Source organism: Grampus griseus (assembly GCF_964374135.1).
Source record: "Grampus griseus genome assembly, chromosome: 8".
NCBI classification, from domain to species: Eukaryota; Metazoa; Chordata; class Mammalia; order Artiodactyla; family Delphinidae; genus Grampus; species Grampus griseus.
This window is the reverse complement of record NC_139002.1, coordinates 30,899,494-30,971,582: the sequence shown is the minus strand read 5'-3', so window position 1 is coordinate 30,971,582 and position 72,089 is coordinate 30,899,494. Positions and strand designations below refer to the sequence as shown.

General features: G+C 39.2%; 1 protein-coding gene and 2 pseudogenes across 3 annotated transcripts; all 3 read right to left on the bottom strand.

The window, feature by feature from the left end:
- Nucleotides 1–1,630: 1,630 nt before the first annotated feature.
- Nucleotides 1,631–2,717, bottom strand: LOC309825811 (palmitoyltransferase ZDHHC4-like; annotated as a pseudogene). The gene has a single exon. The product of its transcript is annotated as a palmitoyltransferase ZDHHC4-like (transcript).
- Nucleotides 2,718–13,534: 10,817 nt separating this feature from the next.
- MMP20 (matrix metallopeptidase 20) lies at nt 13,535–64,008 on the bottom strand (the record flags this gene model as incomplete). The annotated part of the gene is made up of 10 exons (XM_082660800.1): nt 13,535–13,635; nt 14,644–14,747; nt 27,625–27,781; nt 28,764–28,900; nt 47,875–48,016; nt 50,313–50,474; nt 51,271–51,396; nt 53,552–53,700; nt 57,337–57,584; nt 63,883–64,008. 10 exons carry the CDS (start codon nt 64,006–64,008, stop codon nt 13,535–13,537), a joined length of 1,452 nt encoding a protein of 483 aa, XP_082516926.1.
- On the bottom strand, nt 31,203–32,726 carry LOC309826804 (heterogeneous nuclear ribonucleoprotein K-like; annotated as a pseudogene). The gene has a single exon. The product of its transcript is annotated as a heterogeneous nuclear ribonucleoprotein K-like (transcript).
- Nucleotides 64,009–72,089: the final 8,081 nt, after the last annotated feature.

The following is a 72,089-nucleotide window of genomic DNA, read 5'->3' as shown; positions in this document are numbered from 1 at the left end:
TATTTATTTTAAATTTCAAGAACAGTTATGAGACTTGAAAAATCGAGAAAAAAAGAGAGCACTAACTGTTCTTTCAGTGGAGTGGTCCTTAGTGTTATCTAGCTGATCCTCCAGAGATTATTTGGTTGTATTTGATTATTTCACTGTCTGGTTGACTAATCTATTTCATAGCTGTTTAGGGATAGAAACTAAGTTGTAGAAAACCAATAGCAATCTAAGTTTTTCCAGTCCACAGTAATGCAAACAGTCTTGTCCATAGAAATGCAAAGACTCTAAAAAACAAAACAAATGAAGAGGGACTTCCCTGGTGGCACAGTGGTTGAGAGTCCGCCTGCCGATGCAGGGGACACGGGTTCGTGCCCCGGTCCGGGAAGATCCCACATGCCGCGGAGCGGCTAAGCCCGTGAGCCATGGCCGCTGAGCCTGCGCGTCCGGAGCCTGTGCTCTGCAACAGGAGAGGCCACAACAGTGAGAGGCCCGCGTACCGCAAAAAAAAAAAAAAAAAAAAAAAATGAAGAAAGAGTCTCATAGAAACAGTGAATAAACTGGTGGTTGCCAGAGAGGAGGGGGAGGGGCTTTGGACCAAATAGGTGCAGGGGATTAAGAGGTACAAAACTTCCAGATAGAAAATAAATGTCAAGGGGATACAATGTACAGCATATGAATTATAGCCAATAATATTTTAATAACTTTGTATGGTGACAGATGGTTACTAGACTTATCATGGTGATCAATTCATAGTGTATATAAATGTCAAATCATTATGTTATACACCTGAAACTAATATAATATTATATGTCAACCATACTTCAATTAAAAAAATGTAAAAAAGGAATGCAATGGCATATTGTCTCATAGAGATAAAACTTTTAAATGTAAAATTTATATTTAATTGACCTATAAAATTTTAACCAGTTTTGCGTTTATTAGCAAAATCACTTCAATGTTCCTATTTGCACATATATATTCTCCAAAATCTTTTACTAGTACACTCATTAATTAATTGAATAAACAAATTCTTTGACATATGTTTATTTTATGTTTGTTTGAGAGTCATAATTTTACCTTTTAGAAAATTATAGTTTGGCAGTTTGGGAGGTTACACTGAGAAGCCCAAGTGGGCTGTCTTGGCAAAGTATCAAGTAAACCGCATTTCTGGAGAAGTTCACTAATGTTTATATATCCTGGACACATCCTTTCTTGGCCTCCAGAGTGAATTCCAAGTAACGATAGAATTTTAGCTTTGCTTACTCTGTTTCTCTAGTTTTTCTTCTCTGTCTACTGATTTTTTTTTTCTGACTTTCCCATAGTCAACAATATATTCCCAAGTGGTTGCATCAGTGACTGGAAATTTGGTTTTATAGCATAACCATTTGATGATGTTTCTAGATGATGCAGATGAATTCTCTGTTGTGTGAGAAACAACAGAGAAACTGATTGGTTAGTCTTTTTTGTTTGTTTTTCTGTTCATCTATATTTTCATGAGCTCACATCAATTCAGAATTTTGTGCCCCCTGGGAAAGAGGATAACTCTTTAAGATCGAGACCAGTTTGTCTTTGTATTTCTGTGTTTATCCTCGACTGGGCTGAGGTGTGAGACTGAAGCCATAAGTTCACATTCTTCCCATCCTTATTTCTTCTTTCTTTCATAATGTGCAGCAGCAGGTAGAGAGATCTCTTGAAGGTTACTCCAAAGCCCATGGAAGTGAATGTTGTGGTAAACCTCGGGCTCTGCTGATGGGGGCCAGGCCATCTAGGAGCAATGTTGGCACCAGGCTCGGTCACCTCTCTACCACTTGTGGCGGCTAAGTACAGACAGACGGGTAGCTCCCCAGGAGGAAGCTCAGCACCACAACAAACCCCAACAAGAAGACAATCCTTGGGAAGGTCAGGAACAGGTGCTGAATAAGAAAGACAGTGTCAACAACCTGCAAGTGTCCAAGGTCATCGACGTAAGTCTCCAGGTACAAGTCAGACACCACCAACTGGTCCAGAAACAGTGCTCTCCACAGCCGTGGTGGCAGCTTAGGCTGTCACCATCAAGAGGAAGAAGAGGAAGTACCTGGTGTTCCAGGCCCCAATGCAGTTGTTCACCCACACACAGTGATGGTCAAACTGATGTACACACCAGTTATACATGCTGCAGTGCTTGGATCATGCTGGTTTCCTTAAATCACATGTGGAGCGCTTCACGTTCTTTGGGAACATCACTTCATCGAATTCATAAACTTGAAGAAACAGTAATTCGTTTGCTTTTGTTATGGTACCGGGGTTGGTTACACAACTTAGGGCAAAAACAAACAAAAAAAACAGGTTTACAACCAGCAGCAGATAAGGCAGAAAAAGGTAATACAAGGAGAACTCCAGCTCTTGACAAAGGCAAAATATTTCCCAGGTGTATTTGGCATAAACTATCCCTTGCAAGATGAGATGCAGGATAACGAAGGTGTGGTTCCATGTATGAAAGTGGTAATGAAGCAATCTTACTATGGCTGTCCAAAGGCATTCTGGAATCATACAGGAAAAAGAATCTGTGCTCCTCCTCTGACCAGGCCTTTCAAGCAATGGGTTTTTGAGCAGATGCAGATTGTAACAACACCAATCAGCACCAAAGCCAGGTAGAACAAGAAGAGAACCAGAAAGTCCATCCTGGGGGAGGTGATTCAGGGTCCCCAGCCTATATATAGCTTTTGTTTGGATAGTTTTCAGCTGGTAGCTCTGGCATTCCTCCTCCAAACATTCACAGAGAATTCAAATGGCGTCTCCTCTTGTGCAGTGGCATCCGCCTGGCACAACAGGTGGCACCCAAAGCTGCAGGACATGGTTCCTCTAAGACAGCGGTCCCTAAATTTTTGGCACCAGGGGTCAGTTTCGTGGAAGACAATTTTTCCACCGAAGGTGGGGGAGTGGTTCAGGAGGTAATGCGAGTGATGGTTCAGGTGGTGATGTGAGCAATGGGGAGCGGCAGATGAAGCTCCACTCACTCGCCCACTGCTCACCTCCTGCTGTCCGGCCTGGTTCCTAACAGGCAACAGCCTGGTACTGGTCTGCGGCCCAAGGGTTGGGGAACTCTGCTCTCGGATGCTGGATCTGGCACCGGGATCCTTACATAATCTTAATATGTCCCAAATTCACAGAAAATGAGAAAAGTAGTTTTAATATAGAAAATGTATTATTTTTTTAAATTCTTTTTTACAGATACTATTAACTCAGAAACATCTTAAGAATTTAAGTTCACATAATAACGGTAAGTCTCTGGCAAATCAGAATGGTTTAATAATCTTGGTTTTATGAAAAAAGCTAAGTCTTCTCTGATTTATTAGTGTTAAGTATAATACAAGAATACACTTTATTTTAAAATAAGAAGTGAGTTTGTTTTCTCATGAACATACTAGTTAATTTGTACTTTCTCAGTGAGTCCTTCCCTGACTTAGAACACTTCAAGTTAAGAACTACACCTTAACCCCTGATTCCCAATTGCCTGACACTGCCTTACAAGTATTTTTCCTATAGAACTTATCATCTTCTAACATACTATATAATTTAATCACTTATTATGTCTACTGTTTATTGCCTGTCTTTCTCAGGCACACGGGAAGCTCCATGAGGGCAAGGGCTTTTGTTTCATTTGCTGACATAATCCAAGAGCCAAGTAGATGCTCAATAAATTAATATGGAATTGAGGCTGAATGCCAGCAAAGATGGGAAGTCAGTAACAGGATATATAGTCAGCCTGACCAGTTCCTGAAAAATAACTTCTCTCACTCCTCCCCAGACTAGACACTAGAAAATTACAGAAATAGCAGCAGCCCTCAGAAATTCTCAGAACCTGATGTTGAATTTCTGAGGTGTCCCTGAGGGGAGGATCCACTGATCAGGTTGAGATATGAGAGTGGCTGAGTCCAGACTTCCAACACCAAGCTTCCTGTCCTGAGGTGCTTCAATTTCTTCCTGGCCCCTAAACTAGGCAAGAAGGCACAAACTAAGATGAAGGCCCTCATCCCTCCCCCAGCTAGGGACACTGATAATCCATGAAAATATGAACTCACAGAGCAAATAAGTGAGGCATCTGTGGAGAGAAAAGATGTCCAAAAGAAAGTTCACATGCTGAAAACCTATGTCTGTGAGATAGGCTGGGACCTGGGAACTGGGACCTTTACTGGAGTGCTTGCACCTGGGAAAATGTCTCCTCCAGCAACAGAATACAAAGAAACCTATAAGGGACTAAAAATAATTGCTTGCATGTGCAGTTGGGGCAAATTATGAACAATAAGATACAAAAAGGCCAAAACCCAACTGCCACTTCTGAGGTGTCGGGAGCAAAAGCAGGGTACTGTGCATGATCCCTGCACACAGCACCGCCAAGACCACATAGAGAAATATTGAAAGACCCCAGAATCAGATTGCTAGAGTTTTTCATGTGATATACTTTCCGGAACAGCCTTTACTTTCTGTAGTAGTTTGAAGCCTGCTTCAAATACAGTGAAATTTCCGTTCATATGCATGTAACCTATTTAGGTTTCAGGCTTTCAAACTAAATTTGATCTGGCTGAAACTTATTCACATATTTTTGTGACTAGCCTGTAATTAGCAAAGAGCGAGAGTAGAGGGAGAGAGGGAAGGAGAGAGAGATACAGAGAAGGAGATTGATTATGTAGTTGTGTTTATGGGACGTGAAAGTCCTGGCAGTTAAACCTAACCACTTTCGAGTATTAATATTATGAAAATAACAGAATTGAACTTCAGGTTCACTTGTAGGAAGGAAAATCTGAGACTCCTTTCCTCCTTTTTTTTTTTTTTTTCCGGTACGCGGGTCTCTCACCACTGTGGCCCCTCCCGTTGCGGAGCACAGGCTCCGGACGCGCAGGCTCAGCGGCCGTGGCCCACGGGCCCAGCCGCTCCGCGGCATGTGGGATCCTCTCGGACTGGGGCACGAACCCCGTGTCCCCTGCATCGGCAGGCGGACTCTCAACCGCTGTGCCACCTGGGAAGCCCCTCCTCTTTCCTTCTTTCTTGCCACCTTTTCCTTATTTGGGTTTCTGTAGCATGTGTGGTTCGTGCTACTTGCTTGGCAATTAGTTAGCATTGATCTTACTCTCTGTACACATTCATGTACATTTCTAGTCTTACCCTTGTGACCGTGGAAGTAATAATACCTCCCAGGGTTACTGTAAGTCTCAAAGCAGATTAGGTATGTAATGATGCTTGAAAAACTATGGTACTAAATATAATTCTAGGACACCAGCCAAGGGATCTGGGGGTTCAGCCAAAGTAGGGTTATGAATCTGTGTACTGGGAACAAACACTGAGGCAAGGGCCTGTTTGCACACACTGGGTTAGGCAGAAGAAGGTGTACATCTCTGGGATTCATCCTAACCCTTGGTATACTGGCCCACTGGAGAGCAAGACTGGCCCTTCTGATATGAGCGCCACTGATGGCTGGACTGAGGTTCCAGGCATAATGGTTGTTTTGAAGATTGACTTGGGTACTGGGGAAGGCCTTGACTGAGGTAAAGACAAATTGACTCTGGCTTTCAGGCAAAGACAGAAGAATGTTGTAGAGAACTTGCTAGTCACTTTCTCTGTAAGGCTTGGTAAGATTAAAAATAGAAGTGTTTTCACTATAAGAACAAAATGGAGTTTTTAAAAAAAATCTTGAAACTTCTTTTTTAACCTTTTAAAGAAAGTCCTAGGCTACCAACAACTTTCTTCCAGAAGAGCAATCCTTAAGATTTTGTATTTTCTTTTGTGATTTATTCTTTGATTTTTGTACCAAGAAATGTAAATATCAAGGGAGAAAACCGCTCAAAACCTCGAAAATTCTTGTTGAAAATTAAACCACGTTCTTGAAGAGGAGAAGAAGAATGGATTAGTAGACTGAGCACTGGATGGTGATTAAAAAACTTGAGATCTTTTTATCAGCTTCCATATTCTTTTATAATCCTTTTTCCCCGAGTTTCCTGGGGGAAGGGGGCTCAAAACATTGTAGATAACAATATAAGGGCTATCTATGACTCCCAAATTTGTAGCTCCAAATTCTTCCTTGAACTCCGGCTTTTATATCTACTACCTAATTGGACATCTTCTCTTGGATGTGTAATAGGCAACTCAAACCCAGCAAAGTCAAAATTTCCCTCTTGATTTCCAGCCCTCATAAACCCATTCTTCCTCTAATCTTCCTCATTTCACCACCTTTCTCCCACTTGCTTAGGCCGAAAACTTTGGAGTTATTCTTGACTCCCCCCACCACCTTTTTTCCCTAAAATCCCACAGGCACTTCAGGAACAAATCCTGTTGGCTTTACCTGGAAGAATTTCCTCGATCTGACCATTCTTAGCATCTTCATTGCTCCTTCCTTGGTCAGCACTGTCATCATCTCTCCCTTGGCAAATGCCACAGTCTGGTGTCCCTGCACCCGCTCATAAGCTTTTACAATCTCTTTGCCACCCGGCAGCCAGACTGACCCTTTGAAACCTAGCTGAGATCATGTTATGTACCTGCTCAAACCCTTCTCATGTCATCAGCATGAGGTCGATCTCCACAGGTGGCCTGCAGGCTCTGGGTAGTTTGGCTGGCTTTCTCTCGGACCTCACCTCCTTCTACTTTTCTTCTCCCTCGCTGCCTCCAGCCATACTGGCCTTTCCGCTGTGCCTCAAATGTGCCCGACCCCTTCCTAGCTCAAGGGCTTGCACTTACTGCTTCCTCTACCTGAAACCCAGAGACACCATGTCTCCTTCCTTCCCTCACTCACATCTTTGCATAAATTTCCCTGACTCAGCATATCCTTTCCCTACACATGCTTTTATAAAATGGCACTCCAATACCCTTTATCCCCTTCCCTGCTTTATTTATTTTTCACATCATTTTTAATGTCTTTCATTGCATCTAGATTTATTCATTCATTTGAATATTGAATGTCTCTCCCATTAGAATGTAAGCTCCTTGAGGGCAGTTTACACTTGAAAGCAGCTGAGCCTAGACTGGTGTCCACATAAAGTAAACACTTAATAAATATTTTTTCATGCATTAAGAATGAGTACTGAGGGTGATGGTGGGATAGCTAGGGCCTTCAAAAAAGGCTGAATTATTTGTGGAGATAAAACTGTTTCAGAGAAGGGGTGAAGTCTTTCAAAATAAATGGTCAAAAATTTATTAACTTCCAGAAATTGTCAGTTCATACATGCAAATATGCCTAAAGTTTAGTAAAGTGACACACTACAGTTGTTGGGCAGCCTGCGATTCATGTGGAATGTGCCCTAATAGGACTTTTGACATCCCATCCTCTACCGAGGCAGCTGTGAACAACCAACCTCAAAAGCTCACATTATTTACATTGCATTACAGGCCTGGGCTTTTCCAAGAATAAACAAGTTGCTAACTATTTACACAGACTTGCTTTTTTTCCCCCTACTGCAGATGAGCTAAAATGGATTTGAATGTTACATTTCTCAACTGGTCTTTTGCAACAGTTTTTTTTTCATTCTTCTATCCTTATCTTTTCTGATCTCTCCCTCTACTCTTGTAGGAACAACATGCTGCATTGTGCAATGAAGGTTTAATATTATCCCCAACCATTTAAAATGATATATTGAATGAAAGGAAAGTGTGTTGGATTAAGATTAATGGAGAAGAGATTAACATGAGGATATGTGCATTAGAAGCATCCTCTTTTGGACTCCAAAGTCACTCACTAATTTCCTACTCTAACTTATTTACCAGCAGGCTTCCCAATTCTGCTCTATTTCAATTCCAAGAGTCTAAGTGGTGGAACCAAGGCAGAGATTATGGCATTTTGAGTATAATAGATGCCTTTTAGTCTTGCCATGTTGACAAGCCACTTGGGGATGGGAATGAGACCAAAGACAGGGTCAGCAGATGGAAGATAATCAGAAGATGCTGTTTAGGCCTACTCAGGCCTGTAGGAGAGAGATGCAGTGAATCTTTTGACCTAGACTTTTCTATGATCTATTATGGGAGTCTAAAACTCCAACCTGTTGACAAACATTATGCATTTCCTCTCAAATGGTACTTTGCTGGGTAATTTGGCTATAAATATTCACAAAAAACCTTCAATATCATTGTACATATAAATGAAAGCACTTGAAGACCCTGTGATATGTTTTAAACATATCACACAGAATTCCAAATAAAAAACGGTAGTTCATTTGTGATCTACCATGTGAAATGGAAGTCCAAGGTGTTTCCAAAGAAACATTTGAAAAAGAACAGAGGACCTAGAAAGGTGGGTCTGCCATTTCACACCAGGCTAACTGGAAGAGAACTTGGTCCAGCCACAGAAAATTTAAGGCTGAGCTGTTAGGGAAGCTCCTCACCTAGGTGAATCCATTTGTCCTTCAGTAGCCTTTCTGGTACTTTCCAAATAGTTATCACTGAGGTTAATAGGACAATACACAGAGGTCATCAGAAAGCAAACTCTGTTCTGCTTCCTCTTGATCTCAAAAGAAGCAGTCAAACCACACTTTGTTCAAAACTGTTATTTAACTGAATATTTTTGCACTGTTATTCTGAAAACAAGTGAGGAGCATATGTTATAAATTATTTCTGCACAAAATTCCTCTTTCAGATGAGCATATAAATGCTCTGACTGAGTTCTGACACAAACAAAATCACTATTTCTTGTGCTTTAGAGAGACTATATCTTTCCAAAATACATACAACTATATCTGGAAGCCAGTTCTCTTACTCAACAAAGGAATAAGGATTTGTAAGAATTACTTTCAGGGAATGGAGGTTAACCACAGTCAGTATATTATTTGTTGATATAATTGTTGATATAATTTGGAATTTGGAAAAGAAAAATTTCAGGTCACTGGTTATCAATCCTTGTGGTACTATAGCTCAGCTATCTCAAGGGATATACACAAATTCTCCAAAGCATCTCAAAACAAAATTAATTCTAATTGTTTCAAAAACAACAATTATAGAGCCCTTATAAGGTACCAGGGACTATCTAGAGTTCTACATATTTTGACTCATATATTTAAGCCTCTAAATATCCCTAGGAGGTAAGAACCATTCTTACTGTAATTTTACAAAGGAGGAAACTAAGACAGAAATTAGGGAACTTGACCAACCTCACAAGGCTAAAAATAGCAGATCTGGGGTTTGAATTCAGTCAGGCCTCAGAGCACATGCTTTTTGCATCCAGTAACATTCGTTTATTTAGTGAAGTGTTTACAGTGGACATGCCCCTTGGCTAGCCCTGAACATAAGGAGGACATCTGGCTGGTTGTGCTCGGCACCAGATGCCTTCAGGCTGATGTTTCATTGCTATGGGGTCCCTGTCACAGCTGACCAGATTGCACGGCCTGCACAGATAATTGCACCACCTTGATCTCCTTGCTTATTATTTAAAACAAATAATAGGTTTATTGAAATATAATTCACATACCATACAATTCCTCCATTTAAGGTGTACAATTTAATGGCTTTCAGTTATTCACAGATCACCTTTAGCATGTCATCCATCACCTTTAGCCACCATCACCTTTAGCGTGTCATGCCTATTAGTAGTCACAGCTGCCCCCTCCCTCCAGCTGCTGACAAGCAGTAATCAGCTTTCTGCGTCTATGGCTTTTCCTATTCTGAACATCTCATATAAATACAATCATACAATATGTGGCCTTTTGTGTTTGACTTCTTTCACTTAGTGTAATGTTTTCACATTTCATTCATGTTGTAGCATGTATTAGTCCTTTTCTAAATTGCCAAATAATGTTCCAATATGTGAATTTACCAGGTTTAAAAAAATCCATTCCTCATTTAATGGCCATGTTTCTACTTGTTGGCTATTATGAATAATGCTGCTGTGAACCTTTGTGTGGACATATGTTTTGATTTATCACAGGTATACACCTAGGAGTGCAATTGCTGGGTTATGTGGTAACTCTATGTTTAGTGTTTTGAGGAGATGCCAGACTGTTTTCCCTCCTTGCTTATTGATACTAAGAAGTTTTCCTCAGCTGACTGTTTTTGCAAAAGTGACTTTTCTTACTCTGTAGAATCAGTTGACATTGGAAAGCAGGGATGCCAGATTCAACATCTGGTTGGCTGTAAATAGCCACTTTCAGTAACAGAAACAAAATGGAAAGTTTAGAGTAACCTTGAGTAACTGTTCCATCCTTTTTTTTCCAACATTTTAGTTTTTAAAAAATAATTTTCTACTTCTTATACTTTATTTATTTATTTTATTATTATTATTATTTTTGGCTGCGTTGGGTCTTCATTGCAGTACGCGGGTTTTCTCTAGTTGCTGTGAGCTGGGGCTGCTCTTTGTTGTGGTGTGTGGTTTCTCATGGTGGTGGCTTCTCTTGTTGTGGAGCACAGGCTCTAGGCACGTGGGCTTCAGTAGTTGTGGCACGTGAGCGTAGTAGTTGTGGCTTGCTGGCTCTGGAGCGCAGGCTCAGTAGCTGTGGGGCATGGGCTTAGTTGCTCTGCAGCATGTGGGATCTTCCCGGACCAGGGCTCGAACCCATGTCCCCTGTATTGGCAGGCGGACTTTTAACCACTGCGCCACTGGGGAAGTCCCCAGTCCCTTCCTAATATTGTCTTTTTAGTGAGTGTATGAAACAAATTTAATAAATGATGGCAATAATTATAGCTAATATCTGTTGAACACTGTAGATGTTCCAGTCTATGAAATATGTTAAATGTATTTTATCATCTAATTGTAGAAGTACTGAAAATTTATTTTAATTGAAATGTAGTTGATTCCCAATGTTGTGTTAGTTTCTGGTGAACAGCAAAGTGGTTCAGTTATATGTATACATATATATATATATGTTCTTTTTCATATTTTTTTCTGTCATGGTTTATTACAAGATATTGAATTTAGTTCCCTGTGCTATATAGTAGGTTCTTGTTGTTTTCTATTTTATATATAGTTGTTTGTATATGCTAATCCCAAACTCCTAACTTATCCCTCCCCTCCCTTTCCCCTTCGGTAACTATAAGTTTGTTTTCTATGTCTGTGAGTCTGTTTCTGTTTTGTAAATAAGTTCATTAGTATCATTATTTTAGATTCCACATGTGACATCATATGGTATTTGTCTTTCTCTTTCTGACTTGCTTCACTTGGTATGATAATCTCTAGGTCATTCCATATTGCTGCAAATGATATGATTTCATTCTTTTTTATGGTTGAGTAGTATTCCATTGTATATACATACCACATCTTCTTTATCCATTTTTATGTTGATGGACATTTACGTTGCTTCCATGTCTTGGCTATTGCGAATAGTGCTTCTATGAACATTGGGGTGCATGTATCTTTTCAAATTAGAGTTTTCTCCGAATATATACCCAGGAGTGGGATTGCTGGATCATATGGCAACTCTGTTTAGTTTTTTGAGGAACCTCCATACTGTTTTCCATAGTGGATGCACCAATTTCATTCCCACCAACAATGTAGGAGGGCTCCCTTTTTTCCACACCCTCTCCAGCATTTATTATTTGTAGACATTTTAATGATGGCCATTCTGACCGGTGTGAGTGATACCTCATTGTGATTTTGATTTGCATTTCTCTAATAATTAACGAAGTTGAGCATTTTTCATGTTCCTTTTGGCCATCTGTATGTCTTCTTTGGAGAAATGTCTATTTATGTCTTCTGCCCATTTTTTTGATTGGGTTGTTTGTTTTTTGTTATTGAGATGTATGAGCTGTTTGTATATTTTGGAAATTAAGCCCTTGCCAGTCTCATCATTTGCAAATATTTTCTCCCAGTCTGTATGTTGTCTTTTTGTTTTGTTTATGGTTTCCTTTGGTGTGTAAAAGGTTATAAGTTTGATTAAATCCGATTTGTTTATTTTTGCTTTTACTTCTATTGCTTTGGGAAACTGACTTAAGAAAATGTTGCTATGATTTACGTCAGAGAATATTTTGCCTATGTTCTCTTCCACGAGTTTTACGGTGTCATGCCTTATATTTAAATCTTGAAGCCATTTTGAGTTTATTTTTGTGTAGGGTGTGAGGGAGTGTTCTAACTTCATTGATTTACATGTGGCTGTCCAGCTTTCCCAACACCACTTGCTGAGGAGACTGTCTTTTCTCCATTGTATATTTTTGCCTCCTTTGTCAAAGATTAATTGACTGTAGGCATGTGGGTTTATTTCTGGGCTCTCTTTTCTGTTCCATTGAACCATACATCTATTTTATGCCAATACCATGATTCCTGTAGTTTTGTAGTATTTTCTGAAGTTTGGGAGGGTTATGTCTCCAGCTTTGTTCTTTTTCCTCAGGATTGCTTTGGCAATTCTGTGTCTTATGGTTTCATATAAATTTTAGGATTATTTGTTCTAGTTCTGTGAAAAATGTCATGGGCAATTTGATAGGGATAGTGTTATATCTGTAGATTGCTTTGGGTAGTATGGCCATTTTAACAATATTAATTTTTCCAATCTAAGAACATGAGATATCTTTCTATTTCTTTGAATCATCTTCAATTTCCTTTATCAATGTTTTATAGTAGAACTACTAAAATGTAAGATTAAAAAAAATAAGAATGACAGACAGCAGTATTTTATCTGTACTAATGAGTAGGTAGGAAAAAAATGGTTTAGCTTGAAGTGAGAAAAACTAAAACAAAAGATAAACTTCCCTAAATGGAAAGCTGTTCAGAAGAGACCCACTTAGATGGGTTAAAGATAGTTTCATTGAGGGCATTTTATTTTCGGGAAGAAGGAAAAAGAGTGAATTAGGAGTATTTTTTCTGGGTCTGCATACTCATGATACTATACCAAGGTTTGAGTTTTCTATAGGTACACAGAATTTGTTGCCAAAGTGTGATAGAAGCTAGTAAACATTAACGAAAGAGAAATGAGGAACTATTCTTATACAACATTTTTATTGGCTTTTGTTAAAAGCCTTCCTGTTGCAAAGTGCCCACCCCTTACACAGTGTGAAAATCCATTTGAGTAGGTTTGCCCACTGTAACCTACTTCAAAGACCAGTGAGCACACATAGAGTCAAACAAACAAACAAACACAAAAACAATGAGAAACAAAACTTATACAGTATGTTGTCTGTGATATGTTTAAAGTAAAGGCGGATACATTTATATTCATCATAACAAATGTTAAGGTCAAAAAAGCCACTGCTTGTAAAGAATTATTATAATTTGTATAGTAATGCTATTTCCTATTAAAAGAATTATAATACATGTCAGGGAGTCCACAAGTAGGCTTCTTCCTGGAAATAAAAACCAAACTTATCAATTTGCCTCAGTGTATTAGGTAAGAAAAAAATGACCGGTGTCTAACTGAAGCGTGCATTGTGTTGATTCTGATTTTGTGTAAAACTGACCATATAGGAATTTTCCATTTGGATTAAAATTCTGAATCCAAAACTAAGAAACAGTTCAGAAGCATAATTATTTTCAACAAATTCTAAATTTCCCGTAGAATTGAAGGCCATGGGAAGAATACGTAACCTGAGTTCTGATTTAGTCCTTAAGATCCGGTTACCAGCTGCTCTCGGTCATCTTCATTCCTTAGGAAAGACTAGACTTTTCTATTTAGCAACCAATCCAGGAACTAGATTTCAGCACACTAACCACATCTTCCTTCTCTGTATCATACTTGTACGCTTTGGGTCCTGAAAAGAAGTAAATGTAGCCTAAAAGAGACAAAGTTGAAATTATGATTACTGAAAATGACTTGCAAATTTATAAATGGGATTGTCTTGTAGTTGTAACTTTCTTGAGGTAGCACCAAATGGGGACTGAGAACGTGTCAGGTGGCAGTTAGCTAATCCTCGTCACAGCTCTCTCGGAGCCCTAGAACTTGACACCCCTAACATGTTGATCATCTCTCATCTCTCTTCTCATGCCAGAGGTGGTTTTTGCTTCTACTCAGGCTGTTCCCCTCCAGGAAATCCAGCCCCCACTGTTTTCTTTCCCTAATCAAACCTCTAGCCATTCTTTAAAACCCAGCTGAAGTCCCACCATGAGATCTACAGCACCTGATGCCTGTTTTGATCTTTTCTTCCTCAGATCACCTCTTGCAATTATTGTGAAGACTACCACACAATTCAATACTAAATTATAAGTTGTCTTGTTTTCTAGTAATTTCATCTGTGTTGGATAGAGGGTCATTTTCCAAAGAGAATAACCATTCCACAAGTGCAGAGACCATATCAAACTGTATTTGCATTTCTGAACAGTGTCCAGCTCTGTGCTATGTACTCAAGAAGAATGTTTTGACCGATTCAAAAGATCCAATTAAACTTATTCAACCGACTTCAATTCAATTCAACTTTCCCAGCTATGTGTTAAATTTCAGGAGTTGGGTGATGGTGTGGGGAAAGCCCCTGGGAAGGCTGAGAGTATGTGCATTTTAAAGATGAAAAAGGTAATTTTGACTGGATGGCCTTTATGATGTAGCTGACTAATGCACTGAAGGTATACTTTTAAAACTTTCCATTTGTAAAGAGAGAACCATAATGACAGACTTTTTATACTCTTTCTGGTGGTTAATCTTTTTAGCTAAATTTATAAGGGACTCAGGGACAAAAAAATAAGAACCAAGGACTCTCATTTGGAAATCCATCTTCTTCTATGTTACAGCAGAGACCAGATTTCTTGTTACAATTTCTACAAAGAAACTTTACAGTGGAAACACTCACCATTTAACTCCATAGCAGCATCTATTTGGCCATTAACTCCTGAAAATTCTTCTTCAGTATTCTTTGGATAGTCTTTTTCCATTTTCCTTTTTCGTTCATCATAGCTGGAAGAAATATTATTTCATAAATAATATAAACAAGAAGTACTTATCGATTGTAGAAGACACTGCGCTATCAGGCATATTTAGCCAGGGCTGATTTATGATTTACTTTAGATTTCTCTCTGTCTCTCTGTCTTTCTCACACACACACACACACACACACACACACACACACACACATTCTGCCATTTCTCTCCCAGTTTCCAGAGATTCTGGGAACGCTAGTTTGGGAGTCATTTGCTGTAAACATTCTATTGTTAAAAAATTTGCCAGATATATTGTTTAGAAATAGTTATATTGTTTAGAATTATAGGATCATATTTCTATAATTAAAAAAATACTACCTTTCAATGGGAACTCTGCATATATTTTTAGTGCTTTATTTACTGTTGCAATTTCTGTCTCTCTTTTGTTCTCTATGTATGAATTTCTTGGCTTACCAAACAGTTAAAAACCCTTCACAGAGGCTTTCATTAATGAGCTTCTTACTGTGTACCCATAGAGGAGGGATTGAACAAATAATGCACAGTGAATGAATAAATACATGTGTGAATGCTCAATAGATAAAGACAAGAAATGAGAAAATCTGGAATAATGGAGACTGCCTTTTAAATTGTTTTAATTGAATTAAATTTTTTTGTTTCCTAGAAAGATTATACAACTGACCAAAGAGTAGATTAGGTTTTTTTTTTTCTGAATCCACAACTGCCGTGCAATGATAACTCTGAAGATTGGTTAATACCTCTCTTTGTGATCTAAATTACCCCTTGTAGAAAAGACTGTGACTTGTATGAATCAGTATGACTTGTATGAGTTCAGCATGTAGGCAGGGCAGACTCTTTTCCCTTCAAGAAGTTTTCATTTAAAGTATGAGAAAGTCCCTTCTTCATTAGCGTAGAGCTCCCAACGCGGACATTCCCAAGGTGGACACGCCGCTGCTTTCCCACCCAAAGGTCAATTTCTCCTGTGTCTGGGCCACTGAGAGTTTCCTGCAGCAGCAGATCACATCCACCTTCTCCTGAAATGTGCCTTTCTTGTAACTATGACTGCACAGGCCAGGGGACAGATCTCTCATGATACTGAGCAGATCAAACGTTGGGAAAGAAGTATTCAGGCTGAAACTGACTAGTGGACTGAGGTGCTTTATGGGGTGTTGCGGATAGGAGTGGAAGCTAAATCCTAGAAGTATCAATAGGAGTCCAAACTCCCTTTCCAGGAGAGCTATTAGAATCTTCCAAGTAGGCCAAGGGGAAAACCAAGTTATATGAGTTACTGTAAGCACAAATAAACATGGAAGCCATTTACCATATTTTGTTGTCATCAGAAGTGCCAATAAAGAGTGGGGACAGGACACCTGTATGGTATTAGAAGCAGTGGTTGCAAGGTATCAGGACTGTAATGAGGGAAAGACTGGAGAGAAAGAACAGCCAGGCATATTGCCTCTCCCATGGCTTAGACTTCTTTTGTTCTGAAATCTAGAGTCAGACACTGAAAGTACAGGTTGTTTACATATTAATCTCTGTTCACTAGGTTTTCTTCTCTCAATTCCCTGAGGCAGTTGTACTGGGAAAATGGATGCTTTGAGTGAAGGGAGTGAGGAAGATAATTCCAAAGCTTAAAATATTTGGGGAGAGGGATGCAAAAGGAAGAACAAAGAAGTGACCAAGAGACATTTGGTGTCTGTGGATATAGAGGGAAATGTGGGGGGGGGATGCCAGAGAACATGACATTTTGAATTCTTTGCTTAATGTTGACCCCTAAGCTCAGGGAAAACGGTGAAAAGCCTTTCATGTCTTTATCCTCTTTTGTCTGCTCTGAATAGAGGATTAGAAGCTGAGCTATTATAATTAGAGCTATGCCTTACCTTTGTGTTCATTAAACATTTATGAGTGATTTTGATAACTTAATCACCATTTATATTGTTTTATGGCAAAAGGTGTTCTCAGTTCCAAACAAGTGACTGACTAAAGAATATCTATAGGGAAACCTATTACAAGTTGGGATCTGCTTGTATATTTAAATTGGATTGAGAAATCTGGAAAGTATGAAAGGAGAGAGTAAAGATCTTTTCTGAGACTAGAAATACTGTTTAAATAATATAGGAATAAGTTTTAAAGAGAAAATGATGACTATTAATCCAATAGAAAAATCTGAAAAAGAAATCTTTCTCTTTTTATCTGTCTGTTTAGTTTGCTAAGGTGGGTGATGGTGACATCTAAAATCTTATATTATATATATATATATATGTTCAGAGGATAATGGAGGTAATAATATTATATGTAAATAAAATTTCAAAAGAAATTTTAGAGATGCAATGTCTGGCTGAGAATTTTAATTTTCAATTGCATTTATAAAAACGTAGGCAAAAATTTTGGCAAAACTATGAAATCATTTTTTTTCCTCCATCCCTTCTACCACTTATGTATTTAATAGTCCCTCTCCCTTTCTGCCAACCCCCTCTCTGCCCTCTTGCCTCTTATCCTATAACTGCTTTACAAAGAGTATTACTCTCAATAAAATCTATCTCAAAGTATCAGTCTGACACATAAGTCACCATTTTAAGATTAGCTGATAACATGTATATTTCATTTGGACCTTTTACGTAGTCACTGTGTAGATGGGCCTACATAATTAACATAGGGTTACCTACTTTTCATTTTACCAAGTAAGAACATTACCATCAACCCTCAAAGTAAAAATTACCACCTATTTCCATTATCATTTCAGAAAGAAAAGAAACTTTAATACTAAAAAAGGCAGAAAGGACATAATCTCAGAATAAAAGATGGTTCTTGCCAATAATACTGACCCAGATCACACGCCCCTGTGTTTATTATATTGTGCTATTTTTATTTTTCTGTGGACTGCTGAAAACTTTGTGATGATCTAGCCCTTGGTTTTTGGACAGATATTTGAGGATTTCTGTTATAGAGCAAAGAGTGTATAGTCAGATGGTTCTGGGTTTGAGTTCTGACTCTGTTACCTGCTGGCTCTGATCAGGGGAAAGTGTTCTGAGCTCTGAACCCTGGTTTCCTTATCTGCAATACAGTAGTCATGAGGATGAGAGAAATCACACACACACACACACACACACACACACACACACACACACACACACACGTGCCTGGTACATGTTAACGTCAAGGCCTGGCCCAAGCTATAAGACTTTGTAGTTTATTTTGGCCCCAAGAACCAATAACTGACTGGCTAGTATGACATTTAGTGGATGTTGCTATTTGGTCTGGGATCCTAAGCCACCAAAGAGTTTAGTCTTTACCTAATTTTTTAAACACACTTCATTAAGATAACATGCAATAGTAGGCAAGGTTGAGAAGAGGAGAAAGGAGGGCTAGAGAATGTTGGAGGTAGTCCAGAGACCTCAGCAGAAAGGGGTTAGGAGGTCTACTAGTATGTTGAGGATTTGGCTGAGGGTAAAAGAAAATAAAATTATATGACAGGATGAGAATTATGGGCATGGGTATTTTAATTGACAGTAAATAAATAAATCAGTGGTGAAGAGAATAAAAGGTGACTACGTATGGTAGATGGGATGGATCTCTGTATTTGGATTCAGAGGGCATAAAATATATCCTCAGATGGACTATTTTTAGCTGTGTGACCTTGATCTAATCACTTAATCTCTTAGATGCAATATTTTCAACTATGAAATCGAGATAGCAATACCTACTTCTCAAGACTGTTGAGAAGGCAGATGGGAAAATGAGAGAATATGAGAAAATACTCAGTGTGATTCCTAACACATAATAAACCATCAATATTTGAATACTAAGAAAATATTTATTGTAAATATACTAGAAACCTGCTAAAATCGTTGCATATGTTTTCTCATTACTGAGGTCTTTTTTGTGAAATCTAAATATCAGCTAAAAATGATTGACCAGTAACTATGTTTATGTCCTTTAAGGGTATTTGTTTAATCATTTAATATTGATCAATGGGTATAGATATTAACTAAATCATTACTGACAGTGACACTTTACTAGTGATATTGCCATAGATATCTGATGTGGTTTTTCATATATATTATCTTACTCTCTACCTTTGTAATCTAAGAATTTGGGGACTATATTGGTAAAGTACTTGCATATTGTTTAACTGTGTGCTCAGACCTTAGATTTGTTAGGAATTTCTGGTGTTTTCATTGTGATGATTTCTAACTTATGTCAGTGGTAAAACTTAACTCCATTCTGCCTTCTTTGAATTACTGAATAGGCAGTTCAGTCTGCTAAAAGATGCTTAAAGAAAATGTGAGAAAGGATGGCAAAAAGAGGAATTTATTAGTAAGTATTTATGGTATATGTTTCAGGAAGTTTCTTCAAGGAGACCTTTCTAGTGAAATCTAGTGGAATTTCTAGTGGAATCCCCTATGAAGTTAATAATCCACTCCTAGCCAGGAATCACATGGCTTTCACGGAGGAAGGGACCTTTGTGATCTCACTAGAGAGGGCAGCCAGGAGAGTGGTCAGGAATGAAGAGAATGGAGAAGAGTAAGAAGCTGCCATGTACCATCCTAGATAAGGGTCAGGAACCAGGTCCCCATGAGGAAAGTGACTGTGAGAAAATTCTGAAACAAAGAATTAATAACAATGTTGAAATGTATTGATGGTCTCAATTACTATCTTACTGTATGATGAAATGCAAATTTATATCTCCAGCCTGAATTCTCTGAATTCAAGACCTGTATTTCCAACTGCCTTCCAGACATATCCATTCATCGGTCTCACTAGCATTTCAAACTACATATGTACAAACTGGAATTCCTGTTTACTCTTTAATTTTGCTTTACTTCTTAATTTTATTCTTTCCCTATTGAATGGCCTTAGCTTCCTTGTAAAAAATCAACTGAGCATAAATATATGGGTTTATTTCTGGACTGTCAATTTTATTCCATTTACCTATATGTCTATTCTCATGTTAGTTTCACATTGTCATGATTACTTTTGCTTTCTAGTAAATTTTGAGATTGAGAAGTCTGAGCTCTCCAACTTTGTTCTTCTTTTTCAAAATATTTTGGCTATTCTGGGTCTTATGAGTTTCCATATAGATTTTAAGATCACTTTGTCAGTTTCCCTGAAGAAACCAGTGATATTCTGATAGCGATTGTATTGAGTCTGCAGATCAATTTTGGGAGAAACTGCCATCTTAAAAACATGAAGCCTGACCCATGAACATAAGATATCTTTCCACTTAGATCTCGTTTAATTTCTTCCAACAATGTTTTGTAGTTTTCATATTACAAGTTTTCTACTTGTTCTGTTAAAATTTATTTCTTAGTATGTTTTTCTTCTTGATGCTATTGTAAGTGGAATTGTTTTCTTAATTTTATTTTTGCATTGTTCATTGAAGTGTACAGAAATACAATAGATTTTTTCATTTTGAACACATACTCTGCAAATTTGATGAACTCATTTATTAGTTATAACAGTTTTTTTTTCTTTTGAAGATTCTTTAGGCTTTTCTATGTAAAAGATTATACGACATACAGATAAAGATAATTTTACTTTCTTTCCAATCTTTTCTATCATTAATTTTTTATAGCATTCATTCTTGCTTAATTGCCCCACTAGAACCTCCAGTAAAATGTTGAATAGAAGTGGTGAGAATGGAAATTTTTGTCTTGTTCCTGATATTAGGGGGAAAGCATCCAATCATTCACCACTGAGTATGATATCAGCTGTGGGTTTTCATAGATGCCTTGTATTAGACTGAAAAATTTCCTTCTATTCCTAGTTTGTTGAATGTTTTTATCATGCAGTGGTGTTTGATTTTGTCAAATGCTTTTTCTACATCTATTGAGATGATCATATGGTTTTTAATTTTTTTATTCTATTGGTATGGTGTATTATATTAATTGATTTTCAGATGTTAAACCAACCTTGCATTCCTGGGAAAAAAAGTTTCCCCTTGGTAATTCTTTTTATATGTTTCTGGATTTGGTTTGCTAGTACTTTTGGAGGGTTTTTGCATCCACATTCACAATATATTGGTCTGAAGTTTTATTTTCTTGTGATGCCTTTGTTTGGTTTCCATAGAAGGGCAATGCTGGCCTCATACAATAAGTTGGGAAGTATTCCTTCCTCTTCTATTTTTTGGAGGAGTTTGTGAAAAATTGGCAATAGTTCTTTAAATGTTTTGGTAGAATTCACCAGTGAAACATGTAGGCCTAGGTTTTTCTTTGTGGATAATTTTTTAAATTATGAATTAAATCTCTTCACTGGTTATAGGTGTATTCAAGCTGTCTATTTCTTCCTGACTCAGTTTCATCACTTTGTATCTTTCTAGGAATTTGTCTGTTTCATCCAAATTTTCTAATTGATTGGCACATAATTGTTCATTCCTTTATAACCCATTTATTTCTGTAAGGTTTGTAGTAATGTTCCCTCTTTCATTTCTGATTTTAGTAATTTTGGTCTTTTTTTTACTAGGTCAATTTAGTGAGCAGTTTGTCAATTTTCCTGACCTTTTCAAAGAACCAAATTTAGTTTTGCTGATTTTCTCAAATTGTTTATATATTCTCTACTTCATTCATTTTCACTGTAATCTTTATTATTTCCTTTTTTCCTCCTTATTTTAGGATTAATTTGCTGTTTTTTCCAGTGTCTTAAGTGGGAAGTTAGGTCATTGATTTGAGTTTTTTCTTCTTTTTAAACATGGGTATTTACAGCTAGAAATTTCCCTTTGAGCACTGCTTTAACTTCATCAATAAGTTCTCATATGTTGTATTTTAATTTTCATTCACCTTTACGTATTTTCTAATTTCTCTTGTGATTTCTTCTTGTCCCATTTGTTGTTGAAGAGCATGAAGTATAATTTCCACTTATTTGTAAATTTTCCAGTTTTCCTTCTGGTATTGATTTCTAGCTTTATTCCAATGTGATCAGAGAAGGTATTTTGTATGATTTTAATGGTTTTAAATTTACTGAGGCTTGTGTTTTGGTCTAACATGTCATCTGTACCAGACAATGTTCTACATGCACCTGAGCAGTATGTGTAGTCTTCTTTTGTTGAGTGAAGTGTTCCATAGATATCTGTTAGGTCTAGTTGGCTTATAATGCTGTTCATGTCTTCCTTTCCTAATTGCTCTTGTTGTCCAGTCATTCTGTCCATTACTGAAAGTGAAGTATTGAAGTCTCCAACTATGATTATTTCAGTTGTGGTTTTCTCCCTGCATTTTTGTCAGTATTTTTGCTTCATCCATTTTGGGGCCCTGCTGTTAGGTTGTCTTATATTCCTGGTAGAGTAACCCTTCTATCACTATAAATTATCTCTCTCTATTCCTAGTAATACTTTTAATTTTAAAAGTATTATTTTAATATGTTTTGTTGCCTGGTATTAGCATAGTCACCCTGGCTATCTTATGGTCATTGTTTGCATGATGTATATTTTTTCCATCCTTTTACTTTCAGTCTATTTGTATCTTTGAGTACACAGTGACATCTTGTTTTTTTATCCAGTCTGACAACCTTTACAATTTGATTAGATTGTTTAATCTATTCACATTTAATATTATTGATATAATTAGATTTATATCTGCCATTTTGCTTTTATTTTCTACAGGTCTCATATCTTTTTTAGTTCCTTTTTTCCTCCTTAATGCTTTCTTTTGCTTTACTGAAGAATTTCCAGTGTACCATTTAAATTTCTTTTATGAGGTTTTTACTTCATTTAATAAAGTTATTTCCTTAGTGGTTGCTATAGAGCATACCATATATATTTTTTAACTTAACATAATCTGCTTCAAAGTTTATATATAAATGTATATTTTATTTCTATATGTTATAAGCCCAGCCATACAATTATATATATATATATATATATATATATATATATATATATATATATACACACACACACAGCTTTATACAGTTAATTTTAATTAATTTAAAAATCAGTTAAGAGAACAAATACACATTTATACTATCTTTTATAATTACATAATTACACTTACTGGTACTCTTTTTTTATGTGGATTCAAAATTTCAAATAACTGTCTGGGGTTACTTGCTGAAACCTGAAGAATTTTCTTTAGTACTTCTTGTAAGGAAGATGCTAACGACAAATTCTCTGTTTTTGTTTATCTGGGAATGTCTTTATTTTGCCTTCATTTTTGAAAGATAGCTTTGTGCAATATAGGATTCTTGGTTGAGAGTTTTTTCTTTAAGCACTCTGAAGATGCTTCCCACTACTTTCTGGCCTAACTGGTTTGACTGACTTCCAGTCTTGTCCCCCTCTAATCCAGTCACACTGCTGCCAGAGTGATATTTTAATAACACAAATCTTAATGGGTTACTTCCTTGTTTAAGACATTTAGAGATATCCCTCTTTTCTATAAATTAACACTGATCTCCCTAGAAAGGCATAGGCCCTCCATGATCTCCATCCTTGGACCAAATCTCTCATTCTAGCCCACGTTCTAATCATACTGAACAGCTTGAGGTTTTCCTCCTATACACAGGCTTTTTTATGCATCAGTGCTTTTGCTTCAACTGCTCTCTCTGCCTGGAAGCGCCCTTCCCCTCCTGTTTGGGAAACTCCTACTCAACTCTCAAGATGAAGCTCAGTCATTGCTTCCTCTAAGAACTCTTTCTTGACAATTTTGCTAGAATTGTCCATTTCCTCTTTGTTTTGCCCCACTAATCCTTGTGCAGTCTTTTACGAGGCCACCTGGATTGCTCTTAATTACTTATCTATACATTTACCCTCAACTGTAAGACTTGTTGAGGGCATTAATAACACCCAATATGAACTGAGTACTTACTATAGGACAGGCATTTCACATTTTCTCATTCATTTCCACAACTCAATGAAGTAGTTACTATTTCTGCCTCCATCTGCCTCCATAAACTAAAACAGAAAGGTAATCCAGGTTGCCAGATGACTGCTGTTGGAGTTGACATTAGCACTCTCTTACTCTTGTCTACACTCTTATAAACAGCAAACTTTGTGCCTTCTCATGTGTCAAGGTCCTAGTACAGATCCTGACATGTAATCATGCCCAGTATATGTATGTTGAATGTGGTAGTTTGGCAATACATTAAAAAAAAAAGATTAAAAAACCAAGATTTTGAACTCCACCCATCTTTTAAATTTTTATTATTATTTATTTCTCTATGGTGACTAACTATAAAATCCTTAAATAAACAGATCCAGTTCCAGTATTCTTGGGGTATCTAGGAAGGAAAGAATTTAGAAGACTGTATCCTATTTTGCATCAATCATGCCTCCATATATGTAGAAAGAGTGATTTGGAAGTGGAAAAGGGCTGGAACCTGTAGATTTGTAAGTCACTTTACACAAAATTTAGAAAACACTGACCATGTCAAAGAATGATGGAGTTGATAGCGCCTCCCCGTCCCCCCGCCCCCCCCCCCCCCCCAGTTCTCAGGAACTACTTGGTGTAATCACTGCTCTGGTATTAGTAGGCAAGGGAGAACATCTATTGGGAGAAATTAACCATAGGTAGTGGAAGTAATGTAAAGAAAAAAACTGGTTGGATCATTTAGGCCTTCTAGGAAAAGAAAAGGAAGGAATGAAAGCAAACAAATGTATGGGGAAGTAGCCCTTGTTAGTAAAGTTTAACCAGTATGTCATTTGGTAATGTAGCATGTGATGGCATCAGCATGGCAGAACCCCCTTTTGGATTTCACTTTGTAGTTCTGTGAGCTGCTCCTCTGTAAGTTACTATCAATATTACACTGACATGTGGGTTCTTACTCTTACAGCCTGAATCAACCTAGCCCCAAGCCAACACTCAAACCTCAGTGGAGGAATTCTTCAGTAGTTTTCTCATGCCATTTCATTCACTAAAACGGGTCCCCAGCCCTAGGGGTTCATGGAGAATTTCCCTGACAACCTGCACATCCAGAGACTTTTCTTCCCTTGGCACATTACTTGTGTCACAGACTGAACTAGCATGAGGACCAAAGAAGAACCTGAGGAATGACTAAGGAAAATAAATCCTAACACAATGTCAATGGGTGTCAATAGTAAAATTATTCGTCTGTAACTTGAGGCTTCTGTATTTTTTGAGTGTGTCCATGTGCTTTACCTATAGAACTTCATTGCCTCCTTTGCTTTTTCCTTCCAGCCCTCTTTCTTCCTATTTAGAATAGGATGTAATGGCTGAGGCGCCATTGACCACCTTGAATCCTGTGGCCACTATGAGAGTGGAAGCTACCTGTTAATACTAGAGCAAAATGCCAGAAGGAACTTGGGTCCCTAATGGCCATGGACCCACCTTACCAGCTCTAAATCTGATAAACTTCAGACATTTTACATATATGAGAAAGAAAGACCCTTATGTGTTTAAGTCACAGTTATTACTAGGTCTCTCTTACTAGCAGCTGAACATAATTTCTAACCAATATAGGCTTTATAAGACAATAAGATGTCATACTCACGCGTGAAATGTGTGGAATTCAGGGGGATTTGTTAATAAAGATGATATGTTAGCTTTTCCTGAACTTTTTTTTTTTTTTTTGCGGTACACGGGCCTCTCACTGTTGTGGCCTCTCCCGTTGTGGAGCACAGGCTCCGGACGCACAGGCTCAGCGGCCATGGCTCACGGGCCCAGCCGCTCCGCAGCATGTGGGATCTTCCCGGACTGGGGCACGAACCCGTGTCCCCTGCATCGGCAGGCGGACTGTCAACCACTGCGCCACCAGGGAAGCCCTTTCCTGAACTTTTGAGGTTATTTGAAAATAACCTTTTCAAGGTTATTTGTCTTATTCCTTAGTATGTAAACCGGTGTCTGTGTTGGAGAGTATGAAGTAGGAGACTCCGATTGCTGAAATGACTGTCTCTGCCTTGCCAAAAGCAGAGATTTCAGTGCAATTTCAGGGCCCTTCAGTATTGAAAAAGGAAATCCCCTTGACCAGCTCTTTGACTGGATTGCTATTTATAGGAATACTGAAGTTTAAGCAATCATTTGTTAATTATCACAACTTTTAAAGCAATTATTTGCTAATTACCATATAAGTTCCTACTGTTACTGAGCAGTCACTCTTTTTGAGCACCTATTATATGTCAGGCACTGTGCTAGGTATGTACATGTATTATATCACTTAATACTCTCAATAACCTGGGGAGATTAATATCAAAAGTGCCTACTGCAGTTTCTTTTCCTTTCCAGCAAAAGGAGCTCTTTAATATTTGTATTAGTGCCCTAGGCCAACTTTTTAATGAATTTGTTTTATCTAGATTACTAAAGACGTTTCCTTAATAGACATTCACAGAGGTTCAGTTGGAAAGGTTCAAACTTATTTCCTCAGGGGGATAAGGCATCGTTAAAATCAGGGACCCTCCCCTCCCCATCCCTAAATTTATGGAGTATTATAAACCTCTCACCAGGCCCCTTGTGTTAGCCGTTAAGCCTCAGTCCTGCCTGGTTGGAGGTCCATGCTTTACTGCGGGTGCTGGTGGGTGGAAGATTAGTCCAAAGACCAGGTGATGAATGGAGAATGGAAATAGTAAGAGAGTGGATAATCCCCCCAAGGAGAATCGGGCTATGAACAGGCTTTGACAAAGAACCAAATAATCATAACTCATACTCTCACACACTTGCTTATACACGCATCTCTGGATGCCATTCTCTGAAAACCTAAAATGGGAGTTGGATTTCTCAATATCTATCTTCCTGTATGTCAACACGGTGATTACAGCCACCTTACCTTAAAGAAAGACTTTGGAGAGTATGCCCAGCAGATATTAGGGACTTAATAAAGGAATAACTATTGCTATTTCATAAAGGAAGTTCTGAAAGAAAATTAGTTGGCTTAGTGGTTTAAACATTGGACTGGAAGTGACAACTCATGACAGCAAGTAATACTTTGAGCAATGCTACCAGGGCTTTCAGTGGCCCAAAAAAGTCAGCAGGGTCCACATTTTGACATTCATTTTTATGAAATAAATTTTTCTTTTCATGAAGTATATCTGTGCTTCAGTTATATTACTTTCTCAGCTCTAAATTGAAGAAGATGACAGATATATTTATAAATTTATTTTATGCCACAGAAATGGTTATTAAAATAGATAATAGAAAATAGAATGAAAACCCTTGGACCAAAGCTGGGTCCTCTGCCAACCAGACCCTAACAGGGACCTAAAGTGTTTAGCACAGTCACCTGTTTAGAGTCTGTTTTGGTTTCTTTCTTATAGTTCAGAAAAACAAGCAATGCTAAAGTGAGAACTGTGAATAAAGAAGGAGCAGAGGCAGTGCTTGACAAAGAGCTGCACTCAGTTCTCTAACATGAGTCAATTAAAGTGGTAAGATGAGGCAGGAGAGATGAGGTGTGACCCTGTGTGCAGTGATTGGATCTGCTTACAATAACCTCCTGCAAGACGGGCATGGAAATGATATGTAATCCTCCTTGGATAAGAAGAATCTTCATGTTCTGGGTTAAAGGACTTAGCAATAAGGCCTTTGCCTTTCAGTAAAAATTTCCTTCAAGGAGCCCCATAGTCATGACCACATTCATTTTGCACAAAATCACAGACTATGCTGGAATGCATAGATACTCAAGAGGAAATCAGTTCTTCTTTCAGGCATTCCCAGTGGGTAATTATATACTGGGAGTGCTACATCCACTCTTTTAGGCCACTGGGGGTCCAATTAATGAATGATTTGAAAGCTTTGGATGATTCATGTGCTAAAGACCAAACAATGGGATTATTGAATGAATGTTTCACTTATTTGGACGGTTCAGTACCTTGAAGACAGTATCAACCATCAGTAAATGACACCCCAGTGGCTGAGAAGAGTCAATGGGCCTATAGCAAACTTGCCTTGCATTCTTTTCTGCAAAAGCATTTTTCCTTCTCACTGAATACATCTGGACAATCAAAAGGAGAAAAGCCATACCTGTAGTATTCATCTCCCACAAAGAAAAGGGTCTTCTGTGCATCCTTGAGATAGACGGCAGCATCTATTCGCTGCACGTATCTTGGGAACCCAAAGTCATAAATAGTCCGAGGAGTACCTTGCATTTGGAATCCTCTTGTTATCCAGTAGTGGGGTCCTAGAAACAGAAATTAAAATTTACAAAAACTCTGTACCATTTAGTGGTGCTCTTTACTCATGAGGATTTCTATGCAGGATCACAAATAGGGCTAGTTTATCGTATATTTACCATGGCTTAAACCTAGTAGGAGAAAAAAGCCTCTATTCAATTCGGTAAAAGACTTAAAACTTGCTCTGGAGGCAAAATCCCTAGTGATACCTTAAGAAAGCAAGAATATTGATACAATTATGTTTTAAATTTAACACGTTCAATTTTTTCAAGATAACTTTCATCTGTATAATCTCATTTCAGTCTCATATATGTATGAGAGACAAGGGGCAAGCAACTCACAAAAGCTGATTCTTGCTTAAATTGGCACTAACCTTCTACCCTTAGCCCTCAGCATCAAGAAAATACAAACTAAAACTGATAGTTATCACTTATTGGACAACTTCCATTGGCTAGCCATTGTCATATCTTCAAGGTTGTTATTATTATAATTATTTTGCACAGAAAGAAATGAAGACTGAGAGCAGTTAGATAACTTCCCAAAGTCACTCAAATAGTAAAGGTCTGGAGCCAGAGACATATTGTATGCGTCCACCTCCTGAAGTTGCAGGCGTCTGTCCTCTCTCAGCTGCTTGTATTTTTCTCCTGAGGGTTCCATGCTGATTTTTGTGAATTAGAAGCTCTCAGAAGAGTATACCATGTCACACAGAGCAGAGGTCCAGGGGACAGGGACTAGGTTTCTACCTCCCTGGACACTGTCACTTATAACAGTGCCTCACTAGATGACATTTTTGGCTCTGAGAAGAGTTTGATAGTCACTGTCACTCCTGTCATGGTCACAGTACAGAAGAGGGGTTTATCATCCCCAATCTGAGGAGGAGTGACTGGAACATGCTCTGTGATAGCTAACAAATGCTGACAGTACTAGGTGTTCCAAACATACCAGGCACTGTACCCTGCCACTTCTTTCTTTGAGGGTTCTTTAGGGTACCTTTAAAGAAGTAAGCTGTGCCCCTCTCAGCCACTTCATAAGCTGCATCCACATTGGATATAAGCTGGGGAAAGGAGCTGGTGATGGTGTTGGGCCGGATCCCTGACATCAAGTGAACCTGCCGACGCCAGAAAATCCTATTGGGCAATGGAAAAGAAATCAAGATCAAGGGTTGACTTAGATCTTCAACTGAACCTGGGCTGAAATATACTGCAAACCACACTTCAGAGGCCATTTCTAAATGCCTCTTGCTCTTGCCTTGTTTTTAAGGAGAACATAATTTTTTTTTTAACATATCTGGGACAGTCATAGTCTAACCAAGTTTGTTTTATTTATTTATTTTTTATTTTTTTAAACATCTTTATTGGAGTATAATTGCTTTACAATGGTGTGTTAGTTTCTGCTTTATAACAAAGTGAATCAGTTATACATATATATATGTTCCCATATCTCTTCCCTCTTGCGTCTCCCTCCCTCCCACCCTCCCTATCCCACCCCTCTAGGTGGTCACAAAGCACCAAGCTGATCTCCCTGTGCTATGCGGCTGATTCTCACTAGCTATCTATTTTACGTTTGGTAGTGTATATATGTCCATGCCACTCTCTCACTTTGTCACAGCTTACCCTTCCCCCTCCCCATATCCTTTTTTGACTTTAGTAAACAATTTCTTCTCCCTTTTCATTCTTTTAGCATCTCTGTAATCCTCTTTCCTTCATTTATTTAAGGATGTTCAAAACATGAAAGGATAGCAAGGGTTGACATCAATAATTTATACACTTAAGCTGTGCACCTTCCTATTCCAAGTATCATTTGCTACAAATTTCCCTTTCCACTTCTGATCTTTTAAAAATTAAAATCTCATAAAGATAAATACCATCCAGGTGCACTTTATAGATATTATATAAATGAGCTAAACTTTTGTGGTTGGAAGAGGCTAATTATTTCCTGTAAAAACTGCAAAAACATTAACAATTATAAATGATGTTGTCTATGTATTTATCTACTGAAAATGTTTATATCTTTGTACCTAATGGCTACTTCAGAGAAACTCTGGTACACATACATTAACTTAAGATTTATCAACTCAACCACGCATCTATCCAGTATTATTTACATAAAATTGTGGGAGTATACAAGAGGGTACTGGGCTGAAACCTTCAATGCAAATGAAGTCCACTTTGAATTTTGGAGATGAAAATCATTCTTATAAAATACAAATAGTTTAATTGACTCCACAGAAGTTAGAATCAACACATAAAATTATTTGCAGACAGGGAAATTGTAATAAAGTTCTGACATTTAATTTTCCATATAGTAAGTTTAGGCACTCCTCAAATCTTATGTTGAGTTTTAGTTAATTTAACAAATATTTATGGAGCACCTGTCAGCAGGCACTGAGGTAGACGTCAAGGATGAAACACTGAACAAGACTCGGGCTCTGCCCTCAAGAAGCTATAATCTAGTAGTAGAGGCAGATAAGTGATTAGACAATTATAATTCAGAGCAATTTGTGCAATGAAGAGTCAAGCTCATGTTGCTCTGAGAACATAGAGTGTATTCCACAGGAGGGATGTGTCATTCCATCTGGGGGGAGCTGGCAAAGCCATCCAGGTGAGGCACTTTAAGCTGATGACAAAATCTAAAGGAGAGCTGTACTGAGAGAGAGAAATACTTCATGTTCCTAAGCAACATCAAGAGGCAAAAGGAAAAGCACATGTTTTAGAAGGCTGTAAGCTGGAGCTGCAATTCCAATGCTGACAAGTATCTCCAAGTCTGTTTCATAATCTCTTTCTTTTTAGGTTCACTAAATTTATTTTAAAAATCATAAAACGTTTCTTACAAAAGAGTATTACATTCTGCACACTGCTCTGAATAGATGCCAGGGACATATGGACTATTGTTACTTTTCCTCCCTGTCCCCCACCCCCCCAATGTTACAGTGACCACAAAGCAAAGTGTTCACAATAATTACGTGGGGGGATTTTTTTTTTTTTCGGTACACGGGCCTCTCACTGTTGTGGCCTCTCCAATTGCGGAGCACAGGCTCCGGACGCACAGGCTCAGCGGCCATGGCTCACGGGCCCAGCCGCTCCGCGGCATGTGGGATCTTCCCGGGCCGGGGCACGAACCTGTGTCCCCTGCATCGGCAGACGGACTCTCAACCACTGCGCCACCAGGGAAGCCCAATGGGGGGATTTTTTTTAAAACCACCAACAATGAACAAAAATTAAAATTCACTCACTCTGCTGCTGTTTCAAAATTTCAATGTTAGTTTCTGCACACCCTCCCCTACCCCCACCCCTGTTTGTAAGGAACTAAAACATTACATCTGGTGAACAGCAAAGATTTCACTGCATCTCAAATGCAGGACACCTATGAAGCAGAGGAATGTTGGCTTTTTAAACAGAAGCAGATAAAAAAAAATGATGCAGGACTCCTTCAGTTCTTCACTAGTCTTAGATAAACTTTCCAGAATACTGCTTCACACTATAAAAAAGAAAAAAAATATCTTGCATTAGAATCCTTCAGCATCTGCATACTGCTTCACACTGTCCTGCAGCAAATATTGTGCATTCTGTATCTGGTCCTCTGTTCCTATAATGGTAATGATCTGATCTTTGGACCCTTCTAAAGGCTCATCAATTTTGATCGAAGCTCCTGACTCATGACGTATTTGTTTAATCTGCTTACCAATTTTGCCAATAATAGATCCAGCCATAGATCCAACTATATCTTTGGGAATAATTACTTGTGTAGTAATAATAGGTCCACCAAGAGCACCATAAGAGTCACGACACCCTGCATAGGAATAATCATATCCAGAGCCACCCTGTGGTTCATAAGTCATCTGCCACTCTGATGGGCTCCATGTATCTATTGCAGAGCCCCAGGTTTCATCAGCACTGAAACCAACCATGCCATCATAACAGTCTCCAGGTCTTTCTCTTCTGTCATAGGCCATTAGATCTCTTCCTCTAGGTGGCGGTGGAGGAAGAGGAAGATTCCGAGCTCTGCCACCACCCCGGCTCCCTCGTCCAGGAGGAGGTCCTCGACGAGGGCTCCTATCATCATAATCTCTTCTGGATGGAGGCATGGGACGCCCACCCCGACCAGGAGGCATTCTGTCAAAACCACCTCTTCCCCACATGGGAAATCCCATGGGACATCCGGCGGTCATTGAACATCATTGAACCATCATAATCATAGGTTTCATCGTAAAAATCGGGATCATAAGGCTGAGCATGTCCTTTGATGGGAGACTCTGATATAAGATCAAGGATGATCTTTATGCACTCTACAACCCTATCAGGTTTTCCTCCAATAAGAACAACTCTGTCAGTGGATTGAGGACAACATTCCTGGAAAAGCTTGATTGATGTCTGAGTGTTCTCTCGAAGTTCTTTGATTTTAGCACCTTTGACCCCAATAATTCCTCCAGCCAGACTCTGATGGATCAACAGTCTCAACTCACAGTCAAAGTCGCTTCCTTTATAGTGTTGGTAATTTAAGCATTCCACAGCATCAGATTCGAGCGGGAACTGGCTGGTTGCAGTGGGTGATGGCAACTGCAGGCCCTCTTCCAAGGTACGGATGATTTTCTTCAGAATTTCTCCAATTGTTTCAATATCAGCACTGATACTCAATATGTGCTCGGGGCCACTGCTGTCTGGGACTCAAACACTGGCATTGTAGTCTGTACAGAGAGCCTTAATATTCTTGCCTCCTTTTCCAATCACTGCCCCAGCATTCTTGCTCTGAAGCAGAATGCGTAATTCAACCATCTCATCAGTGCTTCTAGATCTTTTAAAAGCTTATTCCTCTTCCATATCTTCAGGAGGGCGTTTACCAAATTTGCCATTGGTTTCGGTGTTGGGAAAGTTTTCCTCTGGCTGTTCAGTTTCCATTTTCTTGTATTAAATAGACACACCAATCTATTATTAAATATATCCTTGCAGGGCAGAACTGAAGTGTTCTGCTGCAGTTGCCAGGCAAGGTTACCATCCCTATGCTGCCGTGCTGCCTCAGCCCTGTTTCATAATCTTGTAAATGCAAATAATAATAACTTGCCTATCTCCTGAGATCCTTATGCGGATCAATTGAGATAAAGCATATGAAAGTGCATTATAAACTGTAAAGTGCCACTTGGCTGAATATTGTCCATTTTTAAAATTATTATTTGGGCATCTACCATAGACAATACTCAGTGTGGCAGGAGGCCATTGAGGGTACACTTCCTCTCCCCAAGCTTTACACATCACAGCCTTATCTAGACCATATGTATTAACAGATGGAAAACTGAGACCCAGAAAAGCTGATGGGCCCAAATGTCAGCAGTGGTTAGGGGCAAACAGAGCCGATTAGACTCCAGCTATGTTGATTTTCATCACATGTCCTAACTAATCTACTTGCTCCTTCCCAGACTGTGACCTCCAGTTTTTCTCTGTTTATAACTTGACCCCTTACCCAATGAGACCTAGCCTTTGCTGAAGGCCAGAGGGACTGCTTTCCCCCTCTCCTTTCTCTTCACCATCACAGAAAGAGCACAGGTTTGGGTATCCAGAAGAATCAGGTAATGAAAATAGAAAAAGAGATCATGTCAACAGTCCATAATCTCATCTTTGATAAGGAGGACAAAACAATGGATTAACTGGGAACCTGATGAAGAATCCAAAAAGCAAGTGTTTTACAATTAATTCAATTTAATACATACTTCTGAAATGCTGACTCTGCTCCAGTCACTGTGCTAGATTCTCATTAAGGCACAAAGCGTGGCTTTCAGGCAATTATAATAGTGGGGATGAAGAAATGAGAAAAGTGGGCAGGGGGAGCAATGCTACTGGAGTCTAGTGAAGACAAGGGGTGACATTTTAGTTTACATCCTACAATGCACAGGACAGCCCAACATGACAAAGACCAGTCTGGCCCAAAATATCAGTAAGTGCCAAAGTTAAGAAACCTTAGTTAAAACACTTAGACATATTATAATGTATACACTGTATGTATAAGGTAGTAATAAACACTACCTATATGTGATATATGTGTGTAAAGTATCACAAATTCCAAAAGAATCTGTACTCATGAAAAATTTCAGTACATTAATGAAGAAAAATTATGTCCACTGGGTAATAAAGCAATAGAACACATATTCAGAGGATTTACAAACTTAGAGCTATAGATTACAATAATTAATAAATTAAAATTGACAAAAAATGTATAGCAAGTAACCTCCTAATACAGCTGTAAATGGATTTAAAATATAAGCAAAATGAAAATCTATAAAACTGTTGTAAAGGAACAGCTAAGGGGGATGTAAAAATGTATTCTATGCAAATGGAAATCAAAAGAAAGCTGGAGTAGCAACACTCATAAGAGAAAAAATAGACTTTAAAATAAAGACTGTTATAAGAGACAGAGAAGACACTATGTAATGAGCAAGGGATCAACCCAAAAAGAAGATATAACAATTGTAAATATATATGAACCCAACATGGGAGCACCTCAATATATAAGGCAAATGTTAACAGACATAAAAGGAGAAATTGACAGTAACACAATAATAGTGGGGGACTTTATTGCCTCATTTATGTCAATGGACAGATCATCCAGACAGAAACCCATAACGAAACACAGGCTTTAATGACACATTAATGACAGATTAACTTAATTGATATTTATAGAGCATTCTATCCAAAAGCATCAGAACACACATTCTTTTCCAGTGCACATGGAACATTCTCCAGAACACATCACATGCTGGGCCACAAAGCAAGCCTCAGTAAATTTAAGAAAATTGAAATCATATCAAGCATCTTTTCCTACCACAATGCTATGAGATTAGAAATCAACTAAAAAAAACACAAACACGTGGAGGCTAAACAATATGCTACTAAACAACAATGGATCACTGAAGAAATCAAAGAGGAAACCAAAAAATACCTAGAGACAAATGAAAATGAAAACATGATGATCCAAACCCTGTGAGACTCAGCAAAAGCAATTCTAAGAGGGAGGTTTATAGTGATACAAGCTTACCTCAGGAAATGAGAAAAATCTCAAATAAACAACCTAACCTTACACCTAAAGCAACTATAGAAAGAAGAACAAACAAAGCCCAAAGTTAGTAGAAGGAAAGAAATTATTAAGATCAGAGCAGAAATAAATGAAATAGAAAGGAAGAAAACAATAGCAAAGATCAATGAAACGAAAAGCTTCTTTGAAAAGATAAACAAAATTGATAACCCTTTAGCCAGACTCATCAAGACAAAAAAGGGAGAGGGCCCAAATCAATAAAATTAGAAATGAAAAAAGAGACGTTACAACTGACACCACAGAAATACAAAGGATCATGAGAGACAAGCAACTATATGCTGATAAAATGGACAACCTAGGGGCTTCCCTGGTGGCGCAGTGGTTGAGAGTCCGCCTGCCGATGCAGGGGACGCAGGTTTGTGCTCCGGTCCGGGAGGATCCCACATGCCGCGGAACGGCTGGGCCCGTGAGCCATGGCAGCTGAGCCTGCACGCCCAGAGCCTGTGCTCTGCAACGGGAGAGGCCACAACAGTGAGAGGCCCGAGTACCGAAAAAAAAAAAAAGGACAACCTAGAAGAAATGGACAAATTCTTAGAAAGGTACAATCTCCCAAGGCTGAACCAGGAAGAAATAGAGAATATGAACAGATCAATCACAAGTACTGAAATTGAATCTGTGATTTAAAAACTCTCAACAAATAGAAGTCCAGGATCACAGGTGAATTCTACCAAACATTTAGAGAAGAGTTAACACCTATCCTCAAACTACTCCAAATAATTGCAGAGGAAGGAACACTTCTTTTTTTAATTTTTCTATAAATATATAACTATATTTATTTTGAATATTAAATAGTTTTTAAATTAAAAGCAGTTTATTGAATCACACTATGCATCAATATACAGTAAAAATCTTACAATTTAAAAATGTACACAATTTAAACTGAAAGTTCATTAACTATTATATTGCCGTGAACCTCTTACAACTGTGTTAAAGCACAACAGGGAAACCTCGGAGGTGGGATGGCCCCACGCGTCTTCATTTGCGGCTGGAATGAAGCAGTGGGTACTCACAGCGGGTCGCTGTTACCGTCGATCTACGCCTGTGCCAACTTGAACTTAACCATGTTCCAGCCATTCAAATAACAGGTTGTTGGCGATTCAATACTGTCCACACATCTTTTAAGAATTAATTTACATACTAAAGAGTGTTTCACTTTTTGATAGCCAAAGCTTGGGCCAGCCCCATTACTAAGGAACGTTGTTTTTGAGACTTACACCTGAAGTAACTGTGTACATCCATTCTTATTTTAAGGCTACTTCTCCTAAGGCTAATATTTTGAAGACCCTCGTAACTGAAGCCCGGCATCTCCAGCCTCACACTTGGTTCGCTTCTGGAATTTTCAGATGACGGGCTGAGTAGAGTAAAACCAGGAGCTGCCTCCCTTACACCTGGGCCCTCAGGACAAACGTACAGAAAGTCATTAACCCCACGAACACCCTGTGGAAAGTGTTAATAAAAGAAGTAGGCTTTGAAAGGGGATTCAGGGCAGCAAGACATAACAAGACCTTTCTTAGATAAACCCATTTTCATAGAAACAATCGCCTGTACACTCAAAAATAGAACAGATACTCTGTTCTCCATTCAGCTGAACTCATTCTATGAGGCCACAATCACCCTGATACCAAAATGAGTAAAAGATACCACACAGAAAAGAAAATTATAGACCAATATCATTGATTAACATAGATGCAAAAATCCTCAACAAAATACTAGCAAACCGAATCCAACAATACATTCAAAGGATCATACACCATGATAAAGTGGGATTTATCCCAGGGGTGCAAGGAATTTTTGATATCTGCAAATCAGTGTGATATACCACATTAACAAATTGAAGAATAAAAATCATATGATCGGGCTTCCCTGGTGGCGCAGTGGTTGAGAGTCCACCTGCCGATGCAGGGGACACGGGTTCGTGCCCCGGTCAGGGAAGATCCCACGTGCCATGGAGCGGCTGGTCCCGTGAGCCGTGGCCGCTGAGCCTGCGTGTCCGGAGCCTGTGCTCCGCAACGGGAGAGGCCACAGCAGTGAGAGGCCCGCGTACCCCCCCCCAAAAAAAAATCATATGATCAACAGACACAGAAAAAGCTTTTGATAAAATTCCACATCGATTTATGATAAAAATGCTCCAGAAAGTGGGCATAGAGGGAACCTCAACATAATAAAGGCCTTATATGACAAACCCACAGCTAATAACATCATACTCAACAGTGAAAAGCTGAAAGCATTTCCTCTAAGATCAGGAACAACACAAAGATGCCCACTCTTGCCACTTTTATTTAACATAGTTTTGGAAGTCCTAGCCATGGCAAGCAGAGAAGAAAAAGAAATAAAAGGAATCCAAATTGGAAAGGAAGTAAAACAGTCACTGTTTGCAGATGATATGATACTATACATAGAAAATCCTAAAGACACTACCAGAAAACTATTAGAGCTCATCAATGAATTTGGTAAAGTTGCAGGATACAAAATTAACACACAGAAATCTCTTGCATTCCTATACACTAACAACAAAACCTCAGGAAGAGCAATTAAGGAAACACTCCCATTTACCATCACATCAAAAAGAATAAAATACCTAGGAATAAACCTACCTAAGGAGGCAAAGACTTGTACTCCAAAAACTGTAAGACACTGATGAAAAAAATCAAAGATGATACAAACAGATAGAAAGATATACCATGTTCTTGGATTGGAAGAATCAATATTGTCAAAATGACTATAATACCCAAGGCAATCTACAGATTCAATGCAATCCCTATCAAATTACCATGGCTTTTTTTTGTAGAACTAGAACAAAATAATTTTTTTAAAAATAAATTTATCTATTTATTTTTGGCTGTGTTGTGTCTTTGTTGCGGTGTGCGGGCTTCTCACTGCGGTGGCCTCTCCTGCCGCACAGCATGGGCCCTAGGCGCGCGGACCTCAGCAGTTGTGGCGCACAGGCTTAGCTGCTCCGCGGCATGTGGGATCCCCCTGGACCAGGGCTCGAACCCACGTCCCCTGCACTGGCAGGCGGACCCTCAACCACCGCGCCACCAGGGAAGCCCAGAACAAAAGAATTTTAAAATTTGTATGGAAACACAAAAGACCCAAATAGATAAAGCAATCTTGAGAAAGAAAAACAGAACTGGAGGAATCAGACTCCCTGACTTCAGACTATACTACAAAGCTACAGTAATGGTACTGTTACCAAAACAGAAATAGAGATCAATGGAACAGGATAGAAAGCCCAGAAATAAACCCATGCACCTATGGTCACCTTATCTTTGATAAAGGAGGCAAGAATATACCATGGAGAAAAGACAGTCTCTTCAATAAGTGATGCTGGGAAAACTGGACAGCTACATGTAAAACAATGAAATTAGAACATTCTCTAACATCACACACAAAAATAAAGTCAAAATGGATTAAAGACCTAAATGTAAGACTATAAAACTATAAAACTCTTAGAGAAAAACATAGGCATAAATTGCAGCAATATCTTTTTGGATACATCTCCTAGAGTAACAGAAATAAAGACAAAAATAAACATATGGGACCTAATTAAACTTAAAAGCTTTTGCACAGCAAAGAAAACCATAAACAAAATGAAAAGACAACCTACAGAATGGGAGAAAATATTTGCAATTGATGTGACCGACAAGAGATTAACCTCCAAAATATACAAGTATTTCAATATTAAAAAAACAACCCAATCAAAAAATGGGCAGAAGATCTAAATTGACATTTCTCCAAAGAAGACATATAGATGGCCAAAAGACACATGAAAAGATGCTCAACTTTGCTAATAATTAGAGAAATGTAAATCAAAACTACAATGTGGTATCACCTCACACTGGTCAGAATGGCCATCATCAACAAGTCTACAAATAATAAATGCTGGAGAAGGTTTTGAGAAAAGGAACTCTCCTACTCTGCTGGTAGGAATATAAACTGGTACAGCCACTATGGAGAATAGTATGGAGGTTCCTTAAAATACTAAAAATAGAGCTACGTGTGATCCTGCAATCCCAATCCTGGGTATATATCTGGAGAAATCCATGATTTGAAATGATACATGCACCCCAGTGTTCATTGCAGCACTATTTTCAATAGGCAAGACACTGAAGCAGTGTAAATGTCCATGGACAGATGAAAGGATAAAGAAGATGTTGTATATATACACAATGGAATATTACCCAGCCATAAAAAAGAATGAAATAATGCCATTTGCAGCTACATGGATGAACCCAGAGATTATCACACTAAGTGAAGTAAGCCAGATGGATAAAGACAAATATCATATGATATCATTTATATGTGGAATCTAAAAAATGATACAAATGAACTTATATACAAAATAGAAATAAACCCACAGACACAGAAAACGAACTTATGGTTATCAAAGGGGAAAGTGAGGAGGCATAAATTAAGAGTTTTAGATTAACATATACACACTACTATATATAAAACAGATAACCAACATGGACCTACTGTATAGCACAGGGAGCTATACTCAAATTTTTGTAATAACCTATAACAGAAAAGAATCTGAAAAAGAATAGATATACATGTGTGTATAACTGGATCACTTTGCTGTACACCTGAAACTAACACACGTTGTAAATCAACTATACATCAATTATAAAAAAAACAGCTGCAGGATGTATTGGAACTGGTAATGAAAATAAACAGATCATATCAACAGTCTGTAACCTGCTCTTTGATAAGGAGGGCAAAACAATGGAGTTTATTGATATTATAGACCTGCTGATAAATATTTAACTGCACTGTTTATCTTTGTGTAGCCAGGAGCCACTGCTGTGCCTGGCAGATAGTCAGGGCTCAATAAATATCTGTTGGCTAGATAAATGGGTGTCAGAGGGTTGTGTGGAACTCATCTAATGATCAGTTTTCATATTCTCTGAAATTTTCATTCTCTTTTACTAAAGAACAGCAATTAAATCATCAAGTTTGAGATGAAGTCACTGGTAACATTCTTGAACCTCTTTGCCAGTCCTGTGAGCTCCTTGGAGCAAGGTCATGTATGATTCATCTATGTATTCTCAGGCTTAGCAAGTGCCTGGCACATCTGGGACTTGATTCATATTTGTTGAACTTTTCTTTTTTTGTTTTACCCCACTGTTTTCACTCCCCATTTGCCTAAACCGATCCCCTCAGTCTTTCATTTTCAGGAGAGACATTCACCTCTTCTTTGCTGACTGTCAAGGTAATCCAGCAGGAGCTGATGGGTGCTTTCATTTTCTACTGTCTTCACCCCTTACTCTCCTTGACTCTCTTCTTCTCTGTCACTCTGTTCCCTAGTTTCAGGGGAATAGGTGTCTTTCTTCTTTTTATCATTTTGATGCTCTCAGTTGAACTGATGCTTCTCTCCCCTGAGACTGGACACTGTAGTTCAGTGAAAGAAGAAAGGGGTGCTGGAGACCTTGTTTTATTATTGGATGTGTGACCTTGTATGGGTTACTTAATTTTTCTGGGAGTCAGTTTCTTTCTGTCAAATAAGAATGATAATAATAATAAACCTGTGCTAATATTTCAAAGGATCAATTGAGACAATGCATATTAAAGCATTTTATAAACTCTGGACTACTCTTACAATTATTTGTAAATACTTTAAAGAGACATGTTTTTACTCTACAAATTTTTTAATTATGTAAAACTTAGAGTTTATCAGTAGAGATAAGTTTCCTTCTAAATTTGTCTCGCTGATATAAAATTTTGTCACTGGAAAATTTGAAGTACAGACAGTCACATCATTGGCCAAGAAGCCATTCATTTGAGGGGAGCTCACTAACCAGGGCTGTTTATATGAGGATGTTTCAGAGGCCAAAAATCAGACATGAATCATCCATCTCACTGAACCCACGAGAAACAGAGCTTATAAAATTAAAAACCCACATGTAGACAGTGGTTAAAATAGCCAAAGCTGTGCACAGTGTCCTTAAATTAAGTGTTTATACCCATCTGAGGAGCCTACAGAGATCCATATTTATAAGCCGTAACCTGTGAAGATGTAAAGAACCTCGTCCTTAGTCAGAAGGAGGGTGTTCAGAAGAAATGGCAGTGAATCAGCAATCTTAGTACACCTTCTGCCTCTTTGTCTGAATTTGTAGTACATAACAGAGAATCAGTCTAAGTAAATACAATGCCTGTGTTGACTTTCAGTGATGCAACCTTATAGCCAGAAAAGAAAGATCCCCAGGGAGACTGAAGGAGGAAGACTTCCTCTTTAGCTGTGCAAGCTTTCCTCAAGCCCACGGAACCCTGGGAAATGCTAGGTTCCAATGGTGCCATCTAATAGCAGAGGTTACTGATTTTATTGTCCCTCCTTCCCAAAGTGCTTTGCATTTCTTTTTCTTCATTGGCTCCTTTTCATGTTTTCAAATGTGCCCAGGTATTTCTCATCTTGAAAAAAATCCTCATTTGACCCTGCTGCCTCTTCCAGCTATTATCTTAACTCTTTGTTATTAACAAGATTCTCAAATGAATGACCTACATCTACCATTACCCTTTGCTCCACACCATTTGCCTTTTCACTCCTCGGGATCTGGGTTCATTCCTTACTATGCCACTAAAACTACATCTCTTCATCATCCTGGCCAGTCAGTCCTGTTCTTCAGTCCTCAGGCTGGTGACCTCAGCATTGTCCACTATTGATCACTTATAGAAAAGATAATTCTCTTTTCCCTGGTTTATCTGGGGCTCCATTATAGGGATTCTGCCTCTGAAGTCAAGTAGACCTAGGTTAAAAATTCTAGCTGGGAAAAAGAACAGTGTGGATTAAATGAGCAGATGTCTATTAAATGCTTAGCAGAACACACAGCACATTGTAAATGATCATTGTTATTATAATTATTAGAGTTTATTTTCAAATCTTTCAGTGCCTCCTCCATGTGGGAGATTCTATAACCTATGAAGCCTCCAACTGTGATCTCTCCCCGAGCACTGGCTTATTTCTATAAAACCCCACTAGAATTGTCATCACCTTAAATTCGACACATCTAAAATTGAGTTTTTCTTCATTTGTCCCATAAGTCTTTTGGATTTTCCTATCTATGTGGGCCATGCTGCTTCCTTTTCCATTGTTCTCACCAAATCAGTGTCCGAGTCCTGCTGGTGACTCCTTCAGGATGCCTCTTACATTCGCCCTTCTCTTCAATCCCTACTTGCATGACTCTTAACCATATGTTTCTTTCCATTCGAATCTAGTGTACATAACGTCTTTCAAATGTGACAATTAGTGATTGACAGATGTTTTTAAATAAAGAATCCTATTTTGAGAATAAAACAGAATGTGGAGAAGCCTAGCAAACATTTTTGGGAAACCTGGATAGTCTAGAACCTCCTCCTTCTTTACCCTGAAGGTTGGGTAAAGATTGTGGCTCTTTACCCAACCCACAGGCCAAGGGCCCAGGAGAACAGGAGCCGCCCCAAAGTGCTTTTCCTACTCACTCCAAATGCATTCCAGTCAAAGAGCATTCATTCATTCAAGTCAAAATTCAGAGTTCTCTTCATAGTTCCATTACACAGTCAGACGTTATCTATGTGAGTGATAAGATAGACTCAGCATCATGAGTCAGCAGACCCGGGTTGCAGTGGAGGGTCTGCTGGGCTGAGAGACCTGGGCCTAGCTTTCTTATCTCCAAAATGAAGGATTAGGACATGATCAACCTTTATGCTTATTCCATATGTAAAATGCTATTATTCTTCTAAGGTCTATAGCTGATTGTGATATTCTTGATTTTATCGTTAAATTATATCATGTAAAACCGAGAATAATCAGAGAGATGCAAATATCATTTGGGTATGACTGGAGTTCCAGTCACCTCGAGGAAATCTGGGATAACTTTAATATTTTGTCATCTATTATAAAGAGAAATCTATATGAATTAAATATATACATATATTTATATATATATGAAAGTAATATATACTTATGACTTTCAACTTATTATAGCTGAAGTTTATTTCTCTTCAAACAGAACATTTGAATGTACCAATGTACATTTATACACTGCAACAATCTCACAGTGACTTTAAAAGACACTGCATTCCATCTTGCTTTGGAAACAAACTGTGTGGTTACTACATCCACAGCCTGAAATGTCTCATCAACAGGTTATTGTTGGTGATGGGGAATTCCAGGCTGGCAGGTGGGAGAGAACAGACTGGGAACTCTTTCATCATGGCCCCCAGGTTGCCATGATGGCTGTGGCTTGAAAGAATTCTTTGTTCTTTGTCCAGGCTTAGCAAGCACTTGGGGACTTTTGGTGACAGCTGGTAGGAGATCAGAGCCATGGGATTCTAGCTCTGGACAGCACCTTAGGAGGTGGTTAGGCAGGGAGGTTAGGAGCATGGGCTCTAGCAGAGGACAGTGTGGGTGTGGGTGTGAGCTTGAACCAGTTATCTTTTCTATGTCTAATAAAAAAGGAATAATAATCCATACCTTACAGGGGTGTTGTAAGGAGTTGATAACAAAGAGCTTAGCACAGTAAGTACTGGACACACTGAAGTCGCTATGAATATCAGACAACACCTCATTTTAAAGAGGAGAAATAGAGGTTCCAAGTCCCAAGTTGGGTCAGTGGCAATTCCAGTGTTGAAAGGGTACCACTGCTGGCTCCTTCTAGCTCCTCCTAGACCTTTGGTATTACCTGCCCTACCGCAATAGCTCATCAGATCAGAAATGGGAGAAGATGACAAGGTGATGGCTGAGCAGATACAAGTTCGCTTTCTTTAATCCCTTCCCTAACCACTCCTTTCTAAATGTCCCTTATATCTATGCCTCCCTTTCTATTCTGTTACCACCCTCAGTATTTACAGTCAAGATTTAGTCAAAGGATGTATTATCTTCACTTAGTCATGGCAATTTTTGAATGCTCACAGTTTGATAAACAGAAGGTTAAAAAAATTTTCTTTTGCTTTTTTAAGAAAACAATTATAATTGCATGAAAGGGCATAATACCTTTGACTGCACTGTCTCCTTTGCCTCTATCACAAACATTGATATTACCAAAAGAGTAAGCTGTGTGCTGCACTGGGGCACAAGTGCTACATGCACTTGTATGGGCAGCAGAGTCTGACAAGGTTATCCCTCAGATGAAGCTGATGTCATCTTGCACGGTGTCCAGGATTCCTGCTCTGTGCCTTGCCTATCACTCCTGGGTCAACGTTTACTGATTCCCCTTTGGTTTACTTTTTGGTTATAAACAATAAAAATAAAGTAAATAATCAATAAGTCTTAATAAAAAAGATAATAATTAAAAATACCTCAGGTTGTTTCTAATCCCTAATCTGTTGTACATGTTTTTTGATTTCCACTCCTAAATATAGTAACTGCCTTTTACTGAATGCTTACTGCGTGTCTGGCACATTAGTTGCCCAGTGTCACCTGATCAGAAAGAAGCATGGCCAGATTTAAACCAACTTAGCCTAAGTCTAAGGCCTGAGTTCCTGGGCTTTCCTCTCATTTGCCTTTGAAAATCCGATGCCCATTCATTATTGAAGCTGTTCCTAATTTTTAAAAATCAGAAACAATCCAGATGTTCATTAATTTGGGATTGGTTAAATAAGTTAGGACAGATCTGTATATTAGGATAATATATACATACATAAAATAAAGATGAAAATTAAAATTCATTGACATGGAAACATGAGAGATAATTGAGTGAAAAAATGTACAAATCAGCACATCCAGCACATTACAAAATCCCACTTTTGTGGACATCCCTGTCTCCCTCCCATATTTACAATAAATCTCTACCCAGAGAAAAAGTCTGGATGGACATCCAATAACATATTTAACAATGTGATTACTCTGTGTTATGAGCTGAATGTTTGTGTCTTCCCGTAATTCATCCCAACCCCCAATGTGATGGTGTGATGGTATTTGGATGGGACCAGTGGGAGGTAATTAGGGTTTGATGAAGTCATGAGGGTGGGGTTGATGGGATTAGTGCTCTTATAAAAAGAGACACCAGGACGTTTTCTCTCTGTCTAAATGTGCACATGAGCACACAGATGGCAGTGCTTTTTGAATGTCCCTCTCCCTCATCTAACCCTGAAGTGTACAAAAGCAAGGGGACTATTGATCCATCTTTATAGCTTCAGTCCCTACAACAGTTTTTAACACTCTGTATGAGCTCAACGACCACTTTTCCAATGAAGAAAAAAGAATAAAAATAATGTCACACATGCATAGGCCTGAGCCACCTCTGCTTATTCTGATGTGGTTGAATTCAGTCCCCAGTAAGGGGAGGAGTGGAGGTGAGAGTTGGGATGTTTCTCTTGCTGTCCAAGGAGAGAAGTAATTATGCTCCCTGAGAAGCCACAGAACGAGGAAACAAGGAACAATTTAATTTAAACTCATGAGATTTCCAACACATCTTCATGTTTAACCTTGGTCATTATCTGCTTCTAGTAAGGGGCTTCCAGCTTGGCCTCACCCACGACTTCCCTCAGCCACAGGAAGCCCAGCAACAGCCTCAGCATCATTCAAACACAAGAGTTGAAACAGGTGTCTTTTTACTAATTTGTTTTACCATTGATAGAAAATAATAAAACTATTCAAAACACTGACACTCTGTCTAGGTGCTATCACCACACTAACTATTCACAGCAAAATGACATCAAGCAGACTGTTGTCTTCTCTACTTCAAGCCAGTTAGGCCTAATAGTTACCATTGGTATTACCCAACCATACTTAGCACCCTTCACATCTGCACACGTGTATTTTTAAATTCCATGTTATTTATATGCTCTGGGTCTATTATTTGTAACTTAATGAAAGAGACACCTGAAAAATAGGCAGCTTATTTAGAGCTTTACCCTTTACTTCAACCTCACTTATTATCAGAAGCCTAGAGCTCACAGGTAGGCCTTCCCTTACAGGCTTTTACTCCAAAGCCTTAATTATCAAACTGCTAACACACTGTACACCAATGCCTGAGCCCTATTATTTACTCTTGTTGCTACTTCCCTAGCAGCTGCCTATAGTGTTCAAATTATTTTCTTCACCTGTCTAGCACAACCTCATTTTTCAACACTAATTCTAATGAATGAAAATAATCCTCTCCTAATCGATTCTATTAAACACCTTTCAATCAGAAGCATTTTCACTAGATTTTTTACTTCCAACAAGATTACCCCAACAACTATGCCCTACGACCTAAAATGAGCAGCTCTCCCTGTAGCTGTTTCAGGTTTTATTCTAGCACTTGAACTTAACTTTGTAACACAAAACCTAAAATTTAATTCCCCTTTGCACCTGTATAAATTTTCCAACCTCTTCAGGGTTTTTCCGATTATTACTCACTGTCTGTCACCATTCATCAACATTTCAGCAAGCCAAAAAGTTAGCATCATTAATATTACGTTTAATTTTGATAGAAAACTTTATTCCAGAAACTACTTCTTATCTTCAGATAAAAACTTCCACATTGGGACTTCCCTGGTGGTGCAGTGGTTAAGATTCCGTGCTCCCAATGCAGGGGTCTGGATTCGATTCCTGGTCAGGGAATTAGATCCTGTATGCAGGCCGCAGCTAAGAGCTTGCATGCCACAACAAGGAGCTGGCAAGCTTCAACTAAGGAGCCCACCTGCCGTAACTGAGACCCGGCACAACCAAATAAATAAATATTAAAAAAAAAATTTCTACATCAATTTCAAACCAAAAATGTTTAATTTTCCTCTTTTTCCTTATTACACTAATGTTAAACTTACTTATTTTACTTTTTTAAAAAAATTATTTATTTATTTATTTATTTATGGCTGTGTTGGGTCTTCGTTTCTGTGCTAGGGCTTTCTCTAGTTGTGGCAAGTGGGGGCCACTCTTAATTGCGGTGCATGGGCCTCTCACTATCGCGGTCTCTCTTGTTGTGGAGTACAGGCTCCAGACACACAGACTCAGTAATTGTGGCTCACGGGCCCAGTTGCTCCCTGGCATGTGGGATCTTCCCAGACCAGGGCTCGAACCCGTGTCCCCTGCATTGGCAGGCAGATTCTCAACCACTGCGCCACCAGGGAAGCCCCATACTTATTTTCTTTTGATGAATAATCTCCATAACAATAAAAATACTAAAAAATAAAGATCAACCACCTACCACCACTAATCATAGCTGTATCTGATACTATAGCTACTCCTACAGCTCCTATAGTATCTTCACTAAAAACCCAGGATCTCTAGTGTCGTAAATTACTCAATCTCCTATGCTATTAAAGTTAAATACCAATGCTATCTCATCATTCTTTACAACTCACAGAACTACTGAAACTTCTATTAGTAAACCCAAAAGAAACATTCCTAAAACAACAGTAATAGAAACTCAAACCTCAGGGTATTCTTGAGTAACTAAAGCTGTAACTAAACACCCACCAATATTGCCTCCTTCTCTGTGCTTTCTGACAGCTGATAGTTGAAAAGTCAGGAGGCCTTGAGAAAGAAGCGTTTAGGAAGAATACTAACTTTAGAACCATCCACCCATCTATCTATCCACCTGACTATCCATCCATCCATCCATGAATCCATCCATTCTTGCAACAACCTCTCTGTCCATCTTTCCATCTATCCAACCCCCATTAACAAATATTTATTGAGAATATACTATGTGCTCTCACTAGGGATACAGTGGTGAGCAAAACAGACATCAGATAAATCTGGGCTGGTGTCATAACTCAGCCACTTAATACAACTGTGTTACTTTGTGAAGTTACATGTTCTCCTGAGCTTCTGTCTTCATCTGTAAATTTGGGATTCTAACTCTGCTTCACAGTGAAAAAGGTTAGAAGAAACACTGTACTCATACCAAAAACAGTACAGTGGCAAGAGCACAGTAGGTGCTCTTTGGGTTTTGGCAGTTCCATATCTCCCCAAAGACTCCTGCCTCCCATCCAGATGCCACACAGGACAGCACTTCTGCATGATTGCCACCCATGGCAGCAACAAGGTCCTCTAGAGTGACGTGTGTCTGGATACGGAGCTGAGTTCTGATAAGAGTTGGTGGCATGTCTTAATGCTTACCGGTCCCTGAAGAACAGGAGCTCCTTTCCCAGCATTGTCACAGCATCAAAGGCTGAGCTGGAGTCACAGAGGTCGGGGATAGAAGGATTATGAGGGGGGCTGTGGGGCACAGCGGGCTTCCCTGGGAATGTCTTCCGAGGTCCTAGGATTCAAAGCAACTTGGTCAAAATGGTACCAGGAATGTAGAGTCTGTGCACTTCTGCTCCAGGGACCTGCTTTCACTGTATATGACAAGGTAATAAAGAGCATGGCTGTCGATGACAGGCAGACCTGGGTTTGAATCCCGGCTTCATTAGTTGCTGACTTGTGTGATACAGGTGAACCTCTCTAAGCCTCCGTTTCCTCATAGTAAAATGGGGCAATAATGGTACCTACCTCAGAAGGTTTTTGTGAGAATTAAATAATGCCTAAAAAGCACTTAGTGGAGTGCTGGGCATATAATAAAAGTTCCAAAAATGGTAACTATTAATTTCATTACTATGCATAATTTCTTTGATAGCTATGGGTGTTTCAAATTAGGAATCTATTTTGAAAATTGCCTCTGATTTTTTTTCTTTTTGATAATTAAGTACTCTTGTTCTCAATAAGATTATAACTTTCTTGTGTGTTTTCTTATTGTTTTCAAACAACTTCTGGGTGTCCTTCCCTGTGCACAAGCCTTTTCTTAGGCACCCAGAAGAGACTGAGCAAATTCTTGGGGCACTGAAGTACCTTGGAAGTGTTTGCCATTTAAAGTTATCTTCTGGTGGACCCTCTTGGAATGTAGGACCCGCCCTTTGGGAGAGGTGCTGGTGAGTTTTCATCCCCCATTCTGTTCCTGAGGACTGTCTGCCAGCTACAGAAGAGTGAGCTGGGGCTGCCTGAGCCACTGCCCCTCGCAGATCTCTGTGCTTGATGGAGTCTTGTTGTGACCAGAGCTGAGGATCAGGGAAGGAGTGAGGCACAGGGAAGGGTCCACTAAGAGTGAGAGATGGGTGAGATCAGGGTGGAGAAGGGTCAGCAATGGGGCGAAGATCTGAGCTGGGGTGCAGCTTTGGGAAAAGATCAGAAACTGGAAATTGGTCAGATCAGAAGTGTGCTGCCAGGCACTCTACAAAAGATCAGGGTGCTCAGGTGGTCAGGGGTGGCTGATGTGTGTGCTTCCTGGCAATATAAAACCATGTTTCTGCATTTTGTTCACCTGTGTAAAAATGGCCATATCAAAATATATGCTGCAGCTCCTGGCCGAGTAAGAGTGGCCATCAGATGGTGGTGACTCTCTAGTGCACAAGGACCCATAAAGGGCAGGCATGGATTTGGAGTGGGTTCTTCTTGGTGGCCACAGGAAGTGTTTCACATTGGAGTCCTAGGGCCAAATGTGTTATATGGAGAGATTCACAGTATTTTTTCTTCCTGTCAATCAAGGCCGGAGCAGGACTGCCATATACCCCTCTCTGAAGGGATACAGCTGGCCGAACACGTTTGGGGATGAAATTTGTCTTTTATGCCTCAGGTAAAATCTGACTGCCCATTTCTGTGTGCCCATTTCTGACTGCCCAAATCTGTGTGCCCATTTCTAAGCAGCAGATGGGTTGGCTGGCATGCAGGAAACATGGGCGAGCTGGACTCTACAGACCCTTTTCTAGGCTGAGAGGAAAAGGAGGAACTCCTATAACTAAAGCCTGAATAACCAGGCTCTGAGGCTTAAGGAAAAGTCAGTTTCCTAGATTCTTCAGCTTTTATCCATCAAACACAAAAAAATGTCAAGGTCTAATGACGTTTCAAAATTTCATCTCATGGATTAACAGATTTTTCTTTCTGTTAAGCAAAATTGGATATAGAGTTCCTAATAATCCTTTATTACCTTTGAAAGAATGTTAACGCTTGAGATCATTTTGAATATTTTGGGATAGTTACTGTCTTTGAGCCTCAGCTTTCTCAACTATCGAATAAGGAAAACATTTCACACCCCACAGGCTGATCCTGAGGATGGTAGGGAGATGACTCATATGAGCATGATTTACAAACTGAAGATTGCCTATATGACTGAATGGTACAGTTATTACCATTATCATTGCTATTTTTAGGAAGATAAGGTCACTTATCTGCAAATGGATAAGCGTGATATATATGAACTATAAAAAATATCCATCCTCTCCCAATGTCTGACTCCTGATCGACACTCAAAATACACACAAATGATTGTATTTTCTATGGCCATCAAGGGACCAATATGCTCCGGAGGAAAGATGTAAAATTTAATTGTACATCTTACAAAAGAAAGCAATACTCATATCTGGTAAATAAGCTCTTCATAAGAGGGCATAGCTGGGGCTGTAGTTTCTAGCTTAATCTTCACTTATGTAGGTAACTTCTGACAAAGTATACTTTCTTTAAGTTGGAGACCAAATGCCTGTCACTTTCAGGGTTTGTGGTCAAAAAAAGCGTAGTGATTGTACCGTACAGTGCCTGGATCCCTTTCACATCATCCTTGGGAAGGTGGAATCCATAGGGATGCTGATACTTATAAGTTGGGTACATCAGTGCTGATGGGTCTGTGGAATGGGCCAGGCCCAGTGCGTGGCCAAATTCATGAGCAGCAACGGTGAATAAATTGAAACCTAGACAATATGAGAGAGAAAAAGACAGCATCAGCACAAGGTTTTATTTTCAACATTTCCTGTCTTCACAGGAGAATTTATGCCCAAATCACAGTTTATTCATTTTCTTTTCATAACTGGGTTATTCAAAGGTTGGTAGGTTGTCCTGGCACTTAACTTTGCTGACTTTAGTCCAGTTTTCCCCACCCTGGCTAGGAAGGGCTTGGGGGTGGGAGAAGATGGAAATGTAAATCAGTTCATTTTGTTCATTGTCAATGGTGCTCAGTAGATTGATAAAGAAGGGCCTTAGATCTAACAGTGGCAATAATACCTAGATTTAGGCCACAGATGCCTTACTAGTTCCCTGCCTACTCCCTTTTATCCACACAAGTTTCACACTGAAGATTTCCACATGACATGCATGATGTTCTAGAACTTTTATACCCATCCCCATCGTACTTCTCAGGAAAGTACTGACTCCCCTCAGTTCATTTCTGAATATAGCCTATTTCCAAGTACAAGTAAGAATCAAAAAATATTATGTAGTTGAAGAAAAATTGAGCTGTGTGTGGAGTAGGGGATTGCTGCTTCTTGAGATTATACACTATGAACCAGAGATCAGAAAAGTCTACAGCACATTTGAGGGTGGATCTTTTTCCCTTACGGTGTTCCCTTTTGGATTTTTGGCTTACTTGTTTTTCCTAGCCAGCCCCCCTAGTTAAAGGGTGGCTTGGGACGTTGAACCTCAAGGTTTCATGATGGAGGCCCAGAAGAAGGTACAATATTTTCCAGGTTATGGTGAATTGTGCATATATACCATTCATTCCCATAGTCCACTTCTCAGCATTGTCGAAATGTGTATCTCCTCCCAGGCCTCCTCCAGGTGCAAATGCATGGGCTAGGGTCCCCCGAGGCCCATCGAATGGATAGGAATCCCCGTGATCTAAACAAGTGGGGAGAAACACCAACAGGATTTAGTCTTTCTAGCAATTTTTGAAGGGTACCTAATATCACAGTGAACAGAAAACTTTTTCAATAGCATTGACACTTCTCATACAAATAGGTTTACTTTTCAATATTCATTTTTTTATAAGAAGAAGCTCACATGCCAATGAGTAACCTATCCATTAAAAAAATAAAAGGGTTATTTTGTATTTTAAAGATAGTAAGCATTAAAAATAAAAAATGTTCTTTTGATATTGTATTTGTTGCAATGTCTATTAATTGGCACAAGGCATACTGTAGACTATGACCATGCCACAGATTACAAAAGGAGAAAGAGCGGATGGTCATTCAATCGCAACCTCGTCCACTGACTGGAATGTGAACACGTTGGCAGAGTGCTTTCAATGTATGATTCGGGGTTAGGTGGGGAGGGATAAATTAGGAGTTTGGGATTAAATATACACACTACTATATATAAAATATAACCAACAAGGACCTACTGTATAGCACAGGGAACTATACTCAATATTTTGTAATAACCTATAAGGGAAAAGAATCTGAAAAAGAATGTATATATATATATATATATGTATATATATATATATATATATACACACACACACATATATATAACTGAATCACTTTGTTGTACACCTAAAACTAATACAACATTGTAAATCAACTATACTTCAATAAAAAATAAAATTAATAAGAAAAACAAAAAACCAAACAAAAATATGATTTGACTAAGACAATTATAGAAAATTGAACAAGTGTGTGCTTTCTGTTTCTAGAGCACAATATAATTTAAGGAAGCATCAAAAAAAGAAGAAAATTCTCTGTAATTTTGATATACTTTCATGCATAAAACTCATGAAAGCAATAAAGGTGTTTATAAAATTACAACTTTCAAAGCTTAATATGCTTTTGTATTATTATCTACATTTAATTAAAAGTTCATTACAAATATAATAGAAAAGGAGGAAGAATAAAACGAGAGATATTATAGAAACTACATTTCACAGTTTTTCAGGATTTTCGTGAGGATACCTTGTTTTATTAAAAACCAACAAAACAAATTCTGGTGTGCCATTTCCCAGGTTTCAGTGCAATGTTGTTTAATCAGATTACATGCCCTGAAGGCCTGGTTAAATGGCAGCACAGTCCCTAGTTAACTCTGTTTTAGGGAACAGAGCACAAGCTTGGAAGATCAAGAGACAGCCAGATGTTAACTCCATCACCTCCAGAGCTGCCCTGAGCCCACTGCCCTGCTAGTTCACTGGGGGGTGGCCTTGGTCCTCTGGGAGAACAGGATCTGCCATGGACCAGGCCACACCCAGGGCCACCTCTCAAGGGGTCACACTCAGGACTTACTTGATCTTCTCTCTCCCAGCTTCTAAGCATGTATTTCCCCAGTGACATCAGATTAAAATTAAGATAAGGACTTGAAATAGGACACTTAGAAATGTTATCTGTGAAGGGGAAGAGGCAGTGATACTCACCTTGACTCTGAGGAAACTGAGAGGGGAAAGGAATTACATGGCCTTTCCATCATCTACTACTAGACATGCTTCTCTGAAAAGGGCTCCACTCCTCGCTGCGGGGAGTTGGGGGATGGAGAAGTGGGCAGGTTGGAGGCAGGCCTGGCATCTCCAAAAGATGGTATGCAAGTGTGGACAAGACGGCAATGCCAGTCACTCTCCTAAACATTGCTGCACGGGAAAGCTGCCAGGGCTCCTGTGAAATTAATCCTCAGTGAGGATTCAAGGTGGGACATCCTTGGCTAATATGGGAGGGGGTATATGGCGATGGGTATCATCATGGGAATAGAATGAGGTCAGATGATCTTCTAGCCAATGGGAAAGTTAAATCTGACAGCATTTTTCCCTGATGGGGCAATACCACTATGAAAGCTGATTATGCTGAGTCCATTCTACAGCTCAGTCTAATGATGACAAGAAATGCTGAGAACTCCTCTGGTTTTATATTCTGGCCAGACGAAGATTGTGACTTTGCCATGACCTTGTCCTCTGCCCTTCACAACTGTGTGAAGGAGGATTGTGCTGATCACATGGATTAAATACTGTAGAAGGAAAAGTGTTGAAACATTTCTCCTCTGATTAGTAGACAAAATCTAAGAAGCACCACAGTACCTCCAGTTTCAAAAGATATCATAATATCTGCTTCTCCTGAGTTTATTCTGACAAAGCTCAGAGGGACGGCACTACTCCAGGCCTGCAGGGCCATCTCCACTGCTTTGTCCACTTCTGCAGAAGTCATGGAAGGTGTGTATTTGGATATTCTGTGAAAACAGAAGGAACATGTTTTGCTTTCAGTAAGTGCTCCTAAGTGAAGAAAGCAAGAATTACATCAAGGTTGTATTAAAAATAAAAATATTGAACATAAATCTACAACTTAGATTTTTTTCTCCAAAATAATAATTCTTATTTTGCTTTCATATTTGTTAAATTACTGAAACATGTTAAACAGTAAGAAAAATGAAGGGGAGAAATGAAAGAGTTGAGATAATCTGGTGCTGAAACAGTTTGGCTTTCATTGTTATTATATATCACTAACTTTAAAGAATAATACCTTGTGTAACTTTAAGAGTAGCCGGAATTCCATTTTCCCTAAAGTGGTTTTAACTGAGAAGGGACCTCTTTCCCCAAAAGGTACTGAAAATTTTCAATTGTAAAAAATAAAAACACAGAGTTTTGAGGGTTTTCAAATTCTTGTTCAGAGACCATCAGGATTTCCCCAGGGCCATGGGGGAATGTTTTTTCTTAAAATAATATGTATCTTAAAGGGGAAGTGCTAGCTCCTCACAATGATGCTCACTTGAACTGAAAAAGGCTTGAGTCTTTCATTAAATCCTGGCCTGGCCATGACATTAGAAGGCAGAAAAGTACAGAGCATTTTGGACAAACAGTGGGCAGAGACAGCTGGTGTTTTTCTAGGACATGCCATGCTGGAGGCCAGGGGCTGGGGGCTCTTGGCAGCATGTAAAAGAAGGGCGAGAGAAAGGAACTGCCATCCAGAACCTTGGGCTCAGACGGAATCATGGGTGCAGAGTTAGAAGTGAATTCTGTGAGAGTCAATCTTGAGAGCAGACACCTAGCCAACTTTCTCTTTCTGCAGCTCCTAGTCCAGGCCCTTGCACATAGTAGGCACTTAGCAAACACTTGCTAAGTGGATGAACTAATGAATAAAAGCTAGTGTTTTTTAGGGCCTACTCAGTAGTTCTCAAAGTTTAGGACTTGTGATAACTACTTAGGAAACTTGTTAAACACACATGTATGATCCAGAAATCTGCATTTAACAAGTAGTCTAGGTTATTCTGTTGCAGGTGGTGCATTCTCAGCCAGAAACCAACAGTGGTTATCCTGGGGGTCCAAAAGGAAGGGACCATGTCCCACAGAGAGGATGGGAAATAGCTAAACCTCAGTAATGGGAAATAGCTAAACCTCAGTAATGGAGAGAGAAGGATCAAGGAGATCTCTAAGTCCAGGGACTGGGGGAGGGAGGTAGAGTGTCTGGGGGGAAACCAGAAGAACCCTTGAAGAGACCATTTAGTGTTTTCAGAATATGCCACGCCCACTGCATAATATGAAACTGTGATTTATCATGGCTCTGTGTAGTTGGTATCTCGAAATTCGCTCACATTATAGACAAGCTATCCATTTCCACAGAGCTGCCTGTGTGTTGGGCTGGAGAAGACAGAGATGGAGAAGGGACGACACCAGAAAGGAAGAGCACATGGACAGAGGTCCTGACCCAGGGTCTGGAGACCGACACAGCAGCAGGGATGACAGCTAATGTTCTGTGAATACACACTACGTGCTGGACCTTGTTCTAGGCACTTTTAAATGTGCCTAGAACACATTTAACGCTCACAGTAACCTTCACAGATTATAGTAACACTCTACGTTTTATGACTGGTCAGGACTTGAGCCCAGTTCTTTAGACTCCAAAGCCTGTGCACACAAGCACTATGCTATATTTTGTCTTTTGCAGTCCTTTGGGCTATGTTAAAAGGAGTTATTCTGAGATCCAGTAGCTATACAGACAGAGTACTAAGATAGTCTCTAGTTCCTTTTTGGGTGGGGCGGGGGAGAAGGAGAGTTGTTTGGGAGCAACTGGATGGGCAGTGTGGAGGGTGCTTTTGGGACTGCCCAAAATATTATCACAAGAATATTATACTTCTTTAAGTGCCAAATTAGCTTGATCTCTCCCCTTGTCCTTGCTGTGCATAATCACTGACTAAAATTCTATGATACAGTTTATTTTAAGAAACGACAGAAAAAACTTCATGAGTTTATATAAAATATTTCTGTCTTGCCCTTAATCATCTCATAATCTTTTGGGTGCTTAATTCTTTATAGGGTGTTTCTTCCCCAAATGCTTTGATTTTTGTGGAATTCTTATGCTGGAGCAGAGGCTAATAATTGTGTTCAGCACCACCTTAATGGACTCTTAGGCTCATAGCAACTGACAAGTGGCCTAGAGGAATCATCTGATCTCTCATTGGGTTTGAGCCCCCATTTGATCACAGGGAATCACTGGTGTGCTGCTACAGTTTAACAACCAGTTCTATGACCAAAACTCCTCATCTGTAGGGTTTGCTGATTTCCATACTGTAAGTACCCTCACTATGGCTAATTTCAACAACCAGCTTGCCATGAGTGAACGTAAAGTTGGGAGGAGATGAGTAGCAGCACATCATTTCCATCATACAGATAAGAGATGTAAATGACCTCGTGAATATAGATAATAGTAAAATGTAGTATAATAATTAGGAAGCACCATGGACGGTCCAATGGAGGAGGGTGGACCAACCTGGGAAGGAGGCCTGTACTGGCCCCACAAATGGATGCAGGCTGAGGGGCTGGAATTCTGGCCTGAAAACCCAGAGTACAGTGAGGGTGTAGATTCTGGTTGGGTGAATGAGTCCTCTTGGATCATGCGGAATCCTTGTTCCGCCTGGGACAGGAGGAATCCAGAGGATGGCCAGGTGGGGGCCAGGCTCAACTGTGGAGGTGGAGGGGGGTAAGGTGGGAGATGGGAGAGCCTGGGGCTAGGGGCTGACTGGCTCCCGCTTTGCCTACAAGTCAGGTTCAGATGTCACTGGCCAGTCCCTGGGTGACTTGGTAGCTCCCTCCATGTGCTGCCACAGTTCTCTGCTTAGACCTGTAGTTTCACACTTCTCACCCGGAGCTGCGACTGTTTGTATGCGTGTCTCCCCCAAAGAAGAGGAAAGGTGATCTACTCACCTTTACATCTCCAATACTGAATGCCTATGGTAGACATTTAATAAATTGTCAATAAATTATTATTGGAATTAATAAAAAACTAATTTATCAGTAGGTGAGTTTATTTACTTCTGATTTAAAAGATTGTTTTAAGAAAACTGGTTGGTACCATCAGGTTATTAATCCTAGACTAGTTTATTTTTCTTTAGAGAAAAATGTGTTGTCTCTGATAAAATTGTAATGCCTAAAACGGCCAGCCATTATGATACTCTTGACATCATATTTTCTAGTGAATTCTCCACTGTCATTTTCTAAAGATTAGACCTAAAAAGTTCTTATGCTCTCTTATGATTGTGATGAGTCATGATTTTTTTTTTTTTTTTTTTTTTTTTGCGGTACGCGGGCCTCTCACCGCTGTGGCCTCTTCCGCTGCGGAGCAACAGACTCCGGATGCGCAGGCTCAGCGGCCACGGCCCACGGGCGCAGCCGCTCCGCGGCATGCGGGATCCTCCCGGACCGGGGCACGAACCTGCGTCCCCTGCATCGGCAGGCGGACTCTCAACCACTGCGCCACCAGGGAAGCCCGAGTCATGATTTTTATACATCAGAAGGAAGATATTTTTAAATGAAAAGAAAGAAGGAGAGAAAGGCTCTTTCTCTCCGAATTTGGAAAGACTCGATCTCATTACCTGTATGTCAAAGTATTTTTTTTCCATTTGGGTTCACCTGGGAAGAGGCGATAGTTTGCCACATCAGGAACTCCACAGCGAGGCCTCTTGATCACATCCATGGTGGCCCGGTCTAACTTCCCGGTGACTCGGAGGCCGAAGAAAGCCTGCAGCTCCTTAATGTTTTTAACCATGGAATTGCCTCCTCTTGCAATCATCTCACCAATCTGGTGCCCTCCTTTCTTTGTGTAATATTTGTCAAGGTATGCCTGAAATGGAGAGGCAGGCTGACATCCACAGCACAATCTCTGGACAACACTTATGCTCAGGTAAGAAAGGGAAGGTATTCTTGATATGCTAAAGATAGTGTGCAGAGCATATTCCCACTTTTGAAAAAATTAGATATATTTGCATAGATGAAGCTTAGACAGATATATGCCAAGTTATTAACAACAATTGTCTTTGGGCGGTGGGATTTTAGATTTCTTTATGTGCGTGCCTTTTATACTTTTTCTACAATGAATAGTTGTTTGAAGAGAAAAAAATAATGGAAGGAGAATAATGTGAACATTTTCCCCACGGACCATTTATTTGTCATTGAGGTCTTTACCAATTTGTAAAACAAAGACTCTCCTATTTTTCTAGTAAGCAGTTATTTGTGTCGTATTTTCATTATACATTATGCAAGATCAGTATGTTCTTAACTCTCTGCGGCTTTATATTGCATCCTCTCATCTTATACAAAGGCAGCAGGTCAATCTGTTTCCCAGCTGAGACTTTTAATTAATTCAGGTGTGTTCAATACATGGGGTGCAAATTGTTTCCAAGGGGCATGTTTCCTAGGACTGGCTCTTTGCCCCTTGAAGCAAATGAAATTAGCCATAAATTATAAGGCTTTTACTTGCGCTTAAAGGCTTAAAACCCTAATGTACCACTCAAAACACTCTGTATGACTTCTTGGGTGAAGTGAGTGAGACAGGGTCGTGAAAATGCAGGGTCAGAGCCTGCTGTTGGCCCAGGAATTTCACCCACCCAACTTATTTCAGGAAAACAAAAAGCAGCTAAATCTTTATATCTATATTTTATTAAATATAAAATTTTATATTTGCATATTATTATAAGGTACTTATTTGTTGTATATAAATAATATTATTTATATATTTTTGAAAAATACTTAATGGCATGGAGTAATGAAGTCAATATAATGGCAATATACTGAGAAAGGTAGAAGTAAAATATTTATACATAATTTCATAAAATCGTATAATGTAAATAGATTATATTCATGTTTATTATATCTGTATATTAATATAATAATGTTAGCATCTATATTAACACTTAAAATTAAGACATTAATCAAGACATTGATAATTAACATATATATAATTTATAATAAACATAAGTAACATAAATAATGGAAGGAAATAAGTCTGAATATTAATCTTGTTTATCTCTGGGTTTTAAAATTATGGGTGACAATTTATTCTTTATCCTTTCCTATATCCCAAAGTTTTCTGCTATGAACATGAACTGTAATTGTTAAGGAAAAAAAGAAAAGGAGTAAGACTCGCTCACTTGTTTGGACAAGGTGTTCTGTGTCCTTACTGTGGGGTCAACCAATCCTTACTCCTTGCCCTGTTTATGAGAGGAGCTCACTTCCCTGGTGGTCGTTCTTTGTAAAAATCTTACTGAGATGAGAACCCAAGAGGAGGAAAAGGGCGATGGAGCCCTGAAACAAAGCCCTGCTCTTTGTTTCAGGGCAGGTGCCCTGAAACAAAGGTGTAACTATTTGCTTTCATTTCCATGTCTGGTTAGGCCATTTTAAATCAACATTTTATGTTCCTGATCTTTTTGGCAGGATGACGTTGATTCTCTGAGCCATTCTGTTTGCTCAAGCTGATGCTGTGATAACACGATGCTCATGGTAAGTCTGAATTACTCTCTTCAGAGGTGAGCTCTGTGCGGAAAGCCAAATGCTCCATATTTTCTGAGGCCGTTTTGATTTCAAATATTTTATTCCCTTGTTAGGTTATGTGTTACACTTACACTCTAAATTCTAATTTTGGTTTTATGAAATATGGTCATATAAGAAGATGCTTCTGATATATTAAGTGAAAAGAGGTTTACAACTATTATTATGGTACAAGCCACCTTTGTAAACAGAAGTCTGTGCATATTAATACACACAGATATATAGTCCTAAACTAGGACTAGGATGAGGAAGTGGGTGGGGGTTTGCCAAATACTCAATGATCAAGAAAAATAATGTTTAATGAAATATTTTTGGAAAAAATAAAAATTAATGCGTAAAATCTATGATGGACAAAATATCAACATTTTAAATAAAGACAGGGTCCAAGTTTGTGTCACTCCTTCATGTTAGTCCCAGCACTGAGTCATAGAAAGGGTTTTGAAAAATGTAGACTAAGGGATTAACAGTGGTTATATTTTAGTGATGGAATTGAGAATAATTCATTTTTAGTTATATATGTTTTATATATATATATTTCAAAATATGCTTAAGATGCTAGACCTGCAACTCAAAAGGTTTAAGGCAAGTCATAGTAAATAGGATTAAAACTATCTTTAATGAAGTAAAGATAAAATCAAAAACTATTTCTACTTAAAGAGACCACAAGGATTGGTTACTGCAGTGACACAGGTGAGTTGCTCCCTACTGGGTGCTCCCACGGAATGTGGTTCTTAGACTAGTGAACACCTGCCACCTTGTACCATAGTCTACCAGCTTCTCATCACTCTCACCTCTGGTTTCTCAGGCTGGGGATCGCGATGCCTTCACAGATATGGCCCTGGCCTGACCCAGTTCTAGGTGCAGAGTAGATGTTCAGTTACCATTTGAGCTATTTTTCTTTAGATAAAATATAGAAAATATGCTTCTTTGAAGAATTATCAAGCTCTCTGAAGTACAGAGAGCCCAAATTATTCTGTACACTTTCTTGCCAAAGTTATTGATGAGGTTTTAGCATACTTTTCAGAGTCAAAATGTTCATTTAGGCACAAAGATGCCCACTTAGAACTGTGTTTGTGTTCTATTCTAACACTTGTGTGCTGTTGGCTCAACACCTAATTGTGGGCCTGGGTCAAAGATTTCAGGACTCACCAGAATTGTCCTACGTGCCTCACCACCCTCCGTACTCCCCCACTGTTGAAACCACAGGAGTCTAGGGTTGGCAATATGGTGGTCCCCTCTCCGTGTCTCCAACAATATTTGACAGATAAGAATAGCAGAGGCCTCGAGGGCAGTCCCAGAAGCTAGTGGCCCAGGTCCCCCTCCCAACTCTTCTTTCAGTGCACTTTCCTAGTGTCCTTCCTGAGAGTGAAGAGCTTAAAGTTCAGATTTAAGTGTGCTTCAGGACAAGGTGAAGTTCAAGATATGGTTCTTCAATATTTCTTTCTGTTTTGGCTAAGCCACAGGAATGGAACTGTGGGAACTTTTTGTTGTGTGACAAATCCTAGGTTCTAAAAATCTTGGGCAATTCCTTTTGGTGTCAGGTTTCTCGTCTATAACATGGGGCTGGTGTCTATCCTACCCATACCAGTATGAGGATCCAGTGAGATCCTTAGTGTGAAAATACTTTGAAATGTATCAAAAGACTTTAAAATGTATATACCTTTTTACTCATTAATTACACTTCTGGAAATCTATCCTGAAAAAAATAATCCTTTAGGTTAGGCTGATGTACAAAAATGTTCATAGAAACATTATTCATATGGAAATATTCCATGTATCCAACAAAGGAAATGGCTAAATAAATTATAACTCACTTATATTCTGAAATATTTGTAACTTTATAACATGATCTTTATGAACATAGTATAAAATCAAAATTTTATTGTGTTATAATAATAAGAAAGGTAGGAACCAAATTTTGAGTATAATGACAATTAAAAAATATCTTTATGCACAGAAAGTAAAATGGTAGTAAAAGTACCTGAATTTAACAGTTTGTATTTGGAAGGTTTTTTGTTTATTTTCTTTAATTATAAGCTCATAATAATGTGATTATAAAAGCTTATATTATTTTAAGAACAATTAACAGCCTGTATTAAATGTTGTATTGATATTATTATTTTTAAAAAAAACAAACAAAAAGTAGAATAAAACTCTGGATTATGAGACTAAGTATGTCATCATTTTCCAAGCCTTTATGATAATTAGCCAATCAGAATTTAAAAGATACAAGTGGGCATTAAATCAACTAAAAACCTGTTTATCTTTTCAAGCATAGATTATCGTGTTCATGGGTTTAGGAAGAAGCGAATAGTATTTGGAAACGTTTCCTGCCTCGAGTTTCCAGGCACAGGAAACCATTTGTTATCTCTTAGTGAGCGATCTAGAAAGAAGAGAACAGTGTAGAAGGGGCTTAACCTGACCTGGACCCCCAGGCCCCAGGTGTATGCTGGTCTGGCCTGACTCTGGGACTCAGCCAGTATCTTCTTGCCATGCTAGCCCGATGCTCCAATCCAAGCTCTTTCAGTCCCCGGCTGCTGCACTCGCTCTTTTCTCTGCCTGGACTGCTCTGTCTCCAGATCTTCACACGACTGTGAAGTTCAGGTTCACGTAGCTCTTTATCTCAAATATCACTTCCTCAGAGAATCCTTCCTGGACTACTCAAGTGAAAATGCCCCCCAGGGTCCCAGTAACTCACTATCATCCTAATTTATTTTTTAATATCACTTGGGGACTTATTGACTGACTTGTTTGTCTCCTCCCAGCATCTTCCCACTCCTCCATCATCCCCATGCCAGCGCCATAAGAACAGGGACTTGACTTGTTTTGTTCACTGATGTTTGTCCAGTGCTTAGAACAGGTCCTGGCACATAGCATACAGTAAACTTTCAATAAATAATTGCTGAATGAATGAACTTAAGCTATTTTAATGAAATAAGCCTATTTTCATGTCATTTCATTTGTTGTATTGTAAGGCTGCCTAAGTTGTTAAATATTTCTATAAACTATAAGATGGGACAGTAATTCTTTCTAGGCACTGGGATCCACTTGAGAGGTTTGCCCTGATCATTCCAGCTTGCTGCCATGGCCTCAGCATGACCCTCCTTCTGGAGGTCCCAAAGCCTCTAGTTTCTGAATCAGGGTGGCATGAGGCTGGGTGATGGAAGATTACATTTGGGGAGAAGGGATTCAAAGCTTGGTGCCACCAGCAAAATACAATTTGAAATAGACCCCCAGTATTGTGAGATATGTTATTTGGAATTTAGTTCGTCTGAAAGTGGGCTCAAGTCAAAGGAGGTTCAATTCAACAGGTCTGTGCTCGGCATCCACTGTGCTGTTTACATGCAGGGCTGATGTTCAAAATGTTTAACGACTGGTGGGGCAGGGGGATGGACCAATTAGAATGGAAGAGTGGTGTAAACAGTCAGTAGGGACACGCCGGTGTGTACAGGTGACAATCAGCTCTGCAATGTGTACCCAGTTGTAGCCTGGCAGGTAGGAAAGCAACCCTGAGGCAGGGTTGGCAATCACAGATGCGCTATCATTTTGACAGACACTTGAAACAAAGGCCCTGGTGCAAAAACATCTCACTTACACATCTTTCATGAATGTTGGAAATTCCTTCATTGAAGACTTTTTCTTAAGGTAAAGTTCGCCACTTCTCTTTAAATGTTAAAAACAAAACACTTGGAAGCAAATATACATTGAATCACTTTGAGTCACACTTAGTCTTTGAAGAAATTCTGATATGTATTATTTTATCAGATCCTCTCCGACAGTCAGGAGAGATTTTAAAGGAGGGGAAGGTACAGAAATTGTAAGTAAATAAGGTACTTGGTGAATATGCTTTAGAGAGGAGAGACCCTCACATGAGAAGCAGGTAGCCACCCAGCAAAAACTTGGTTCACTTCAATTTTTTTTTTTTTTTGTGGTACATGGGCCTACTCACTGTTGTGGCCTCTCCTGTTGCGGACGCGCAGGCTCAGTGGCCATGGCTCACGGGCCTAGCCGCTCCGCGGCATGTGGGATCTTCCTGGACTGGGGCACGAACCCGTGTCCCCTGCATCGGCAGGTGGACTCCCAACCACTGCGCCACCAGGGAAGCCCGGTTTACTTCAAATTTTGATCAAGTTTGCCCTGAGTACAAGAGCCATTTTTCTAAAAAGTGAACACAGGAAATCTTTCTGTTGCGACTGTTAGGAATCTTAGCACTAAGTTTCCGACCCACCTCTACTGTGCAAATCTTACACTTTGATTTTTATTTTTCTGCCCTTATTTTTCCTCCTACGTTGCTCCTCAAATACTTCTTTTGTCTTTTTTTGTAATGCATGTATTTTTGCTAGCCGCCTCAAATTCTGTGTGCAGCAAGATACCCGAATAGACATTCATTCATTTATTTATGCAATCATGCAACACAGGCACTCAGTGTGTACCAGACACCAGCCTTAGCTGTACAGGGGATCATATCCATTAGACTTTAGTGGACTTAGAAGATGATTTCAAAGCCATAACAGATTTTCCTTATTTTCTCATTATCCCCTTTAGGTTTTCTGGGGCAGGAGGGGGAAGAGGGAATTGTGCAAAGATTCACAAACCTGTGCGAGGTGGTAGCTGTTCCTTGAGGTCCTGGGGGTGGCTGCAAATAGGGAGGGGGCTGCAGTGGAAAACTTCAGAGCCGTGACGAGGAGGACAGCAAGGCCAGATGCAGGGAGCACCTTCATCTCCTCCTGGTGGCTTGGTAATTATAGCAGCCTGGGGGATGGCAGACAGTGCACGTTTGCACTTCGACCTTGAGCTGCTTTTATAGAGTCAAACAGGTCTGGGCCCTCAGAGCAAGGATGATTCATGTCTCAAAAGGTAATTATACAGCTCCTTTCTCCGCTGATGACGGGGTAACACAGCAGTACACAGGAGTCAGGGAACCTTCACTCTTTGCAATTTACCAAGTGGCAAAACGAGAAAAACAGTCACTTTTAATGCAGTTTTCAGCTACTTACATGAATTGGAGTAAACGTGATTAATTTGAACCCACATCAACTGAAACATTTGATGAGTCTCAGTTTGGGGCTTTTCCATTCTGCTGGCAGAGAAGGTAAATGAGTAGAATATACTTTAACTTGACTTCTACCTCTGGGCTCCCCACACATCTACCCCATTCACCTTCTTCTGTATCCACTTGGACATTTCTCAGAAACAAATGCTGTTTATAATGATGGTTCTGGGACACGTAAGATCCTGAATCATCAAGGAAGCATTACCTTATACCATGCTGACTTAGGGTGGAAGGTGCACTGGTAATTGTTAGAAAGCTTTTGAATAAGTTAACATAAGAGAGATGTTCTTCATTAACCGAAACCGTCAATTCCCCATTCTCTGTGCACTCTGGTTAACTGGAGTCATACTCTTGTTCCTGGCTCTGATTTGGATGGATCCTGATTTAGAGATAGCATGGAGAAATGGTGTTGTATGGTGGAAAAAGTACTTTGGCATCAGACAAACTGAGATTAAATTTTGTTTAAGATACTTCCTAGCTGGGTGACTTTGGGCAAGTTATGTAACCTCTCTGAACATCATTTTTTTTTTTAATCTGCAAAAGACTGACAGTAATACTGTGTGTAAGCCCCTCATGTTACAGAGGTAGCATAGCATGTGACATGGTGTCTGTGGGTGTCACTTGCATCCAGTAGACCTGGGTTCAAGTCTTAGTTCTGACACTTGTCCATATGACTGAGCAGTTTACTTAATCTCTTTCAGCTGTGGTAATTTTGCCTGAAAAATAGGGAAAAAGGTACCTACTTTGAAGAATTGTCATAAAGGAATAAATCAGGTCATAACAAAGCCCTCAGCAGAGTGCTCAGTAGACGTCAGCTCTTACAGAATAATGTTCAATTTATCTTTTTACTTTATTACCAGGCACCAGGTAGGCTTTTTTTTAAAATGAATTAATTGTTCTTAAATTATTTCACTCTGGAGTTTTTTTTTAATTTTTGAAATTTATTTAATTAATTTATTTATGGCTGCGTTGGGTCTTCGTTGCTATGTGTGGGCTTTCTCTAGTTGCGGCGATCAGGGGCTACTCTTCGTCGTGGTGTGCAGGCTTCTCATTGCAGCGGCTTCTCGTTGCAGAGTATGGGCTCTAGGTGTGCGGGCTTCAGTAGTTGTGGCATGTGGGCTCAGTAGTTATGCCTCGCGGGCTCTACAGCGCAGGCTCAGTAGTTGTGGCGCACGGGCTTAAGTGCTCTGCGGCATGTGGGACCCTCCGTGGCATGTGGGATCTTCCCGGACGGGGGCTCGAACCCATGTCCCCTGCATTGGCAAGCAGATTCTTAACCACTGCACCACCAGGGAAGTCCCACCAGGTAGGCTTTTAATTAATGTTTTTTGAATGGATGAGTGGATGACTCAATGATTCTCAAAGTGTAGTTCCTGGACTAGCAGCATTACTATTACCGGGGAACCTGTTGGAAATACAAATTCTCAGGCCCCACCCAGACTTACTGGATCAGAAACTGTGGGAATGGGGCCCAGCAGATGCATTTAAACAAGACTTCCAGGTCATTCTGATGCATGCTAAAGTTGGAAAACCACTGGAGTAGATGAGCAAACAGGATTATGAAGTATGGGATGAAACGAAAATATATACAAAGTGCCAAGAACATCCTGGTCACAGAAAGTATTCAGTATTGCCCTTGCCATCTACAGCAGTGTGTCTTAGTGGTGACATACCTGGTATTTAAAGTCATTTGTGAAGTCTGTTGCAAATAATTTAATACTATTATTTGTTAAATGATAAAAATACATAAATGTCTTACTTTCACACTTAGGCTAGATTCAAAGTTATTACTATAGTGATCTCTCTCTCTCTTGCTCTGTTTGCATGCTGACACATTTTCCTGCATGAAGAGAAAACAGTGGGGTTATGGCCATGTATGGTGTCTAGTGAATAACCCCAGGTACTCAACGAGAGTTTGTCACACATGTGAACATCATCTCTGTTATATGCTGTGAGGCACACAAAACATGATCCTCAGAAGAAAAAAGAAAGAAAACCGCAGATCTAGTAGACTAATCCAACTAACTGAATTATAAGTTCCTTGGAGAATGAATGATATAAAAGTCATGTAAGGTTATGGGAGGGGGAAGGGTGAGCTGTGACAGGGCGAGAGAGAGTCATGGGCATATACACACTAACAAACGCAGTAAGGTAGATAGCTAGTGGGAAGCAGCCGCATGGCACAGGGATATTGGCTCGGTGCTTTGTGACAGCCTGGAGGGGTGGGATGGGGAGGGTGGGAGGGAGGGAGACGCAACAGGGAAGACATATGGGAACATATGTTTATGTATGACTGATTCACTTTGTTATAAAGCAGAAGCTAACACACCATTGTAAAGTAATTATACCCCAATAAAGATGTTAAAAAAAAAAAAAAAGTCATGTAAGTTTGTTTTATAAATGAATGAATGAATGTACAAACATATACTCATTGTCTCTTTTTGGTCTAAGTAAAGGAAAATACTATGACAACAATCTTTCAAAATTTGCATTTATACGTTCTCCTGTCCTCTGCAGTGCTACTACTACACTTTCACAGCAGCTGCCACAATTGAAAAACAAAGAATGAGTCCTTGAAATTTCCCTCTATTTGATCGTCTCATTCCCCCAATTTCTCCCCAAACCACTGTTGCAATTCATCTTGATGGCCCCAATGCAGGCAGGGAGTGAAGGAACGATAGCAAGAAATTCTCGGACCTATAGAGAGAAAATACTCTCACCTCCAGAACTCCAAAGAATTTGCTAAGTCCCATTTTTGGAAGTAGACTGAAGTAAATAACTGCTTATAAGGTATGATCTAGATATTTCTAGAAGATTCCAGTATCCACTCTTCAATTGCATGAATGCAATGAATCCCAATATTCCCAAGTATGACACTTCGATTGTTAAGGGCAAAAACTGAAGAGGAGTAGCAATTTATGTTCTTATAAGTCATTTACACATTAATGTGAGTAGGTATTACCTCAAGGCCAGTGCTAGGCAACACCTTTGACCCTTCCAAAGTGACAAACTCAAGCTGGTAATTTCTCACTAGGTGTTTTTTTGTCCTGACTTTCTCTCTTCACAGGGGAGCAAAAGTTTCCTTTCTTTCTATCATTCTTGTGTCAAATCTAAACTAAATCCAAATCATTCTAACCTAAAAAGATCATATCAAAGCAAGTCAATGACTAAAAGGGAATAGAATGAGAGCCCGTATCACAGAGAAATGTGGAAAGCATAGTATCTGTAGAAAAATCAGATTATAAAAATAATACACATGAAACAGGAGGTTGGTAGCCTCTGGGCAGGGTTGATGTTTTGGGGTCCTGCAGACTTTGTAGAACTTTACACAGAACTAAAGTTTCCATGTACCACTAATGTAAGAGGATAAGCATTTTAAATTACAGAATCAAGTTTACTGCAAAGAACTGCTTTTCTCTAGACCCTAGCTGAATTTGATTCCATAGGGGTTTTCGTAAATCCTCAACATTGAAGTTGCTGAGATGGTGCCTGCTGTGCATGTTATGCATTGATGAATAATTGTTGAATAAATTACTGATTGCCCAGTTGACTTATTAAAGGGCTCTGTATTTAGACAGACCTAGAATTAAATATTGACTTGGTCACTTTCTAGATATATTACTAGTCAGTGTTATTATGTTTCAAGCTATGAAAACCAGTTTTGGATAATTTAAGAGAAAACATTTTTTTTTAAAGGATATCAGGTAGCTTAGAGAACTGCCAGGAAGCCTGGAGCATCAGGCTGGAAGAACCAGCAGGACTAAGGGCAGAAGAAACCAGAGCCAAGGAATTATCAGTTGTGGAACCCTTGCCTCTTACTACTGGACAATGCTCCAGATGGATAGTCAAGGCTACTGCTGCTCTTGTTTCTATGTCTTTTTCTCACTCCCTCAGTATTCAGAGTCTTTAATGAGAAATTCTATTGGTTGGGCCTGGGTCATGTGCCCTCACCCTGATGTCCAGAGGCAAGAAGCAGGCCTCCATACTAAGAGGCAGGACAGCTTCCATAGAGACCACCAATTATATATAAATAAATAAATAAATAAATATGAGATGGGACTATCCCCCAGAGAGAAAATTGGTGCTGGGCAACCAAAGAACAAATCAAAACCAAACCCAGAAAATGTCTACCACAATCTGTGAAACCTCCTAAACTACTCCTGCATTGTCAAATGGTGTGGGGGCGAGGTGGGGATAATACCTATGTCAAGGGATGTTGAGAGGATTAAATGGATGCTTAGTGTTCAGTCCAGTTCATAAATAGGAGACTACAGAATTGCTTTTTGCCATGATTTTCAAAAATTCCACAGAAATATTGTAAAGGATTAATAAAAAATGAATATATGACATTTTCTTACTTCTAAGATACCATCGGCTATTGAATTGACCATTGATTAAAATAACAGTTGTGGGGAAAAAATAAAGCATTACATCATTAAATGTATACACTGACATGCTATATATTGTTCAAGTGTGTTTTGTCTGTCTTTCACTTCTAGAATGTAAGCTCCATAAGGATAAGGACTCTATCTTTTGTCTGCAGCAATATCCCTAGTGCATAAAACAGTGCCTGGTACAAAATAGGTTTTCAATAAATAGCTGTTGAATAAATGAATGTATGAATGAGTAACTGATTGAATGATTAAAGTTAGGAATAAGAAAAATAAGATTGCCCTTAGGGAGAGAAATTTTTCCTTAATCCATGTAATGAATCAAACAAAGGTGTGTAGCATTACCCTAAGTTATTGAAATTTTTATTAAACCCTTATTATATGCCAGACATTGAGCCAAGCACCTTACGTACATTTTCCACACAACTATAGAACACCTCATTTTACAAATGAAGAAACTTGGGCTTAGGTAAGGTGAATAATTAGTTGAACTGCATGTAGATATTAAGTGGTAGCTCCATGATTTTAACCCAAATCTGTCAGAGCTCAAAAATCTGTGTTCTTGACAGTTACAGGAATACATACATTGATGCATGTGCCATGCAGTGTCCTAGGGAACACTGGGCTCAGAGTTGGCTGGAGGTGGACCACTTGGCTGACCCCGTGGCCAGGCAGCTTCCTAGCACTCCCACGAGTCTTGCCTACACTGAAGGGGGGCCAGCCAACCTGCCCAAGCTCCCTGACTGATCCTATTTCTCATTGCAAATGATTCAACTCTTTCTCTGGTTTCTACATCTCAATCTCTAGTGAGTTCAGCTCTCATAAATGATTACATTTCTTGACTTGCAAGGAGTTCAGCCCCAGGCTGGATGAATGCCTTCCAGTGAGGCAGGCTACTAGCAATCAGCGACCAGCTGGGCTTCCAGCCCACAGCCAGCCATATCACAGTCTTTCTTGCAGACTTCCCCAGTAAATATACTCCACTTTGAATGCCTGATTTGTAAAAATGTTTTCTTTAACCCATAAATCATATCATACTCCATTTTGTAATGATACGTATATTTTTAGTTTAGAAGGTCTTTCTTCAGACTATAATACAAAGCTATAGTAATCAAGACAGTAATGTACTGGCACAAAAACAAAAATATAGATCAATGGAACAGGATAGAAAGCCCAGAGATAAACCCATGCACATATGGTCACCTTATCTTTGATAAAGGAGGCAAGAATATACAGTGGAGAAACGACAGCCTCTTCAATAAGTGGTGCTGGGAAAACTACATGGGAAAAGCTACATGTAAAAGAATGAAATTAGAACACTCCCTAACACCATACACAAAAATAAACTCCAAATGGATTAAAGACCTAAATGTAAGGCCAGACACTATCAAACCCTTAGAGGAAAACATAGGCAGAACACTCTATGACATACATCACAACAAGATCCTTTTTGACCCACCTCCTAGAGAAATGGAAATAAAAATGAAAATAAACAAATGGGACCTAATGAAACTTAAAAGCTTTTGCACAGCAAAGGAAACCATAAACAAGACCAAAAGACAGCCCTCAGAATGGGAGAAAATATTTACAAATGAAGCAACTGGCAAAAGATTAATCTTCAAAATATACAAGCGCTCATACAGCTCAATATCACAAAAACAAACAACCCAGTACAAAAATGGGCAGAAGACCTAAACAGACATTTCTCCATAGAAGATATACAGATTGCCAACAGACACATGAAAGGATGCTCAACATCACTAATCATTAGAGAAATGCAAATCAAAACTGCAATGAGGTATCACCTCACACGGGTCAGAATGGCCATCATCAAAAAATCTACAAACAATAGGGACTTCCCAGGTGGTGCAGCAGTTAAGAATCCGCCTGCCAGTGCAGGGGACATGGGTTCGATCCCTGGTCCGGGAGGATCCCACATGCCACGGAGCAGCTGAGCCCGTGCGCCACAACTGCTGAGCCTGTGCTCTGGAGCCCGCGAGCCACAACTGCTGAAGCCCACACGCCTAGAGCCTGTGCTCCACAACGAGAAGCCACCACAATGAGAAGCCTGCATACCACAACGAAGAGTAGCCCCCACTCTCTGCAACTAGAGAAAGCCCACACAGCAACGAAGACCCAATGCAGCCAAAAATAAATAAATTAAAAATAAATAAATTAAAAAATATCTACAAAAAATAAATGTTGGAGAGGGTGTGGAGAAAAGGGAACCCTCTTGCACTGTTGGTGGGAATGTAAATTGAAAGAGCTACTATGGAGAACTGTATGGAGTTTCCTTAAAAAACTCAAAATAGAACTACCACATGACCCAGCAATCCCACTACTGGGCACATACCCTGAGAAAACCGTAACTCAAAAAGAGTCATGTACCACAATGTTCATTGCAGCACTATTTACAATAGCCAGGACATGGAAGCAACCTAAGTGTCCATTGACAGATGAATGCATAAAGAAGATGTGGCACATATATACAATGGGATATTAGCCATAAAAAGAAATGAAATTGAGTTATTTGTAGTGAGGTGGATGGACCTAGAGACTGTCATACAGAGTGAAGTAAGTCAGAAAAACAATTACCATATGCTAACACATATATATGGAATCTAAAAAGAAAAAAGAAAAAATGTTCTGCAGAACCTAGGGGCAGGACAGGAATAAAGACACAGACGTTGAGAATGGACTTGAGACATGGGGAAGGGGAAGGGTAAGCTGGGATGAAGTGAGAGAGTGGTATGGTCATATATACACTACCAAATGTAAAATAGATAGCTAGTGGGAAGAAGCTGCATAGCACAGGGAGATCAGCTCGGTGCTTTGTGACCACCTAGAGAGATGGGATAGGGAGAGTGGGAAGGAGATGCAAGAGGGAGGGGATATGGGGATATATGTATACGTATAGCTGATTCACGTTGTTATACAGCAGAAACTAACACACCAATGTAAAGCAATTATACTCCAATAAAGATGTTAATAAAAAAATCTATTATGGAAGAATGGTTATCTAAATAATAGGTTTTTAATTTGATGAACATGTATTTATTTTGGTCCCCTGGCATTTATCTTAGCAATGTTCTGTAAGATTTAGTGCAGAGTTATTTTATAAGTTTTGTTGAACTTATCCCTAAACACTTTTGCTTTACTTTCTGGTACTTTTAAATTTACTTGTATAGTTCTTCCTTGATTTTTAAATGTTGACTATATTCTCCAAATTTGCTAAATGCAGTTATTAGCTTTAACATTTTTGTAGATTAGTTAGAATAATCTATGTGAATTATTAGGCTATCTGATACCAGAGATCTAACTTTTGTTTCTAATTTTTGTGCCTTCTAATACCTTTCTT